Here is a 62978-nt window from a genome sequence, read left to right on the forward strand (position 1 = left end):
GAGTTCTTGTCATAGATGATTAAATCAACCCTTTTTGTAAATCTTCGAGAAATATCAAAGCTTAATTTCACTTCTTAATTTATTTTACAGCTGTAAAAAGTATGAAATTTGAGAAAAGTTGTTGGAAACCGTTTTCATACATCTGACCATAACTTCATGAAAAATCACCTGATTTACTTCAAATAAAGAGTAAAATGCTCCGGAGAGAAAAATTCTTTCAGAAAATGCAAGAAAATGCAAATACAAAATTTTCACCTTCCGACTGATTATGTTATGCCCTGACACAAATACATTACAATAGTAAAATGGTCCATTCATTGAATACTGAGACTGAGATTCCCAATCACTGATGTATATGTCAGCTATTTGTATTAGTATGAGGATAAAATTGATATATGCTTAATTAAATAAATCTTGGATTACTATGGCACTACGTGAACTCTGACCTTCCTGAATGGTCTGATTAGATTTGTGACCAACCCTGTCAATTCAGTATTATGTTGGGATGGAGAAGAAGGAGAAAAAAAATTGAGTTTTTAAGTAAAAATGCTTAGGACTAGTAAATTTAACTTGTTTTGGGCATTTAACTTGTGACGATGTTTGCCTCAATGAAGAAATTCGAGTCCACTCGAATTTAACAAGTTACGCTTCAAAGTCAATTTTTAACATCAGATTATTAACTCAACGTTTGCGTATTTGTAGGTCTGATAATACTCAAATTGTTATGGACTCGTTGTTGTTAAGGAAATAATCTGGAAGCAACGAAAAATAATGACCCTTACAACAATGTTAAATTAAGCTCAAAATTGCAGTCGTCTATCAGACCTGCAAAAAAAGAACGTGTAGGATTAATCCCAACATAAAACTGCCTTGAGACGATCGGTTGCAGTTGTATTCTACTTTGATTTAAAAAAAAAAAATAAACTACTACGATGACCTGTCCTGACTCAAACTCTGTATCAGATTATAATAAGTCAAATTAATTGTTAGGCCACCTTGTTGATAAAGAAAGTTATGAGACATATTAGTAGAAAACGGTAAGGGCTGCCTGAAGCCGGTGATCGTAAAATACTAACGAAAGAGTGAAAATGGAAAGGCTTCGTATGGGAACACAACAGACAATGGACGTTTTGGGTACAAACCCTTCGTCAGCACAACAATACACAAATAAACATGGAAAACAAAATTTTTCATTATATTTTATTTGTTTTCCACGTTTATTTGTGTATTGTTGTGCTTACGAAGGGTTTGTACCAGAAACGTCCATTGTCTGTTGTGTTCCCATACGAAGCCTTTCCATTTTCACTCTTTCGTTAGTATGAGACATATTACACTGTTGGTCTTGGTCGATTAATCTCAAACTTTTACTCAATTTAATTACTCTTCTCCCCCCCCCCCCCCCCCCCCCCCCCCCCCCCCACACACACACACACACACTCCTTTTCAACTTTTTTTGAGCTTCAAGCTGTGGCATATTCATATATTTCGATTTAAGCAAAGACGCAAAGACCACTAAAGTAACAGTTAGAAATTTAAAACAACTTTTTAATACAATGCAGTTTTCTGTCTCACACACACATACACACAAACACACACACACACAGAAAGAGAGAGAGAGAGAGAAAGAGAGAGAGAGAGAGAGAAGAGAGAGAGAGAGAGAGAGAAAGAGGAGAGAGAGAAGAGGAGTGAGAAAGAGGGAGAGTGAGAAAGAGAGAGAAAGAGAGAAGAGGAGAGAGAGAGAGTAGGAGAGAGAAGAGAGAGAGAGAGAGAGAGAGAGGAGAGGAGAGAGAGAGAGAGAGAGAGAGAGATTTTATTTTTTTTTTTTGTTGCTTTAGGTCTCTTCCAACACAATTGAGGTTACATGAGAGACCGCTGAAACAAAAAACAAGCAATCTAACAAAAATAGTACAAATGTCAATCAAAAGCATAACCTAAAGATATCATAAGCTAAATTATAAATAACCAAGAACAAACAGGCAGAGGATTTACAGGAAAAAAAATATCCCCTGTCAAAAATACAATCACAAACCAAAGAAGCAGGATAGGCTAGTAAAGAGAAGAAGAAACGACATCACTATCGGATCGTACACCCATGCGAACATCATAGGTATATGATTCAAGGGTGATGCTCCCATCCAACCACCCGCAGAGAGAGAGAGAGAGAGAGAGAGAGAGAGAGAGAGAGAGAGAGAGAGAGAGAGAGAGAGAGAGAGACTGAAGGAAAGGTAGAGATTAAAGGAAAAAAGTAAATCAAAACCCTAAGTAATTTAATTCAAACCAAAACAACAGCACCATAGTTTTACTGCAAATGATAATTGAAAGGTAAGCAAGCTTATGATTATATTAAAAATGAGATTCATTCTTGAGAGCGGCTCTAATGCAAACTTTTCACAATGACATAGACCGGTGTACAATTAATAATAAAAACGATATGAGTAGAGTAAGCTGTAAATGCATGTCTTGAAATATAACTTAAAATAGGCGTGAGCAAACACTCAAACAAAACACGCATGGAGAAAGGTTTGTTCAGCAGGTGTACAATTAATACTGTGATTGAAATGAATTAATTTAGATAAATAATGATATGTCTAAGCTGTAAGCGCATGTCTTGAAATATAACTTAAAACTAGGCGTGAGCAAACACTCAAACAAAACACGCATGGAGAAAGGTTTGTTCAGCAGGTGTACAATTAATACTGTGATTGAAATGAATTAATTTAGATAAATAATGATATGTCTAAGCTGTAAGCGCATGTCCTGAAATATAATTTAAAAATAGACATGAACAAACTAACAAATAAACAAACACACTCATATACACAGACAAATAATGAAATTGATTGATATGGTCTCAACATGATTTGTCTAGCACTGGCCTATAATTTGCTTTATCATAATTATACTTATAATTGCAAGAAAAAAATATATTTAAAAAAAAAACCCCAAAAACATTATTATTAATAATAATAATAATAATAATAATAATAATAATAATAATAATAATAATAATAATAATAATAAACTTAATAATAATAAATTATCATCATTATTATTATTATAATTATTATCGTCACCATTTTATTTTTATTTTCTTTTTTGAAATGCAACACAGACAGCGATAATCTGTCTCAGTTAGTCGGTTTATATGGGAAAAAAGACCCCAATATACTGGAACACATATTTAAACTATCATCCTATATAAATCAAATAAATCGCCCTAGCACTAAAACAAGGTTATTTCTGAATACCATCAACATTTGATTAATATTTTAATGATGTTAAAATAGAATTGTAACATTTTATGTGGTCCATTAATAATAATAATAATAATAATAATAATAATAATAACAGACACGATTCCAGCTTACATCATCAATATAAGGAGACAATTACCTCCAGTGTATCAAACATAAACATTAAAAATGTGAAAAAAAGAAAACCAAATAAACCTAACTAAACAAAGACAAAAATAAGATTTAAAAAAACCAAACTGAAACTGTACCGTGCTCTTGTAAAACCGGTACTTCTGTATAACTGCGGCACTTGGGCGTTGACAAAATCCGAAGAAGAACATCTGGATGCCTTCCATCGCACACAGCTAAGAAGGGTACTGGACATCAAATACCCAAAAAAGATCTCGAATGAATCACTCTATAAGATCACAAAAGAAAGACCAATCTCCCTTGACATTTTACAACAACGATGGAAACTTTTCGGTCACATACTACGCAGGGACAAAAACATACCAGCTAACCAAGCCATGTCGGGATACTTCCAAAAACACGGGAACCTTTTCAGAGGAAGACCGATCACAACACTCCCTGTGATCCTAAACAAAAACCTCACAACACTTGGACAAAGCATTAGTCTCATAACGGCAGGGGACCTTGAAAATCTGAGAACCCTAGCAGAGGAACTGCAATATTGGAGACACCTCACACAGGAAATACTGGAAACAGCCAAGGCGACCCGATCTTTCGGTCGAGACGCGAAAGGCATCTAAGTCAAGTCAAGTCAAGTCAAACAAAACAAAACAAAATACACAAAAGACACATTACCGTTTGTTTGTTTGTTTTAAAGGGTTTTACGGCGATTGCAACACATTTAGGTTATATCAGCGCCAGTAAAAAGGAAGCAAATGGGATAGTAAAAAGTTCTAGAATTACAATGAAAGCATCCAAGAAAAAGTAAGACAAAGGGGAACTGGGAACAATTAGGGATCCGATGTAGATTCCAAGATCATACCATCAATGTACTTAGTTTGAGATCACCAATAGGTCTCATCTGGACACAAGCACGGTCTCCACTAAGAGGAATACACTCAAATGCTTACATCATAAATTCAAAATAACACATATAATAATACATAACAGAAGACACTGTATGTACTTCCCTGCCCACAGGAACCCCACCCAGGATACATTACTAAAATAACAATGGTAAAAATCATAAGACATAATACTGACAGAAATAGAATATTCTTCGAGGTATGTCATTTTTCAACGTATTGTATCATCTATTAAATTGACTCTCACTCCAACAGAAATAGGTCCATCACAGTGTGGACAAAAGAAGTGCCTTTCTTCACTGTCATATGCGACCTGCCGTCACAAAAAAAGTATTATGTCAGAATGATGCTAAATTTAGATGCTAAATATTGAAATTATATTCCATAAAATGAGATCTGAGTTAATGTTCATGTATTGAAAAAAAGAACAATGTGAAATTGAATGTACAATTCAATTTAATATACGAAAACAGATAAAATGGACGTTCCGGGTTTCCCCATTATCAGCAGCACCATTTACATTTGTTCATGTATTGGCAAACTGCCTCAAAATAAACTCTGGATTTTCGAATCACATTTATAATGGAACAGAAGTCATACTACTTCTCAAAGATAAAAAAAATTATTAACATTTCACATTTCACGTCATTTTAACTTTAAAATTGCTTTTTAGTATCTGGATCATACCGACATAGTTCTAGTACCCTGTTGACACATTGGATCACATATATGGCTAACCATCTCATAAACTGTTTTATGTCGGAATGAATCGGACTCCAAAAAGTGAAATCAGAATTATAGAAATGAAAAGAAATACGAACACTTCTAGTTTTTTTTTTGTAATGTGAGAAATTGTTTTTATTCTCCACTATGACCAATATCTCGAGCAGTCGCTACTATATGGAAAAGGCCTGGTATAAATGCTTTACATTATTATCATTATCATTATTATTATTATATATCTATTATTATCAGTATTATTATCATTTATTATTATTATTATTATTACTATTATTATTATTACTACTACTATTATTATTATTATTATTATTATTATTATTATTATTATTATTATTATTATTATTATTATTATTATTATTACTACTACTATATTATTATTATTATTTTATGACTATTTTATTATTATATTATTATTTTATTATTAATTATTATTATATTATTATTATTATTATTATTATTATTATTATTGTATTATTGTTATTATTATTATCATCATCATTATTATTATACTTATTATAAAATTTAGCCCCAAGTTCCAAATCTGTGGCTATATATTTCAATTCTCAGCACCAAGGTCATCTCGACATCATACCCCTTTAAGACGATGGGTACGTAATCTGACATATGTCTGCTTTACCATTGATACCCGATGACATAACACAAGCATTGAATCAAACTTGACATTCGAGTATCGTATCCCTTACAATAAATCCGATAAATAAAGGCTTTTAGATAGGGAAACAAGTCATGCGGTAACATGACATATAAAAGCCTTGATACAAGGTAAAAATATCACAAAATAACAATGACATAGTATGGAGTACATACAGTCACGTCTCTCTCCAATCCAAAACACCTCCATTCTCAGCCGAGCCATCATCCGGATAGCAAAATCAGTCCCTTATTAAGTGTACAAATAAAGAAGAAAAAAAAAATCCACCCCCAGGCAACCTGTTCGGATAATAGAGACATTCAAGAGTGAGGGGTTTGGGGTAAGAGAGACACGACTGTATTATTATTATTCTACTCATAGTGGCCATGAGAAACAACAACACAACCATTAACAAAAAAAAATAAAAATATATTAAAAAAATAAAAAAAAAAAATAAAAATTATATATATATATATATATATATATATAATATATATATATATATATATACAACACAACACATTAAAGTTTTAAAAACGTTATGAGACTGCTTCCTTAATGCAGACTGACTGTCGTCAGCAGCAAACAAACACAAAAATAAAGTATGTGTATTTGAGGGTTTCAAGACGTACTCAGTCACATCCAGGTAGAAAATGAGTTAACACTCTCAAGCTTTCTATTAGAACACCTTCTTGAAATCGCCAGAGTAAATTTGAAATTTCAAAACATTTATGGTAGACCTGCCTACTTGAAAATTTAAAAATGCGTAATTTTTAGGAGATAAAAAAGGAAATGCCCCAAAAATAACTATAGCTTACAAATCTATTTGTAAAAGTTGTGAGGTCGATAACAGACACACACAAAAAAATATTTAAAAAAATGAAGCTCCCCTCCCCCTCCTCCTCATCTCACCAAAAAAAACAAAAAGGAATCTTCGTCGAAAAATCAAAATACCCCCCCCCCCCAAAAAAAAAAAAAAAAGTAACAAGTTGATTAGACAACAAATTCTGTACTTATCTGTTGACAAAAGCTGATTTACCTGCTTGAAACCTTTAAAATTCGTGGCACTGAATGGTAAAGAAAATTTTGCTCATTTTAGCTTAACTTATTTCTTATCAATTTGCATTCAGACTAGTCGTGTAACTTTTCAAAGCTCTGACTACATTTACTCTGACAATAAAATTTCATTTAAAATAAATCGCTTGCATAAAAAAAAACCATAAAACATCAAACACATTACAGTCCAGTACTTAGAGCCTAAAACTTGTAGTTTTTTATGAATTATTCATCATTGTTGGCAGATCTGAAACTGCTGCCTCCTTTTCTCTGCTGTCCAATGTCAGTGAAAAGTCATAATATGTGACCCCTCGTCTCAAAACGGTATTAAGTCCGGATGATTAAGATGCTAAAAACGGAATTTCTAGCCAGAAATATCATGCTTAAGTTGAGTTTCTATGCCTAATAGAGGAGAAGGAATATCATATTTTACTGTGCTAAATACCAACGTTTCATATTTTTGACCAGTTTAACTATAATTTGACTTTTTAGCATCTGGTACATCCTGACATAATACCGTTTTGAGACGAGGGGTCATATTTTTGTCCTCTGTTAGATACGAAAACTTTCTGATCCCCCGTCAATATGACTGAGTCGTAGGTAGACATCGGTGCCGATTCCCTCTAGTGATTCCAGTGTTAAACAGCCTCCCAGGTACTTAGCATAGGCTTGGGATGTCGGAAGACCAAAACCATAGCTAATGTCAGATAGAGAAAAAAAATATATATTAGAGGGCAGATTTCTTAAAAAGAGCTCATTAGACGTTATTATTAATTATTATGCCATTCCGCCACGACATCATAAGACATCGTCGCCTAGGCATTCAACGAAGGAATAGATAATTCATTAAACAAGATGTCTGATGTCAACAGGAATCACCCATGTTGTCTAAGTGAGCAAAATGGGGATTAATAATCTTGCTCAAGGAAAAAAAAATGAAAGTGCCTGAAGAGGAGCTCGAACCCGGGACCACCGGGTCACAGTGCAATGCCTTAATCACTCGGCCACTTCGCCTCCCCCCCCCCCTTATTAGATGTTATATTGTATTCACTTTGAAGGCTGGTTTTCCAAAACTCGTTCAGTCGATTTTTCTACTTTTTGAGATTTTCCATCCAAGAGATAAATTGAAATGTAAACTTTATTTTAACCATTTATTTTAGGCACAAGATTTTCCCTAGATTTGTGTGGATTTGAAGTTTAAATATGGTAAAATAATAGACCAAATAAGACATCTTAGAGGATATAATCTTCAATAACTCAAAATGGGAAAAAACGGAGTTTTCTTCATTTGAATAATCAAAATTTATTTCTCCGTAAAAAGTTTTTGCTTGAAAAAGAGAGACAATAACATATTAGTGGGGATTTCAATATCTAATACAAAATATGTGGAAGTATGATGATGGCGAAGATGATGATTTTGATGATGATGATGATGATGATGATAAAGATGAGATGGAGGCAGAAAAATGAGAAGAAGAAGAAGAGGAGGAGGAGAGGAAGGAAAAGAAGGAAGGAGGAATAATAATAATGATGATGATAATAATAATAATAATAATAATAATAATAATAAATAAAATAATAACAACAACAAATAATAATAATAATAATAATAATAATAATAATAATAATAATAATAATAATAATAATAATAATAATAATAATAATAATAATAACTACAACAACAACAATAAGAAAAGCAACAACATCAACAAGACGACGAAAGTCGGGGTAATGAAAATAAACTTGAGACCAACCCCCCCCCCCCCCCCTCCACAAAAAACCCCCAAACAAAACAAAACAACAACAAAAAGAGGATGCCTTAGGATTTTTTTTTCGTTTTTGATGTATTACCCGTGCATCTTTGAAGCCGTTGGTCCTTTATTGGCCGAGTCCATGAGATTCCCAAAGATGCCGCCATCCGCCCTGTCACTAACCAACGTGCCGCTGGTGGTGAAATTGTAGTCGAAGACATTCTTGGAAATTTTAGCTGGTATGCCGCCACCACGGTCAGAAATCCTGTCCAGGGGGAGACAAATAAAAATTATTATTATTTCTTTTTTTTATTTATTTATTTTTAAACACATTTTTATGGAACTTATCTTATTTAGGATCGGAATAAAATCACCAATTCTTCTTCAAACTGTAAAGAAATTGAAACTGAACTATTTTGGCCATACGACTCGCCACGAATCATTAGAAAAGCACATTCTGCAGACAAGGGTAGACAACAAGAGAGGAAAAGGTAGACCAACAAGAAGCTGGGAACAAGATATATGTGAATGGCAGGGAATGACAACAACTCAAGCAAGTAGACTGGCGGAAAACCGTAATCACGTAATCTGTTTCGCAAGAAAGTTCGGGAAGCAACGTCCTACGCAGGATCAGCTGACTAGATGATGATGATCTTATTTATGTGGATAACAACAAGAAATGAAGTGAGTAGGAAAGTGCCGGAATACAATAGAGAATAAAAATTTCGCGGCGGCGATGAAACCGCGATCTTACTGGTACGACAACTCCGCCTGTCCGAGGAGAGCGTGACTCTACCTATGAGCTATCCACGATCCCGATTACTTATGTGGACGATTCTAAAGATAAGCTATTCTTCAATTTTTTTTCAAAGCTCATATTTTCACCTATCTCATAAAAAAAAGTCCAAAAGCAAAAGTTTCGTTCAGAACATGTCAAAAATAAAAAAAATTGAAAGTGTTTCATGTTAAACAGAGGGCCCCGATAGCTCAGTTGGCAGAATACTCGCTTTACATGCGAAGAACGAGACCGAGAACAATCTTCGGTAAAGTCGAGATTATTTTTTCTGATCCACTGTCCACCCAGCAGTGGTTGGGTAGTTGAGTCTGTAAGAGCTGAAAGTACTTTGCTGCTGTAGACTAGCGTCCTATCCAAAGGGTAACTGAAATTGTCCGTTTCACGTTTCAGAAACCGGGACTAACTCCGACTCCATGCGCCTAACGACTCTGAGGGACAACTACATTCTAGTAACACCTTATGATCTAAAAAACAACAACTAATGATCTTTAAATAAAAGTCTAAAAACGGTGTCTAACTTTGACAAATCCTTTTTTTTATAATGAGAGATATAGCTCAATTGAATTTAAAACCGACTAAATAGAAGAATTCAGATTGATTGGAAAATAAAAGTTAAATAGATTGACAGCTTTCACAGGATGCGGGAGAGATATCTAGTTTGAGAAAGGGCTTCATGAGCTCCATACTCCATGGCTTCAAAAGCAGTAGCAGCACCAGGAACAATTAATTGCGTAGCGTGGGCCCGGTATAGCCGAAGCCATTCGGGCACCGATTAAGTTCATGAATATCCGGGCGGGCCGTTCAGGGCGCCCACGTATGGCAAGTTTTTCGGGATGATGTCGTGGTGGTTCATCATTGGGGACTTTCCGCCTGTCCCAAATGTATACTATGCGGAAAAGAACCTGAAACAGCAGAGCAGAACAGAGGGGGGGGGGGGGGGGAGGAGAGAGAGAGAGAGAGAGAGAGAGAGAGAGAGAGAGAGAGAGAGAGAGAGAGAGAGAGAGAGAGAGAGAGAGAGAGGATCATCTTTTTCCTTCCCACAATCCTCCCCTCCCCCTCCCTCTCTCTCTGTATTAATTTTCCCTCTTTAGCCCCCCCCCCCCCCCCCATCAATATAATTTGTGATTTACATCCGCCCAATATCTATTAATAAACCCGTTTGCACCCTGCTCACGTGGACGTTACAAGCTCGATCCACCAGGAACACATTAGTCCTTGGCACCAAGTTGAATACCCCCGGGAGAAATCCTAACTTAATCCCAACGCATGTATGATGTAATATTATTACTTGACCTGTTGTAAGTCCAAACATTCACCATAGGCTTCAAATACAATATAAAACGATTCGCATGAGACTTGTGAGGTCTATCTTATCCTGGTTGATCTCCATGATATTATATTTTGAAATATACTTGAGGCTTTTTTTGGGTCTTTTTGAAAGACACTCATCTTTAAGCCTAAAGGTCCTTCGTTCGAATCCCGCTGTGGACGGTGAAAAGTGCAAACCTTGAAAAAAGTTCTTTACTCACATTCACATTATCTTAGCGTACTTAGATGTAAAACGAATACCTAGCCGACTAGAGCGATGTCTCTGTCGAAAAAGGATTGTTAGTAGCGCATTACAAGCGTCATATCTCGTTCTACATGTTGCTCTTAGTTTGGAACTCCGCGTAAAGCACTTTTGAGCCCATTTAGTGGATATTTCTCTACATAAAAGCTGGACTTTTATTGACAAGTTCATAATGGATTTTAATAAACTGCTTAGGCGAAAATACCCCCAGCGTGAACGAACGAGCAAAGGGGAAAATTGACCACATAATATTTAGCTTGGCAGATATAGACCTTGCTTTATTCGTACTTAGTTAATCCTTAGAGTGCAATCACATTGCACATATTGATCAAAATAAATATAGTACATACAATCGCATAATTTGTGTAAAGCGTAGCCTCGCGGGTTGAGGCAGTGTAAAACTCAGCACTTTGGCACGTGATATTCCATGAAACAAATGGTAAAAAAGATGAGATGAGCATAATATTCAGTTAGTGACAGTTTTTGGCATGGTTTCTTACAAAGATCTGTTGCTCAAAGTATTGTATTGTCTGAATTGTATTATATTACGTGAAGGTGACCATATTATAATGACATAAAGTTCCAACTGTTCAATTGGCAGAGCCTGATTTTATCCCGGGTTTAGTGTGGTACTCTGGAAAAAGACATTACAAATTTTGGCTAGAAAACTCGTCCTTCAAATATCGATCGATTAAAATGACCCTCATCTTGGCAAAAACTCTGAAATTTGGAACTTCGCGATATATATATATATATATATATATATATATATATATATATATATATATATATATATATATATATATATATAGATAGATAAAGTGAGAGAGGAGAGAGAGAGAGGGAGAGAGAGAGAGAGAGAGAGAGAGAGAGAGAGAGAGAGAGAGAGAGAGAGGGATGTTTTGTTTTTAAGGGTTTTACGGCGCTTGCAAACGGCGCTTGCAACACATTTAGGTTATATCAGCGCCAGTAAAAAGGAAGAACATGGGATAGTAAAAAGTTCTAGAATTACAATTGAGGCATCCAAGAGAAAGTAAGACATAGGGGAACTGGGAACAAATAGGGATCAGATGTAGATTCCAAGAGCATATCACCAATGTACTTAGTTTGAGATCACCTATAAGTCTCATCCGGACACAAGAACAAAATCCAACAAAGAGGAACACACTCAAATGCTTACATTATACATTAAAAAATAACAAATATACTAGTACATAACAGAGAGATGATTTACAAGGAAAAAAAATATCATCTCCCAAAACAATAACTATGCATTTGACTGTTTCCCTCCCAGCCAGGACTCCGACCAGGGCCAGGAAAAAAAACCAAGTAATCTCATTCCAAGACAAAGACAGAAAGCATGTTGGAGAACAGATATAAGGGGATAGAAGACACAGTGTGCACCTCCCTGCCCGCTATGGGAGGTCAGGATCCCCACCCAGAGAGAAAGAGAGAGAGAGAGAGAGAGAGAGAGAGAGAGAGAGAGAGAGAGAGATAGAGAAAGAAAGAAAGAAAGAGCGAGAGCGAGTGTGTGCGTGTGTGTGTGTGTGAGAGAGAGATAGACAGACTGATAAATAGATAGATAGATAGATAGATAGATAGATAGATAGATAGATAGATAGATATATAGATAGATAGATAAATAGAGAGAGATTGAGATGAATAGATAGATAGATTGATATATATATATATATATATATATATATATATATATATATATATATATATAGAGAGAGAGAGAGAGAGAGAGAGAGAGAGAGAGAGAGAAGAAGAAGAAGAAGAAGAAGAAGAAGAATATGCACAATAATAAATTATATGCGCCCTTGCCAAAGAGGTTTGCTAGTGCACACCTAGATTGTTACCAAACATAGATTAAAATACACGAGACATCGGCTGTCACGATATTATACGAATGTCCTAGAAAAGCTGATCTCGCCCCCAGGAATGATTAGAACGTCTTGTCAGGCCTGGATCGGCACCACTTGAGAGCTCAAGCAGTGAGAAACGACTGGCTCAAGGGAAACAGACGGACGAGTCGGACGAGTATTGTGTAAAGAAACCCGTCTCTCCATATTTCTTGGGCTCATTCAAGGCCAGACCGTGCTCTCTAATCTAAAGAAGCTTTATTTCTCATACTGTTTATCAGCAAGTTAGTGGCATCTCAAATTTTTTATTTATTTTTTTTTTTTTGGTTTGTTTTCGGGAAAATGTCAATTAATAGCTCTGCGTTGTGGAATTTTTTACTGTATAGAAAAAAAGACGATTTTTATCAAGAATCAAAAGTGAGTGTCAAATAAATAATTTGGAAAGAAACATGGTTATGGTTGATATTCACCCAATACACCAATGAAATGGAACGTTATATAATTTAGAAACAAAACAAAACAAAACATCGCCCCCCCTCCCAAAAAAAAAATACAAAAAAAAAACACAAAACACACACACACACACACACACACACAAAGAAAAAACACAGCAAAACAAAAACAAAAAAAAAAAAATAAAAAAACACACACACACACACACAAAAAGAAGACAAAACAGAGCAAAAAAAAATAATAAATAAAACCAGGAAGACGAATGCTCACGGCAGTCAATGTATCAAAATTCATTGGACTATCTCTGTAGGACGAGGTCATATCTAAATTCGAGCTGTTCAATACGAACTGGTCGATTACTCAATAATCAGGTATTATCTAAAGCGGGTAAGCTATAATCTTGAAATCTAACAGTAAATTTATGACACGGTAAACATGTAATGTGCTGAAACATTTTTTAAAAAGGAGTACGACATTAAGATAAACAACCAAACAGATAAAAACAAACAAACAATAACAAGAACGAATGGAGTTATTTTAAAGTTAAAAATACGTTTTAGCACTCATCAACCAAGACGTATAACATTAAAATCACATATTTGTGGATGCCGTGTTATTAACAACAAACAACAACAACAACAACCGACAATTAATAATAAATCTAACAGCATGTGGTCCATTTGCCATTTACTTGTATCTGCTCGGCGCATGAGGTGTCTCTAGGTTCAAGTGTTCATAGTTCGGAACATTACAGTTTTTACAAATCTAGGTCACAGGCATGCTAACATCCAATCAAAAAGGACATACTACTGCCATTTCAAGACATTTTTCACATGCAACAAAAGATTCTTCTATATTATAATGATTAGCTATAAACGAGTATATAAGATTGGGTGACTTTTCAAAACCTGTCAAGTAACATCCCGATAGAAAATGTGTCAACGTTCTCACGCAAAAATCTACTGGAACACCTAAGAATCAACAGAAAATCTGAAGTATAAAATCACTCGTGTAACTATTCTGGGAGGCAAACAAGAAAAGTATTTTCCTCTTTAAATCATTAAACAAATGACAAAAAAATTGCCGTTTTCTCTGAAAGATGAAAATAGTTGGCTTTGAAAGCCACCTTCTCATATTTAAGAAACGAAATTGAAAACAAAACGAAACTCTAACAGAACAAAAAACCCTACACGAAATTTGGTACAATAGAGTAATTGTATTGATTTTGAAGTAAGTGTAAGTTTGTTTTTTTTTTTGCAAAGTACGGACATTTCATAGCGTGATTAGTTGATTCCTGCAAAGTATAAAGTTCATAAACTGACTCTCAGAAATTTGACAATTCCGCTTAGGTAAAAGTAACGTTTAGTTATCCCGCCCATAATCCGTGAGCCGACTGTGTAAAATCGAGCGGAGACATTGTTTTTGAAAAAAAAAAACAAAAAAAAACAAACAAAACAATTGATATATGTAACTTTCTATTGACCCGTTACAAATCCAAAAAATGGTGGCCACGTGAAACACATATTATGAAGTTTTAAAAAATGAGGAAAGAATCAGTCAATTTTACGGCATTCAGCAAACTTATTGAGCGAGTTAACTAAACTTTACTTTTACCACCTTATCTTAGTATTTTTTATTTCTTTCTCGCATCCCATTTCATGGCTATAACAAATATCGTCGTATTCAAATAATTCAATCTCTCCTCAAAATCCCCAAACTCTTAAAATAATTCTTTTGACCCCAGCATTTAAGCAACTTTTTCTTTTTTTTTTTTACAAATTCAAACCGAACCTTAACTCTTGTTTGTATACACATTACTATAGAAGATTGATGAATCATCATCCTTCATCGGGAAACAAAAAAACTACCATTTATTTTTGGCGAAACTTTCCAGATCTGTCGAGCAGCGCAAAAACCGCAATCCAACTCAATCCGCTCTTGAAAGAAAGTAGAATCTCCAAACGTCTTTGACGACATAAATACCGCCTTTGTTTCCGGATTGTTTTGGGACACGAAATCAAAAGCTGGAACGTCATGTCCTAAGCCGATAATCCTCTATAGGCTTCAAATAATCAATCGTTATATCCATCGATAGGAAGCCTTAACGTCAAAAATATTAGTGGCCAGCAATTAGAGTAGTACACGACACGACTGACTGACGTGGAGGACGTTTTCTTATCGAAAACAAAGAGGCATTCCAAATTGAGTGCGTGTACATATTATGGATTACAATGTACATTTAAAGTTGTTCTAGTTCTAAAGGTGTTCTGAAATTTAAACGACGACGGATTATCGTGAGTGGAAAACAAAACAAACCCCAACACACTCTTCTGTTGAATCACAGTTAGTAAACGTATTCAAAAACAAAGTACAAATTCAGAGGTTTATACATTTGTAATGGAAAATTAAAAAGTCTGAAACATGACAAGTTAATTCCTTTTAACATTTTAAACAATACTGTAATTAATCTTTAAAAAACAAACAAATCTTAATTACTGTCACGTATAAACATTTCCCTCTTTATTCGAAACATTGACAACGTGTAGGGTAACCAATATTTTTTAAAACATACTCTGACATGTTAAAACTTTGCCAAATGTCGCATTATATTTGCACTTGAAATTACTTTTATTTGTTTTTTTTCTTCTTTGCGTTGGTGTAATGATAAATGTTAACAATATATTTGATGAAAAACTTGGGAACGGGCACCAAGGCAAGGTAACAATCTGAAAGGTGTGAATAACAGGGTGTCAGAAAGAGCGGAAAACAAAATACAAGCAAAATTTCGCCATTCTCGACACAGGATCACATTTCAGATTTGCTGAAGGTCGGCAGACATACTGGATAACAAAGTTTATAAATAAAATTGAGGAATACCATGTGGACCATTATCCCTAAGACTATATATCTTTCTCATTTTTCACTTTCAGGTCACTCTTGAGGTAAACTAAAGAGGAAAACAACTTATTCATTCAAAAAATAAGAACACGCGTGTGGACGTAGAAACAAAGGAAAAAAAAAGAATGAAAAGGAACTGAGTGCGCTGTGGATATCCATTTATAATCAGAAGAAAAAAAAATTGAAAAATGACATCGGAAATCATGGAAGACGAAACTGACTTGATATGGAAAATCACATGATAAAATGAAATAGCCAGAACACAGTTATCCACAGCCCACACTAATACATCCAAACCCCTTCATTCATTTCACCAAAACCATCATCCTCTCATCATTCATCAGCATCAGCAAACTCTTCTTTCAATTTCTCATGGATTCCAGTTCTGTGGTCAGTTCACTAAACGCCAGTCTTGACTTCCACAAAAAACAAACAATGGTTCACCATACCACTAAAGGAAAATGGTCCGACACGGGCGTCGGAGGCGGTGGGCGTCGGCAGAGCTATGATATCTGCCAGCGCTCTGAGATCAGCACGGGAACAGACCTCAGTACAGAAAGGCCCTCAACCCGAGACACTAACACTCTGTTCATGCGAGACGCGTCCATCCTCTCAAGTCAACCGGATAAATCAAATTTCAGAGAGAAAATGCAAAACTGGGCTATGTACGACGAAGAGCCCAGCTCCACTTACGTTGCTCCGCGGCCAACGACCAGTTTCGCCAGCCAAAAGCCGTCAAGCCGCGGGGCCATTATGGAAGACATCGAGAGAGAAATGAGTTTTCTCATGTCCCGCCCTTCGACGAGCTTCCCCTCTAAACCAAAAGAACTCATCGAGCCACTGGACGGTTTTATGCCCGAAGAAAGGCCGGTGTCTCAGAAAAAGTTCATAGTCCTTCCTTCTATCGGAAATCACAAGGGTGATTTCTACATGCGTCGACAGCGATCGAACATAGAGACAACTAATCAGCTCGACTACTCTAGGAACAAATTAGAGAGAGAGGCAAACTTTTTCTCCGATTACTACAGTGAACAAGGCGACGAACCGCCTTTCCTGCCGAACTCTCGTGAATCGCCAACCAAGGGCAAGACGGGAACCCCGATGCCTTTGCCTCCTATACATACAAAATTGAAATGGGAAAAACGTTTGAGACCATCTGGAAATTTAGCCGTGTTTCAAGAAGAATTCTCACGAGATCAGAGTCAAATTAGTTCGGGCTCATCGGCTGAAGATTCAGAAGATGAGGACGACGACGATGATGAAGATCCGGACTACTTTAGGATTAAAACACCGTACAGTTTAGTGAGTTCTATTTCAAATGCGAATGTGCAAATTCCGCCCCCGCTTGGTTTTCGGTGACAATACTGAACGAGAATATCGTACAACGTTAAAAAGATCAGGTTATATATTAATATACTAAAAGTTGACGCCCCACGCCCCACTCGATATGTGTATGATTCGCCGAGAGTATGGAATGGAGTACATTACGAGGATATTCTTGAGCATTTTATGCGACAAGTCGTGTGAACAGAAACGTTGGTTGTCATTTGACTGAGTATTGTCATGGAATTTTGAATTCCAAGACTAATGTTGAAAACAAAAGGTGCTGCTAAATTGGTTTAATGAAAACAGTAAAATGTGAATAAATTGTGATTACCTCTCCATTCATGACCAAAATAAATGGCAAATTCAAATTATTGATTTAAAATGTAAAAAAAAAATACATGCTGAAATATTGAAAAGTCGGCAACTGGATAATTGAAGAACAAAAAAAGTAAGACGTTTATCAAACAAAATTATATCTAACTGAACTGGCTATTTATTCCATTGATCTGAAAAAAATGTGTATGAAACAGTGCCATACAAGGCAAGAAAAAAATTCAAGAAAGAAAAAACCATCCCTGACATACTGTCGAGACAGACTGATTTTTGGGGATATTTTTCCCCCTCTTTTTCTGTGTTATTCTTTCTTGCTTTGTCTGTCAGATTCATGCACAACTATTCAGATCTTTTTTTTTTAAACTTTATTTTAATTAACTTTAGATTCGCTTTAATTTAATTAAATTTACTTTAATTATTTAATTTTATTTCAGATATAAACATGTCATCATCTCAGTTTTTCCAAAGACCGATTATTGAATATTTCAACATGAAAAAAAGTAGATATAAACTGACACAAAACCATTGTTGTACATGGAAATGATAATCCACTTGAAAATGTGTACTTGTCATTACTGCATGATAAATGTTACCCATCTTCTCAAACCGGTATTATGTGAGGAGGGACCAGATGACCAATAGTGAAATACCGTATTTTGAAGTACGGGTTTGAGAAAAAAGCGTTCAATGTTAAGTATTTTGTTGTAATTTATATTTGGAAGCTCTGTTTTATTCATTTTTCTTCAGTAATTTTTAGAGTCCACACTTTTTTTAGACTTAATATTCACTTCAAACAGTTACAACCTAATAATGTCTTATTCCATTGTCACTCGTGACAATCCAAAGTGACAACCAGGGACCTGGTACTGCTGTAAGACAAAAATCTAAAAGGTGTGCAAAGCTGATTTGTTGGAATTATTTTTTCTTTCTGCTTTGTCTGACAATGTTTCATATACGGCTTTTTAAATTTTCGAGATAATATACTTGTAGCTTCTTGAATTTCGTTTCGCTGATTTCAAGAATATACGTGATAACTTTCGAGATAATACTTGTAGCTTCTACAATTTCGTTTCGCTGATTTCAGGAAGCTACGTGTTAACACTCCGGATAATTTAGAATTTTCAGCATTGTTTCCATCATATCTACGGCGTTCCATTTCCCAACATCCTCATATATTTGGAAAACACATTGACCGTATCTCAATCAACTGAAATATTAATGGACATATAATCGAATTTCTGATTTATTCATAAAATATCATCATTATCTTGCGATTATATGACAAGGACTGGATATGGTCGATTTTAAGGACAAGTTGTCTATAGACTGCCAGTCGGGTGATTAGTTTTTCATTTAAGTCCGTCTAATAGACAATAAACGTTTAAGGTTACTCATAATTTTGTGTGTTGGCACAATTGATCTGACAGGCATAGCAGGCGAACATTTTACCAAAACACATACCTACCATCAACATGGCAATATAAAAATATTTTCCAAAAGTTACTTGGATTATTATTATTATTATTATTATTATTATTATTATTATTATTATTATTATTATTATCATTATATTATTATTATTATATTATTATATTATTATTATTATTATTATTATTATTATTATTATTATTATTATTATTATTATTATTATTATTATTATTATTATTATTATTTTTATTATTATCATTTACCCTATCAGACCCCTTTTATTTCGAGATCATTCATATTTTAATAATCAAAAAAAAAATAATTTCAAAAATAATTTTTTCGTTTTTATGAAATAGGCCTTTTCTGATTTTTACTGTTACATTTCTGTCACATGATATTTTACTCGTACCCAAATTTGCGTATCATGTGACACTTGTGAGAAATGACTTGCGATGTGCATTGCGCAAACCTTTGCCACAACTATCCATTTCTAACTGGACCTAGGTTGTTTTTTAAAAATTCAGTATATCGCCTTCGCATATACGCAAATTACCAATAGTATAAATAGCAGGTTGAACAACTAGAGCGTTTGTTGTATGTGTAACGATTATAATATGACAATTTGGCACATGGCACATTGATTTGGCAATGACGTGGACACGGTTTATGCATTTCGCTATGATCAACATAGGTAAATAATATGTTGTCACCGATGTCTAAGCAAGTAAACAGTTGTGTGTGTCAGTCGGCTGCCGATTCAAAAGAGCACCAAGAAAATTGACTTGATTTATTTTTAAAATGCATTATGGAGCCTCACGCATACTTTAAAGTCTCTTTCTTCCCGTATTCAATAGTGTTCTAGTGCTAAAAGCATAATTTGCATAATATTCTTTATGAAAATAAAAGCATTAAGTCACCTTAACTCCCAACTAAAGAGTAACCTTTGTGGACTGGTACTAGAAACAAGCCTGTCCGGTGTTTAGAATGCAGATGCCTTGATCCCGAGTCAAGAAGATTGATTTGTAAGATTATTTTTGTTTTGTATCCCCCCCCCCCCCCCACACACACACACATTTTATCATACTGCTTCACCCCCCCCCCCCCCCACCTCCTCAACCAATTACTATCTTGTACCAGACCAGTGTGCGCCGGGCTCTCAAATTTTTACTGTCGGATTCTTCCAAGCTCGAACTTTTTGCCAAAGATTCCTACCACAGACACACATTAAAGATTAGCCTTTTCAAGTAGGAAAATCAATCTGTCCATATAAATGTGTTAATAAAAATAATATGTAATACAACGAATAACACAACAACAACAACAACAACAAAAGTCAATTAGCCTGTTAAAATAATGAAAATATTATAATTATTCTCCACTCCTCATTCTGGTCTTCATCCTGAGTGTTTCGCCATTGTTTTCGTTTGCTTGAGTGAATTGTGAAATAAGAATATCCTACAACTCAACGAACGTTGTTACCAACACTGATGCAGGAAAAAAAATTATAAAGAGAGGGTGCGTATAGTTCAATGCCGGTGTACCACGCGAGAATGACTCTACTAAAAAAGACTATAGAGTTAACTAGGCGTACGCGAGGCACACTCTAGAGTTAGTCTCGCGGCCGCGAGGCTAACTCTAGAGTCTGTCTCGCGTACGCCAAGTTAACTCTTAGAGTCTTTTTTTTGAAACCATCCTAACATTTGACTTTTCCTTATTAACGACAAAATATTTTTTTTTTTAATTAAAAAAAAGTACAAAACGATAGCTTCATAAAGTAAGAGATGAATTCACAGTATTTCCAAAAAAAAAAAAAAAAAAAAAAAATTAAAATAATCTAGTGCTGACACGGTAGTTTCGGAGAATGACTACCAAAAAAAGACTCTAAGAGTTAAATTGGCGTACGCGAGGCACTGTCTAGAGCTAGTCTCGCGGCCGCGAGGCTAACTCTAGAGTTTGTATCGCGTACGCCAATTTAACTCTAGAGTCTTTTTGGCGATAGAGTCATTCTGGCGTGCTACACCGGTTAAGGAAGAGGAGGAGGAGAAAAATATAAGAAGAAAATCACCCCAAAAGCATAGCAATACATCTGTCCGACAATGAAGAAGCCTTAGGTTCGGTCCTCAGACGAATAATGCTTTCGGAAATGATTTTCTCTCTCTCTCTCTCTCTCTCTCTCTCTCTCTCTCTCTCTCTCTCTCTCTCTCTCTCTCTCGATCTGTGCTTTGGTTCAGTGTAATATACAATTTATATTATCTGGCTTTTGCATCAACTGCTGAACGTGTATCTTATTCATGTGGAAATTGAACTGATAAACGAATGTCAAAGGTATCGCTCCAACTTTTAGAAAGAAAGGAGAGAAAGAAACAATGAGAGATAGATAGATAGATAGATAGATAGATAGATAGATAGATAGATAGAGGGAGAGAGAGAGAGAGAGGAGAGAGAGAGAGGAGAGAGAGAGAGAGAGAGAGAGAGAGAGAGAGAGAGAGAGAGAGAGAGAGGAGAGAGAGAGAGAGAGAGAGAGAGAGAGAGAGAGAGAGAGAGAGAGAGAGAGAGAGAGAGAGAGAGAGAGAGAGAGAGAGAGAGAGAGAGAGAGAGAGAGAAAACATGTTTTTGTATGCTTTTCATATTATGTACCAAAAAAAAGTATAATACCTCACAGTGCCATTTCTTGTGTATAAATATGTAAATAAACACGTCAACCATTTGTCTTGATTTGCTTTTTTAAATTTCATTTATTTATGTTTCTTCTCTTCCGGTTTGATCTATCATGCACAGTAACATAATGCAATCCCAGCATAATTTTATTTATTCACGCTACAGAAACCGGGAAAACCTCTGGCTCCAGGGCGTAATGCTCTGAATGACTAATTTTAACTCTCTTAAATCATCCATCTGAGGATGTAACAAAAAGTCGTTTTTGTAACATTGCACACAAATAAAACAAAACAAGACCAAAAAAAAAAAGACATCAATATTAAGATATCTTGAAAAGCAGTGTAAATCTCTCTCTCTCTCTCTCTCTCTCTCTCTCTCTCTCTCTCTCTCTCTCTCTCTCTCTCTCTCTCTCTCTCTCTCTCTCTCTCTGGGATGAATAATGAAAGATACTGCTATTATGTTGCATGGTGGTAGAACCTCCGTTTTTTTTCTTCTCTTTTTTTTTTTGGGGGGGGGGGGGGGGGGGGGGGGGGAAGGGGGTAATTTTCCTTATTCACCAAAAGAAACTACCGAGAAAGAAATTCTTCCTCATCGAGGAAGACAGAATTTTTGTTTTTGGAATGGTAATTTTCTTGTATTTTCATTTCTTGCTTTGTCAGGCACTATTTCATACAAACTTTTCCAGATCTTTTTCTTATTGTAATCAAAACTATATTGAAGCTCACGATTTTTAGTTGCTTGTTAAATAAAAAAAAGGATATAAACAAATAATAAATAATTAAATTTCCCTTTATTCATCCCCTAGGGGAAATTTATCTCTAGGGGATGAATAGCCCCAGCCGCAGTGCCGCGCCGCAAATTGAGCTAGGGCGAGGCGACCTGCTCAAGGCCACACAATGCAGCGACGGGAGATCGAACTCGGTACCTTTTTTTGGGTACGAAGAAAAGACCGTACCGCTGAGCCACGCTGCCCCCCCCCCCCCCCCCCCCCCCCCCCCCCCCCCCCGTTTGCCATATGAAGTACTTCGATGTGGATACAAATCTGAGCATCATCGTTTAATATTATTTATCTAATGAGTGCTTATAACCTCTTTAATCTAAGTTTGGCAACTCTGGATGTGTTCCCAGCAAATTGTTAAAATTAGTCTTTGCACCAAGCTGCTTTTCCATTGTATCAATTGAGAGAAAGTGCTGCATTCTATCCAAGTTGTGATAAAGTCAACATTACAGCAATATAGTTAAGCGTTTGTCCTGAATGTTTGATATGATTCAGGGGTTTATTTTTGGTTAGGAGATCCCGATAGCTCAGTTGGTAGAGCACTCGTTTCACACGCAAAGAGACCAAGACCAATCCCAGGTGAAGTCAAGATTTTTTTCTGATCCACCCACCCCGCTCCCCACCTCCTCTGTCCACCCAGTAGTGATTGGGTTGCTAGGTCTTTTTGATCCGACGGAAAGTGTGATAAATGTTGAAAACCAATAAAACAATCCCAGACTTCAGGCAGCCCTCACCGCTCTTTACTTTGTGGTGGGGCAACGCTTACTGACCTCATCCTCTAGCTTGGTCGTAAATTGTTATAATAAAGACGAATCGAGCACGTATTGACCGGTTTCATAATAGCATACAACCGTTTTGGACGCGAAGAACGTTGCATTTATTCTAGACTGGCAGCACGGGTAGTTGGACCGGACCCTATGCCAAACCAAGCCTTGTGCTTGTGCCTATTCAGAAAGGATTACTATTGATCATTATCGGTTAGGTAGCGCATAGATATATTTAGAACAATGGCAGATCTATATATATAGAAATAAAGCGTCATACTGGGCGTGGACAAAGACCACGGAATAATAATAATAATAATAATAATAATAATAATAATAATAATAATAATAATAATAATAATAATAATAATAATAATAATAATAATAATAATAATAATAAAAGATTTTATCTCTGACCCTTATTTCTAGGGCGGTTTGACATGTTAAGGTCACATTTATTTGTGGTAAAGTAATTCTTGAGTATTAGACTATTCTTGCCAAAACCACTTAATAATAAAAAAATGAAATAAAAATGAATGAAAAATAATAGGTAAATAAATAAATAATTTAAGAGAGAAAGAAAGAAAGAACGGTTTGGGCTTCATTTTTGAGATGGGTAGGCAACTAAACCCGCACCTGCCAATGCAAGGAAGAGAAGATTGGGAGGAGGAGGAAGAGGAGGAGGAGATGAAAAAAGGGGAAGGAGGAGGAGGAAGAGAAGTAGTAGTAGGAAGACGAATGGAAAAGGACGAGGAGGGGAAGAAAAATTAGGAGGAGGAGGAGGAGGAGGAGGAGGAGGAGGAGTAGGATGAGGTGGACAATGAAGGAGGAGGAGGAGGAGGAGGAGGAGGAGGAGAAGGAGGAGGAGGGAGGAGGATGAGGGGGGAAGAAGAGGAGAAGGAGGGGGAGGGAGGAGGAGGAGAAGGAGGTTGAGATAGAGAAGGAAGGACAGAAGTGGGAGAAAAAAGAAAAGGACGAAAAAAAGAAGAAGAAGAAGAAGAGAAGGAGGAGGAAGAGGAAGGAGAAGGGGAGGAGGAGGAGGAGGAGAAGAAGATGGGGAGGGAGAGGAAAGGAGGAGAAGCCGATATGGAAAAAGGAGCTTACAATAGAATTTTTGACTGTGCATAATCGAAAAAAAAACTGAGCTTTATTAAACGATGTCTAAGGGAGACCACAAGTGTTTTTATTACTCAGAGGAAAAAAAACCCAACTTCTTCACGAAGATGAAAAAGTAAACAACTCCCCCTCCCCCTAAAGATTTGAATCAAATGCCCTATAAACGCTTGCCATTTTGATTTGAGAAGAAGAAGAGTTTTTCACAGCCATTGTGGTTTTGTTGTCATTCAGTTTGATTATCTAATTCTATATTATTATCACTTTTATTTTAATACTTTTATGCCAGTGAAAAAAGAAAGGAGGATGGAGAAATGAGAGAGAATGGGTAGGAGTGTCAGTGATTAAGTTTGATAGTACCGTCAGCTGGTGCTACTTAGGCCACCCGGGGTAACTTAGGCCACTTACTGAAAACAAGATTGCTTATTTTAAAAGATAAATTACATGTAGCTTTTATCTTTTAAACAATAAGAACCCAATAGAACTAATAAACACTCGTGAATTTAACTTTTTAAAAAGCAACCTTTTTATTCTACTAAGTGGCCTAAGTAACCCCGGTTGACGGTAATATACTAAAAAAAATAGAAAAGTCGAGAATGCTTACCTGATAACAAACTGGTGGTCGTTGTCGGCTACTGTCACTGTGACGTCTGGAATGGAGGTGCCACTAGGACGGGATTCCACGGTAGCTCTTGAAAAATACAAAGATGCAATGACCAACCGTGAGTTGGAACGACATTGGGAGTAGATTACCAAATTCAAGGCATATGATTTTTCCACATCCTTTTTATATATTTTTGTACTCTACTCTACAGAGGTCTACACAATGTTGCGTTTATCTTTAACTATAAAGCTGAGTCTGTTCATTGTTATAGTTATCATATAACGTTATAACAAGTGTAACTAAATGACAAATTGCCATATTTATGGACAATAAAGATCTATTATTATTATTATTATTATTATTATTATTATTATTATTATTATTATGCGTCACTAATGAATTCGATTGAGAGATATATAGGCTTTATGGTGATTAAAGCTAAAATGATTTATTTCTAAAGTTCACCTCTCTTTTAAAAAAATCCCCTTGAACTTGGATTCTTTGATCGTATTTAGATCTTGTCCTTTTCAGATATTCTTTAAGTTAAGATACACTTTAATCTTTTCTTCCAACGAGTACAACCAAACACTGTGATTTTAGCATTATTTGAGATCAATAAACTAACAATCTAATAATAGATTAAACAACAAGAGTGGGAAAAATGATTTTGATAACTTTTTCGTAAATGAATGTGTTGCAATGCAGACCACCTTTAAAATGAATGCTAAGGTGTCAAAGAAATATATATTAGTGTTGCTATTTTTATTATTACTGTCAGGAGTATTAAAGGCAGAAAATAAGACCTTACCTCATGGCGTTTTTCAACAACTCCCCGAGTATGTAGTCCAATGGAGGTTGTATATATGGGAATGTTGTGTTGACATGGCCATTTATCTTCACATTTGGGGCCACTCCATACTTTGCTTCACACACACTCCTGTCATGGGTAAAGAAGGTCATGAATACAGGTACAAGATTGTGTACAAAACTGAAGAAAAAAGCTTCATAAAGGATAAAACTACAAAATACTGAACATTTAAAAATCGGAACAAAATCAGTTAAAATATGGGATGAAACCTTAATTTTATGACATTTCCTGGCACGAAATGTGCATGAATAAATGCGCATGAATCTGACAGACAAAGGTGCGATGTGCGGACTGTTTTCCTAGATAGAGCGCCTCACCATGAAAACATGTTTTTTGCTCTTTACTCTACTCTACATCTCTCTCTCTCTCTCTGATCACCTTAAAATATGATAACGTAGAAAAGAAGCAACTTCAGTACCATTAGGTCTCTGGAGCCGAAGTTTGTCCCTGTTACTATTACATGGATAGGACAAAAGTCTATTGCAAATTACTTTGTGACAGATCTGATAGATCTGGCTACCCAATCACAACCGGGTGGCAGGAAATGGTAACACTTTATGGTAGTGCGGCTATGTGGTCTTGTGGTATGACACTCGCTTTCGGATCAGAAGGTCCTGGGTTCGAGCATCGCTCGGCGCACAGTTGAGTACTTGGAAAAGACTCTTTACTCACATTCTCTCACCATACTCAGGTGTAAAATGAGTACCTGACCGTTAACAGCGTTGTCTCTGTCCGAAAAAATTGTAATATCGCCTAACAGGCATCATGTTTCGTTCTACATGTTGCGTGCTGCTGTTGGTCAGGGACACCTTGTAAAGCGCTTTGAGCACATTTAGTGGATATTGCGCTATATAAAAGCTCAATATTTATTTTAAATCCAGATAAACGGAACAAAAGTTCTCAGCACTCTGGTCGGAAAAAGCGATTGTGAAAACTAAACAAATTCTTACCAAGAAAGCGTGGAATTTCAAATGATGTATAAAACATAGTTCATATAGATAAAAACACAAGTGAAATATAAAGTAGGTATCGGCACAGTGTGTAGTCGATATGATCACAGAGTAAAATGTCTTTCATAAGGAATAAAGATCCCTTCAATATTGAAATGCAAATGTATCAAATTAATCCAATAGGGCAGTGAAATCATAGTCATGCATAATATGAATAAGATCATGAACTTGAAAGTAAAGCACTGTCTAAAATAAAAAAGAAATAAGATCAAAAATCCAATAATTATAAATAAAAAATGCTATCTCCACATTTTCGACTTCAGTACGAGGAGTTTGGCTAAAACTGGTAATATTGTCTATCACTTTACAAATTTCTATGCAATTTTGCAGTTTTAAATTCTAAATGGAACACACAAACACAGTACAAAAAGTAATTTACAACGATAAGTTTTGTTTGTTACTGAGGGTTTTACCGCCAGTAAAAAGGAAGAATATGGGATAGTAAAATTTTAAAAATAGAATTACAAGTAAAGATATCCAAGAAAAACACAGATAAAGGGGACTGGTTCAAATAGATAACAGATCATATGTAGATTCCAAGAGCACAATATCAATGTACAGTTTGAGATCAAATAAAAGTCTCATCCAGACACTAACACAGGACCTCACCAAAATGAATATACTCAAATGTTTAAAGAATATATCCAAAAAGAAAATGTTACTAACAATACATAACAGAGAGATGATTTAGAATGGAAAAATATTATCTCCCAAAACTAATACAAAACATTTGACTTTTTCCCTCTCAGCTGAGGACTTTGGCAAGGGCCAGGACAAGACCAAGCAATCCCAGTCCAAGACAAAGACAGAAGGCAACTCGGAAAACAGATATAAGGGGATAAAAGACACAGCAAGTGACCTCCTGCCCACTACAAAAATAAATAAAATTCCCTTTATTCATCCCATAGGGGGAATTTGTCTTTAGGGTCTATTCCAAGGGAAGACTGGAATAACCCAGGTTTCAGCTGCAGTGCAATGTGGGTATTTGAACTTGGCACCTTTCGGTTATGAAGCAAAGACCGTATTGCTGAGCCACATATGGAAGGTGAAAGGACCCCACTCTGAAAACAGTTTTTCCTCACTCATTTCTCTCTGACCACCTGTAGGCAACCAACATTACAAAAATTTTGAATACAATTGCTGACCGTATTCTTCACCATGAGAGATATGAACAATGTCTGTGTCAATCGACTTAAGCATTACATTTATCTCGTAAGAGGAAGTAGGCTATACAATGAAGACACTCAGGAAAGGAAAAACAACTGGAGAAGAAATTATTTCAATGGAACGATTGAAAGCCATAAGTGATTGGGGGAAGGGATAAGATGCAGTAAAGCTGGATTCTAGCACGCCCTCGGGAGAAGCCAAAAAGCGTGCTAGATTACAAGCATGGCAAAATCCGATGCTAATGGGAGGTAACCAATACAGACCCTGTTCTTCAAGTATTATTTCCTGCTTTACTTCCCTTATCAACAAAACCACGAGTTGGGGAGCATGGACTGGTTTTCATGCATTCTTGGTTTAGTTGATTTTTTTTTTGTGTGTTTTGTTTTCATATACTTAAATATTTTTTTTAAAGGTCATTTTGTAGTTGTTGTTTTTCTTCTGTTTTAAAAAATTTTAATACAGGGAAAAAAGACAATAATACAAAGCAAATGGAAACTTGAGGTCAGTTAAGTTCTTAATTCTTTTTGACGAGGAGAAGTCTTTAATCAAGGATTGCTTCTCCGTTACCCTGGAAGGTTGACGTCAACAGCCCTCGCTCAATTCTCTCTGACCAACTATAGTATGCCAACATTATACAAATTTTGACTACTATTGCTGACTATCTCCTTCACCATGAGAGATATGAACAATGTCCGTGTCTATAGACTTAAGCATTACAATTATCTCATTGACACTATGTTTAGACAAAGCATGCTGTAATACTACCAATTGTGTAGTTAGAACGACATGTTATAGAGACAAAACTCAGTCACTCAGCCCCAGCATGCCATATAGCAGAGCGTGCTGTATAAAATCCAATGAGTACTACATATAAGAAATGACACGAACACATTCAGGAAAAAAACAACAATCCTAGCAATTTATGCAAATCAATGTTTATAATGACAAACAAAGAACAAGGTGAAATTAAATGAGAACTTCATAAAATAATAAACTTTAGGAACAACCTTATTGTATCTGCCATGAATGTAAAGACAATATATGAAAATCAAAAACTCAGAACAGAAAAAAAAAAGCAGAAAATATGATAGATCCTTTTTTTTAATTTTATGAATATTCAAAGTAAACAGAGACAAGGACAACAAAATAAAACCAAACAACGAGATACGCTGAAAGAAATTTGAACAATTCCAACAATCAAAAGAGAGCAAAAAATAAGAATTTGCAAATACATGCAAACATCAAAAAGCCTCCAAAACAAATAAAAAAATAAACGGGGTAAGGTAGATTGACCCTCAATCTCTCCGCCCTCCCCCCCCCCCCCCCCCCTTTCCCCCACCTCACCCCTTCCACTTCCATCCCTCTACCAATCCAAAAATAATGCGCAGGGGCAGATAACTCACCTCATAAATTCTGCCTTCTTCGCAATCAATTTCCTGGGCGAGAAGACAATATTAATGATTCCCACATGGTTTGGCTGAGGACATGAGAAAAAAAAAAAGTAAAGTGGGCAATATGATCATTCACAGGACTGTAAGTCATCGCATACTAAAAATACAACTATGAAAAGAAGTTAAGATTTACAGCCAGAACCAGAAAAGTTTAGATAGATTACACTTGATTTCACCATACTGTTTGTCATTGTTTATTTCACCTAGCAGAGAAGGATCAATTGTTTCAATAAGTACACAGTCACAGGATGTTGATGGTTAATAGGATCCATTCATTTATGTACTGATTACAATTATATGTCAATTGACATTGAATATATGTGACCCATCGCCCAAAAACTGCCTTATGTCAGGGCGATTTAGATGCTGAGAATAGAATTTCGGGCCAAAACTTTGAGGATCCAACTAAATTTAGATGTTTATTAAAGTTAAAGAGTATGAATATATTGTCTTGAAAAAAGAAAAACTAAAATTTCAACGTTGGAAAGCATGGGTGATTCCTGTTGTCATCAGACTTCTTGTTTGATATATTATCTATATTCCTTTATGGAATGCATAGGCGACGGTATCTCATGATGCCGTGGCGGAAGTGTGTATTTTTTTTTATTTTTTTTTCTAGACTTCAAACTTAACTTTCTTGAGTTCAATATGATTGAAAATCGAACAAATTTATTTTCCATTCATATGAACTCGAAAGAGTTAATTTTCTCCATCTCGTATATTACAGCATAATAGCAGTTTGATATGGCAGGTCACATATCAACAGTAGGCTTCCGAAAAATACACAAAACCAAACAGTAGTTTATTATGATTATATTTGTCTATATTGCTGTTTCTTATAAGTACGTGTTAAGTATACTGGCTTTATGCTATATATATTTTTTAAATTTAGAAGTTCTTACATATACTGGGATAATGCCTCAAATTAGAGCTTTGAACCTTTTTTCACTTTTTTAATTCTATATGTCGAGTAATAAAAAGTATGACCCATACAAATTACGAATCTAATCCACTTGAAAATAAAAATGAAGATTATGATATTATGTAAGATGAATAGAGGTGAGAGCCATAGGAATAATCACAATGAAACGACCAGTCCTTGTCCCGCCGTCTCCAATGCCAACGTATAGCCAAATCATAAAATAATGTTAGTTTGGGCCTAAAGATTCTCGTTGATTTCGAAACTACTGGTCCAAGAGTATGTATAATATGTTTCAGCATTATGATCATTATGAGTTTATAGAAAGCTCTGCAATTTTTATTGTAATCAGATGTCAGGCCTTGCCCCTCTTTATCAATTCTATGAACGAGCAATTGTTTGTTATCTATTACAACAAAACAAGTAATCCTTAGAAATTCTTGCATGGCTTCCAGTCCCACTATGGGTGCAAAGTTGAGTCCTTTGAAAAGGCTCTTTACTCCTCATATTCTTTCACCATACATAGGTGTGAATGAGTACTCGACAGGAGGAAAGAGTCGCCTCTGATAACAGAATACAGTAGACTCCGGATATGATGCCCAGGGGAACAGAAAATCAAAAATCTTAACCGAAGTGTAACCTAATGAGCAAAAATGGGTGTGAACAAAGCAAGCCAATGTAGAATAAGTAATAAGTATGACCCTTCATGTCAAGCTTTCCACTGCTGTTGCTTGGTCGCATCGAATTGACCAGAGAAGTAGAGGTCCCTTTAATGGTCATCAGAGGCTCCTACCCCCAATGGCCCCAATGAGGAATCAGAATACAAAAAAAAAAAAAAAAAAAAAAAAAAAGCGGAAGTTGAGACCAAAAAGCGGAATCAACTTACGCTTATTGGCTGTGACATGCTTTGGTGCAGATAATGTAATAGACAATCCAAAAGTACTTTAATGATACAATATAATCTGTCTGTCTGTGTGTCTGTGTGTATGTATATATGTATGTATGTATGTATGTATGTATGTATGTATGTATGTATGTATGTATGTATGTATGTATGTATGTATGTATGTATGTATGTATGTATGTTATGTATGTATGTAGTATGATGAATGGCATGCATATACAATGATATGTTGGTTTGTATGTATGTCTGCATGTATGTATGTATGTATATGTGTTTGTATGTACGCTCATTTCTTTTGTATACATGTGTAGAAACAATGTGCAAGCGTGTATGTTCGTGTATGGCTGTGTCTGTATTTGTAAATGTGTTGATGCTCATACCATGAACCAAACTGAGCATTGTTTACCTCACATGAATTGCCTTTAATTTGGACAATAAAGATTATTATTATTATTATTATTATTATTATAAAAGTGTAAAAATGTGCTGATTTTTAAAGAATAAAAAGGGGGCCAAATAATAATAGAGGACACAAGCCTTGGGAGATTCAGAGCAAAGCATTGAATGGATAAATTTAACCTTGTCAGGACCCCCCCCAAACACACACCTAATTAAACAAACGCGCGTGCCGACACACACACACACACACACACACACACACACACAAATACAAAGGGCTAAAATTAAATAGGGAAAGAAGCCGACTGTAATCAATAATATTACCGATTGGAGCCAACATATAATAATACCTAGGTCATTGACCTCACAAGAGTCAACATAATAATAGTATGTATTTCAGTCAACCCCCCCCCCCCCCCCCCCCCCCTTTAATCCCCTTCCTAAAATATAATATCATCTGACATCAACTACACACACTTTGAAGGGACTTATCAGACACACAAAATATGTGTTTGATTGACCATAGGGGATGATGACGAAATAAGCCATAGCTCACTATCTAAAAAAAAACATTTTTATTTTTACTACAGATTTTAAAAAAATTTTCCTTGATTGAAAAGCTGACAGGAGGAATGTAGACCCATTAACCCGAATGATTCTGTGAAAAGCCTCCGTGAAAAGCAAAGCGTGAAAAACGGAATGGTAGGAGCCTCTGGCTCGTGGTTCTTTAAAATCATGGAGACTGAAATGGCTGGTATGCCAATTTCCTCTGGGATGATTTTCTGTCGCATGCCAGACTTTTCAACTGCATCGATCTAGTGGATCTTTCTCTTCAGCTATAGGATTTTCCACCTTTTGTAGTAATAGTAAATGGAATAGACAGGGTGGAGGTAGGATTTCTTAAACCAAACAAGAACATTCAGACACGAGGAAACAGCAAGAAACTGGAAAAAGAACGTTTTAAAACAAATGAAAGAAGGAACTTTTTTTTCATCTAGAATTGTAAATAACTGGAATAAACTGCAAGAAATCACAGTATCAGCAAAAAATTTGAATAAATTCAAAGCAGAGTTGGAGATAAGCAACATCCTAGGAAACAAGTTTAATTATAAAAATTGGTCCAATCATTAATAGATGAGGAGGAGCGAAGGAGACTACACCAAGTCTAAAAGCTCTATACAGAGGTATAGGTATCCAGGTATTTTGTTTGCCATTGTAGTTGTAGACTTGACTTGAATTCTTGATAAAATTGATACTAATTAAGAGGGACATTAGATAGGATGGCCTGGGATTAGAAAAATAAATAAATCTTGAACTTGAAGTTGTGACTATGTAAAATGTCAGATGGAGAAATCAAAGGGATTCGATACTGCTTTTGTACATTGAACAAAACACCTACGTCACAACGGTGTGCGCCAATCCAATCCTTCGCGGATGTTTTCTAACCAATGACAATTCTTACTCGTAGCTTTTTTAACCAATGGAAATACTTGTTTATTTGTGATTTTACTGTGGTCATTAGTGATAAGAACATTGACTTATGTGGAGTTTTTTTGTTGTTTTTTTTTTACTAATGTTATATAGGAAGAAGGGGGAGGGACCAAGAAAAAAAAATCGACTTGAGTAAAAATCGACTTAAGCAATGTCTAAATATCCAGAATGCACTGTAATTCTAAAAACGCCAAACGGGTGTCTTCTCTTGTCAAGCATGTTGAGTGATGTTGATTGTTTGGGATCTTTTGTAAATTGCTTTGAGCATTATTAATGGATATTGTGTGATATAATAAAAGATTAAGAGTTCTAAGACAAGGAAGTGTCTTGAGAGTTTCATTGACAACACAAAAGATAACACGTCTAAAACTTGCATCCTTCTAGACACTTACTTTTTCATCCCGGAGAGCAAGGTGGTGTTCAGCTAACATACGAATACCAAGTCTGGATGTTAGAGTTCTGTCCAAAAACCCCTTGATGATAGCCTCATCCTGTTGCAGGATAAAAGAAATATAGTTTTTAAAACGTTGAAACAACCCCCACCCCCTTGAATAATCTTTTTTTTAAATCTGCGTTGTTCGACAAATGGATGATGCCAAGTCTGCAAAGATAGATCATCATCAAGCCCTACTGCAACCTCCTCGTGGTGTCGAACCGTAACAGGTCAAGCTGGCCAACTGCAGAGGGCGACAAGAATAGGCAATGGCAAACCATTCTTGTAACTTTGCCGAGTTAACTGCATGAATAAGTCCAAAAAGTTAAACGGTGACAGCGTAAAGGGGAGCATGTTTTCAACGGAAGACTGCTGCCTCGCTCGGTTGGGAGCGTGATGTTCGTCAGGTCACACCGAACCGTCAGCCAGTTACTAGGCGAAATAAATTTAACAAATGTGACAAAACCAAAATTGGGACATGGAATGTCAGGACCTGTGCCCAAAAAGGAAAACTAAACAACATTCTAAAAGAAATGAAACGGCTCCAAATAAATATTCTTGGCCTGGCAGAGATGAGATGGAAAGAGCAGGGAACCATGTCAAAACAAGAAAACAACATGACATATAAGATCATATGGAGTGGTGGAACCTCTTTCCAAAAAGGAGTAGGGATGATCTTAGACCAAAAATCAACCAAATTTTACAAAGGGCACGTAGCAATCTCAGACAGAGTTTTGCTGGTTAAGCTAAGAGGACCTGTAGTTGACACCAATATTATTCAAGTTTATGCACCAACAGAAGAGGCGACAGATGCAGATATGACAGAGTTTTACCATTCACTAGACAAAGCAAAACGAATGTGTAAATCACAAGAAGTCCTTATGGTAATGGGGGACCTAAATGCTAAGATTGGCAGAGGCAGAGATGGTGACATAATCGGACCACATGGACTCGGAGACAGAAATGAACGAGGAAACATCTGGGCAGATTGGTGTAGAACAAATAAATTAATGATTTCAAACACCTGGTTTCAACAACACCCAAGAAGAACCTGGACATGGCAATCACCAGGGACAGAGCAAGGAACCAGATAGACTTTATAGCAGTATCATCAAGATTCAGAAATGGCATATTAAATTGCAAAACCTACCCAGGCGCCGATGTAGACAGTGACCATGTCCCAGTTGTTTGTACAGTAAGGATAAAGTTTAAAGCTATTCAGAGAACAGCTGGTAGAATAAAGAGGGATTACAGGTTATGCAAAGACAATGGCATACAAACAAAAATGAGAGAAGAATTTGAAAATGCACTCATGATACAAAGCCAAAGTGAACCTGATAACGAAAAATGTGAAAAACAATTTGATATATTCCAAAAGTGTGTCAAAGCAACTACAGAAAAGCATTTACCAATAGCTCAAACAAACAGCAAAAAGGAATGGATGACAAATGAAATTCTAAACCTATTTGAAGAAAGACGAAAATGCAACAGAGGGTCTGCAGAATACCAAACATTGAACAACCACATTAAATCCAAATGCATCGAGGCACACGAGAACTATCTAGACTGGAAATGCTGCGAAATCGAAAGAGAATACAAACCCAACCCCCAACAAGCTCACCAAAGAATAAAAGAACTATCAGGGAAAAGGAAAAGCAAAGCAGCAGGAAGTTGTATCCAAAACAAACAAGGGGAACTGCTATTTGAAGAACAACATATAGAAAGCCGATGGGTAGAATACATAGGCGAACTGTACAATGATCCAAATAGAAATGAACCACCACTGAAATTCAAAGAACCATTAAGCGGACCAAACATCACCAAAAGTGAAATTGAACATGCCATGGAACGAATGAAGGATGGTAAAGCAACAGGCCCTGATGAAATATCTGTAGAGGTATTAAAAAGCCTAGGAGATCTAGCAATTGATGAACTTCACATATTATTCAACAATATATACAATACTGGGAAAATTCCAGAAGATCTCTGTAACTCTATTTTCATAGCAATACCAAAGAAAGCAGGTGCAGTCAGATGCGAAAATTTTAGAACTATAAGTTTAATAAGTCACATCAACAAAATACTGTTGCGTATAATTATCAACAGGCTAAGGAATAAGATTAACCCCGAAATCGCAGAAGAACAATATGGATTCCAACCTGACAGAGGGACAAGGAACGCAATATACCTCCTCCGTGTTTTAAGTGAAAGAGCTATACAGGTTCAGACCCCACTATACCTCTGTTTTGTCGACTACAAAAAAGCTTTTGATAGAGTACGCCACGAAGAAATACTAAAACAACTGCACTCCATTGGCGCTGATGAGAAAGACCTCAGACTCATGCAAACATTATACTACACCCAGCAGGCATCTATCAAAATCGGAAACTCTACAGGAAATTCCATTCCTATTAAGAAAGGAGTCCGTCAAGGGTGTGTTGCCTCACCAGATCTGTTTAATCTATACCAAGAAACAATCATGAGGGGCATAAATAATATGGAGGGAATAAAAGTAGGAGGTCACAACATAAATAATATAAGATACGCAGACGATACGGTACTCATTGCAACATCAGAAATCCAACTTCAAAAGATTGTTGACAAAGTGGTAGTAGATAGTGAAGCCAAGGGAATGGAAGTGAATATCACCAAAACAGAATGCATGGTAATACAGAAAAACCCCAAAAACAACAACACCTGCAATATAACGATTCACGGCGAGCAGCTTACCAACGTAGAAAGTTTTAAATACCTAGGTTCAATAGTGACAACAGATGGAAGATGTAACCGAGACATACGAGCAAGAATAACTCAAGCCAAACAGGCCTTCATGGACCTGGAAACATTTTGAAAAACAAACAGATGTCGTTCGGGATTAGATTCCGAGTCTTGAAGTGCTACGTGTGGCCAATCTTGTTCTACGGATGCGAAAGCTGGACTACAAATGCAGAAACACAAAAGAACATTGAAGCTTTTGAATTGTGGTGCTTGAGAAGGATGCAGAGAATATCGTATACCGCACACAAAACGAACGAAGAAGTGCTAAAACAAACATACCAACAAAGGAAACTAATGCCCTTAATAGTGGATCGACAACTATCCTTTTTCGGACACATAGTAAGGAAAGATAAGAATGAATACCTGGCAAGTTGTGGAAAAATACCTGGTAAACGCGCCCGGGGGAGACAAAGAAAAACACTCATAGACCAACTGAAGGGCTTCACCAACCTAACAATCCAAGAGCTGTTTGAAAAAGCAAGAGACAGGGAGGAATGGAGAGAGATAATTCATGCAGTATCCGAAGCCTGGACCAGGCATGGAACCTAGAAGAAGAAGAAGAAGAAATCTGCGTTGTGTGAGCAATGACTTGTTATCACACTAACAGGCCCGATCTCTTTGTATCATTAAATCAATAATATTGTGGCTAGAATTTCATTGCTTAAAAAAAAAACACATCAGATTCGTGGTAGCAAACATTCTATTACAAAAACAATGAATTCACTCTTTACATAGTTCAGCCTGAATTACATTCTGAACTGACAGCTGATTGTACTGTTTCCTACAAGACATTTTTCTCCCTTTGTGATAAACCATTTGATCGGATAAAAAATGGAGAAAACATAATTTAACAGAAGTTAAGCGAAACAAATTCAATCTTGTCGTTATAGGGTTAATACAAATAGGTAATAGATGACAAAGATAAAAATCAACGGGCGCCATAGTAAACAGTACCATGGGTGATGCAATGAAATGGAATGCTATTATGTAGGTAAGTTGACCTTATGATGACCGATGACCTATTAGATTAGCATTGTTCATATGTCTGTGTAATGTGATACGCTTTTATTACATACCGACACAAACAAAAAAAAGACCAAACAAAAAAAAACAGCTCAAATTATAAACCAATGTTTTGTTTGTTTTTAAGGATTTTACGGCATTTGCAACACATTTTTATCACGTAAGTGCCAGAAAAAAAGGAAGAAAATGGGAGAGTCAAAATTCTAGAATTACAATTAAAGCTTACTTTCAGGTATCCTATTCATCCCGACATAATACCGTTTTGAGACGGTGGGTCACATATATAGTTCAACTACAAGTCATAATGAAACAACGTTAGATGACTAACTCTTCACAAAATGATTTACCAATCACATGTAAAATGGCTTCCAAGTGCTAATGCTGGGTTTAACGATGAGTCATGGTCATACTCTCGACTAAGTCAGTCAGTCACCTCTATTGATGACATCATATCTCTGTCATCAATACCCCGTGTAAACAAGCTGATATCTCATTCCTACCCCCCCCCCCCCCCCCCCCCCCTTGTACCTCCATAATATTCCTGCCAATTTCATTGATTAATTAAAAGCACAATTTTCAGGTCAGAATAAATCTTTGCAACAAACCTTTTATCCGAAGTAAACAAAATGTGACCAATTATTTCAAAACAGTATTCTATCATGATAAACCTGATGTATAAAATTCAATTCCAAGCTAAACATATATATGTTACGTGTTACCATTGGTCATGGACCCTTTGTAAAGCGCTTTGTAAAGCGTGATAAGTGGATATTGCGCTATTTAAAATCTCAAGTAAGGAGAAAAGTGCCAATGCCATGCAGGCTGATTTACAGAATAAATTGGTAAGAGAAGAGGAAAAATCATCAGCTCACTGATTTTCATACTTAGCATTCTTTATCTTCAATGATAATTAAAGAACCTTGTGGAAGCTGTAGGTATTGGTGTCAGAAAGCTATCCGAGATTATATCAAGCATACATGAAAGAGCGCTTATAGTCTGGTATCTCGGAGTTATAGCGCTATATAAGTTTTCAGCATTATTTTTATTATTATTATTATTATTATTATTATTATTATTATTATTATTATATTATTATTATTATTATTATTATATTTATTATTATTTATTATTATTTATTATTATTATTATTATTAAAGAAAAAATATATTAGAAACATCCTTACATTGAGATACTTGCGACATTCAGCAAAGCCCTCGGCCAACTGTGTAACAACATCCTTGTGATCTTCCAACAGAGTCCTCAAAGTTTCTGCCCACTTCTTCTCCTGGTCAAGAGTTCGAATCTGTGGTTCCATAAAGTAATGTATACAGGTGATTAGCAATTTTTGGATATTTGATATTGTAATTGAAAATATCAAGGTTAACAAAGACAAACACGCTAACCTGCTAACAATCAAACACACACGCACACAAAAAAAGAGATTAATTAAAAAAAACACAGATTACAAAAAAAAAACGAAACAAAACAAATAAATAAATAAAACAAACATCAAAAGCATTATCCCCTACCCCCTTTTCCAAAAGAACAAAAAGCATAAAACAAAAAAAAACAAAAAACAAAGGAAGACTAAAACTATTTAAAAAAAAAAAAAAAAGGGGAAGGTTTTGTTGAGATAATGTCAAAAACATTTCAGTTATTTCTTTTTCAAATAAATAGTTTCATAAAAAATGAAAATAAATCTTACAGGAGCAAAGTCACTCAGAATGTGGAAAGCCCTGATGTAGAGTTCATGCTGAAAATGAACGAAGATGAGATGGTAGTTGAATTTGATGTTAAAAGAATTAAGTATGGTAATATAATGTTTACTTGTTTTAAGAAATACTCATAAATGAAGCTTAGACACTTTAGGGGTCATATAAACAAATGAACGTGTTTCAAGTCTATACCATTAATCATATAATCTATACATGATTAAAATTTCAGGAAACGTATTTTTAGATCTTTTACTTTCTACAACAACAATGTCCCGGCTAGAGTAAATTTAGTAAATTTCAAAGGTATCAAGTACTTGTATCACTAAACACACCATGTTTTCATTAAATAGTACATGATATGTGGTAATAAAAGTACATACGACGCTGAGGAGAATGGGGTGACATCCAACAATGAAGGGTAAATTTCGAAATCCATCGATGCGATGGGCAATTCGGACTGGAAGTTCTTTGTGTAGATATTGGGCACTGCGCTGAAAGTTAAGAAGAAAACAATAAAATCCAAAGTTTTGATTTGAAAAAGTTCACCAGGTTTGTTTTGTTTTGTTTTAATTATCATCTCTTTAAAAATAAACCAATTTTTTTTTTTAAATCGGCAAGCTGATCGATTATCATAATAATATGGTGAATACATCAATCTGTGTAAATATACTACAAACATAACATAACATATCATAGTAAGGGTTACTTAGGTCAAAGGCATCTTATACTTTGTGTTTAAAAAAATGTAGAAAGGTTCGGATCAAAATTCCCTAATGTGATCATAATTACGATCATCACATCATGAACAATAAAAAATAAAACAATTAAAAACTTATTCATCAAATATGTATGTAAGTTCCCTTTATAGTATTTTTCTTTTTTTATATAATTTAAATAAATATTGATATAATCTGGTATTCATTTTACACCTGAATACAGTGATAGAATATGAGTAAAGGGTTTTTTCAAGGAGTCAGTTTTGTGATTTCCACAGCAGAACTTGAACCAGGGACGGACAGGGTCTGAAGCCGAGGATCATCATAATATTATAAGACACCAAAGCCGCACAGATAGGAAAGCAGATGGATAGATAGAAATTGTTCGATTCTAAATTTTACAGCATGTGTAATTTGTTCTTTATATCAATCTCAGTTAAAAATTCCAGCCTAAACCAAAACCTATAATTCCTTTATTCACTCTCTGGGAAGTTTTTTTCTTTAAGATTAATCCCGAGAAGAACAAAAACCGAGACGGACCAGGCATCTGTCACACTACAGCTTTGCAAAGTGAGCAATAGGGCCTAAATTTCTTGCTAAAGAAAAACAAAAACGATTAAAAAAAAACCCGACAAAAAAAAAAACAAAAACAAATGGGGCTTGAACCCGGGCCCTCTGGATGGAAGTGCAATGCCCTATCTACTCGCCCACCTCACCCACCCCTTTGGATTGTAAAAAAAACAAAAACAAGAACATATACAAATCTAGACCATGTTTGCTCTTATAAGTACTCATAATATGGGGGACTGGTATGAACAGGATATAGTTGATGTGGATGTTCGGCATGGATTGAAGGTGGCCTTGACCACAACTCATTCTGGTTACGTACTTGTTTTGACTATGGGATTGGCTCCATTTCTGGGAAAAAGCTGATCAAATGCTATTTTTGACACTTCTTTATATAAAACAACGGCCTGATAACAATAGTTCCGTGTTGGAAAATAATCATTGTCACAGCAGTGGCAAAGTGACAAAGTCCAGGTGATATAATAATATATTCAAAGGGAACAGATACTTACATCTAAATAACTAACAATAACAAATTGCAAAGAATTAACTTCATAGTAGTATAAAAAAGTGCCCCTTCCTTCTCTAAAACAAAAAATAAAATAGAAAAAAAAAAATTAAAAAAAACAAACAAAAAAACAAAAAAAAAAAAACAAACCAAAATAAAACAAACAAAACAAAACAAAACACACACCCCCCCCCCCCCCCCGAATTTTACTGCTTTCCTAATCTATTTCAAAAATAAAAAAAAAATAAAAAGTAGAAATATATTTTTTTTTTTAAAGAGAAAGAAAAAGAAAAAGAAAAAGACAGGTCATGATATTCTCATTACAAAAAGCGACCTGGGAGAGAGAAAACGTAAGAAAGAATATCATAAATTATGATCGCAAAGGAGGGCCAGTGTATAGATCAGAACCCCCCCCCCCCCCCCCCCCTCTTTTTTTTTTTCAACCTTCCAATCCAGGTTATAGTTCTTCCCCCACCCTGGGGCATCTCAACCTATCCTATCTATAGATAAACAGAAAGAAAACAATGTGTAGGCGGTTAGAGAAAGGAATGGGGTGATGATTATGCAATATATACACAGCGGAAGACACATTTATTGACAATAGACAGCTTAACAAAGAAATAAATGTTTGCATACCAGAATATGACTTTGGTCTGGACTCCTTCCAGAGTACAAGATTGCTGCAGGAGTGAGACGTACAGATGGCTGAATGAAAAGAATAAAGGAAAACAAAAACAAAGTTATTTAAAAGGCAAAAGGTATCAAGGTAATGTTGGTGATGCTGATGATGCTGCTGCTGCTGCTGCTGATGATGATGATGATGATGATGATGATTATGAAGATGACGGTGAGGATTATAATAATAATAGTCGAAATATCAATGATGATGACGGTGATAATAATGATAATAATAATAATAATAATAATAATAACAATAATAATAATAATAATAATAATAATAATAATAATAAATAATAATAATAATAATAATAATAATAATAATAATAAATAATAATAATAATAATAATAATATAATAAATAATAATAATAATAAATAATAATAATAATAACAACAACAACAACAACAATAACAATAATAATAATAATAATAATAATAATAATAAATAATAATAATAATAATATAATAATAATAATAATAATAATAATATGAGGATATCATGATAAATAATAATAATAATAAAAAAATTCCCTTTATTCATCCAATAGGGAAAATTTGTTTCGAGGGTCTATTTCAAGGGAAGACTGGAAATTGAGCTAGGGCGATGTGACTTGCTCAAGGAGCAACGGCGGGTGATCGAACTCTGTACATTACGGGTACAAAGCAAAGACCGTACCGCTGAGCCACGCTGCCCCCTAATAATGATGATGAATATAATGACATAAAGATCTTGGTGGTGACGTAAAGGTTGATAACAATCTTGAAAAAGAAGCATTTAATAATTCTAAGAATAGCACGTGATACATACTCAAATCACCCTCTCCAATTCATTCTGGTGCTTGTAACAACGACGACAATAATAATAATAATAATAATAATAATAATAATAATAATAATAATAATAATAATAATAATAATAATAATAATAATAATAATAATAATAATAATAATAATAATAACAACAACAACAACGATGACAAAAAAAACAAAAAAACTATGATGATGATGACGATGATGATGATAATGATATAATAATAATAATAATAATAATAATAATAATAATAATAATAATGATGTTGATGATGATGATAATAATAATGATAATAATAATGGTACTACTACTACTACCACCACCACCACCACTTGGTACTACTACTACTACTACTTCTACTACTACTACTACTACTACTACTACTACTACTACTACTACTACTACTACTACTACTACTACTACTACTAATAATAATAATAATAATAATAATATTAATCATCATCATCATCATCATAATAACAATAATAGCGGAACGTTGATCACCCCCCCCCCAAAAAAAAAAAAGAATTATCACCCCCCCCCCAAAAAAAAGAAACCAACAAAAAAACAAACAAACAAAAACACTTTGAAGAATTCTGAACCCCTGCTATTGGGACCATAACATATTCATCATTTCTAAAAGGTGATTTAGGTTGACAAAATAATTAATCTTTTTTTTTTACTCTTGATTCTTTTGCTGAGGTAGGACTTTATTCTGGTCCAACATCGATTCAGAAATATCGTACGCAACGCAACAACTATTCCAAGCGCAGATTGTAATAGTGACCACCACAGACTAGGACTGTGTAATCTGTGGTGACCACCGACCTGTCAAGGCACGCCCATAATAAAACAAACAAATAAAGAAAAAGAGAATGGAACCAAAACTGCAATTAGATCTATTGAGAATGAAAAATGAATACAATAATGTGTGAAAGAAAAAAGTAAAAAATTGACCTCAGATATAAACATAGATGAGTACTGGAATCAAGTTTCGAACTTCATCACAGAATCTGCAAGAGAATCTATTCCATCTATGAAAAAACACGAACCAAAACAAAAATGGATGGATGACTGACAAGATCTTGAAACTGATGAATGAAAGACGAAAACTAGAACGCAACAGCAATCAATATAAAGAAGCTAATAAGACTATAAAACTTGGGTGTAAGAGAGCAAAGGAAGATTATATTGAACATGAATGTCACAGAATTGAAAGACTAAAACAATCTAACACCAAACAATTCTACCAGTCAATACAAGATCTAAGCGGGAAACGACCAACCGTGGCAAGAAAATGCGTTAAAGACGCAAACGGTAATATACTTATCGACAACAACGAAATTTTGGAACGTTGGGCAGTATACATAAAAAAAATCTTTACGCGGTGACAAAAGAGGGACGTGCTTGGATAAAGAAATCTCTACTGTGAACACGGGTCCCCAGATTATGCGAGAAGAAATAGAAGCTGCTTGCAAAGAGATGAAAAAGGGGAAAGCGGTAGGTCAAAATAGTTTCTCAATAGAATTGATTGACACCCTCGACGATCTGGGAATAGACATTCTGACAAAAGTCTTAAATGTCATATATGAGACCGGTGAACTGCTTAATGTTTTAAGACAATCGGTATTCATTACCCTACCAAAAAAACAACAACAAGGAACTATTGACTGTGACCAACACAGAACAATCAGCATAATGAGCCAGGCCACAAAAATTATATTAAGAATACTTATGAAAAGAATGAGGAGCAAGATCTCTCCAGAGATAAGTGACGAGCAGTTTGGTTTTGTTAAAGAAAAGGGTACGGCAAATGCAATCGAAAAAAAAAAAAAAAAAAAAACACTTTATCTATGCTTCATTGATTATTCCAAAGCTTTTGATTCAGTACAACACGAAACGCTCTTCAAACTTTTAGAAAAGATCGGTGTAGAAAGTAAAGACATTCGACTTGTGAAAAACTTACTGTATATTGGAATCAAACAGCGTGTGTCAAACTTGATAATGAAACATCGGACTTCTTTAACATCGAGAAGGGAGTAAGACAAGGTTGCGGCTTATCACCGGACCTTTTTAACATATATAGTGAAATAATATTTAAAGAAATTTAAGATATGAAAGGCGTCGTCGTTGGAGGGCAGAATATGAATAGCATAAGATACGCAGACGATGGTACTCTGACTCCATACTCTCCAGAAAACGTGCAGAAAGTTTTAGATAGTATACTGGTGTGCAAAAGTGAAGAGATGGGCCTGAAACTAAATTTTAAGAAAACCGAATGCATGGTGGTCTCAAAGAATGACAACAACACGACCTTCCACTTGTCAAGCAAAGGAGAGACCATCAAACAAGTAAATAAATTTAAATATTTAGGCACTATCATTACCCGTGACATAGAGGATATAAAACAAAGAATAGCAATAGCAAAAAAAACAACGTGTTCCATAAAATGCGACCAGTTGTGTCAAACAACAACCTAAAGTTGAAGACCAGAATGAAAGTAGTGGAAACATATGTTATAAGTACCCTTTTATACAGTTGTGAAACGTGGACGCTTGGCAAAGAATATAAGAGGAGGTTAGAGGTATTTGAGATGTGGATGTATCGAAGAATGTTGAGGCTATCATGGGCAGACAAGTATACGAACGAGGAAGTGTTGGAGAAGGTGAGAAAGGGACGAATGTTGATCGATACCATCAGAAAGAGGCAGTTACGGTTTCTGGGACATGTGTGGAGAAGAGACGGAATAGAAAAGTTGGTAATATCTGGGATGATCGAAGGAGCTAGAAAGACAAACAATGACATATCTAAATAACCTAAGAATGGCCAAAAGTGATTTAAAAAGCAACACAGATTTCATGTGCACTGCAGAGGATTGTTATTCGTGGAGACAGCTGACCGGCAACGTGCTCAAGAGTCCAAGCCACGGTGGATGACGATGAAGTTGTGCTTTAAAAAAAATCCCGAATGGAAATCGATTATTGTGTGGTCGTCATTCTTTTCATTTAATATTGACCAGATGTTCACAAGCACTCGCGGATCAGATAATCGTTAATGGTGATGATAAACCAATCCCAGGACTTAAGTCATTTTCATGATCTTATTTTGTGACGATAATATAATAATAATATACTTTATTTTGTGTGTGTGTGAAACCGTACACTGAAAGTGGGAATTGAAAAGTGTTGAAAGGAAGATAGGTTATTAACCCTCAAATCTTTTATCAAACCCGCGAATGGTACGATAGGGTAAGATTGGTATCCCACTCCCTCCCCCATTCCTCACGACTATGTGTGTATGTGTGTGTGTGTGTGTGTGTGAGGGAGAGAGAGAGAGAGAGAGAGAGAGAGAGAGAGAGAGAGAGAGAGAGAGAGAGAGAGAGAGAGAGAGAGAGAGAGATTGCCGTGCGTAGTAAGTGCGCGATTTTTATATTTATGTTTCGATGGGGTTATGAAAAGAAACCGGCTATGCCTATACATAATTCATATCATTTTGCTGTTTGTTCATCATAAAGTCATCACGTGACATGTTAATATGACCCGCAAAACCTAAATCATTATTTTTATTGACATGATCACATCACTACCATCATAATCATCATCATCATCATCATCATAATCATCATCATAGGCAACGTATACTTTTTTTCTTTTTAGTCCCTATTATGGGGGTTTCGAACAAAAACGACCAGTCTGGGAGAAAAGCAAAGCATCTTTATGCAGCTCTTATAGATAGAATGCGCTTGGCTAAGAAGCTCATAACATTGCCATTCGGAAGTATAACGGACCAACACACAAAACTGTGTGTATCCATGAACATTTATAGTCAGGTTAATACAGTTCAGTGAGCATTACTCATTAACGCGGATGGCACAAAACAATAACAAAGACATGAGTGACATCATCTGAACTATCTATATGACAAAAGTAGAGCAGTACAGTATCGCTATCAACTTCATCATCACTGTTTATGTAAAAAGATACTATTGATTCTCCTTATCTTTAGTAATGGAGGGATCGAGGTCCAATAAAAAAGGCCAATGTGACCCAACAAAATAGTCCTTATACTACATCCGTTTGAATAAATATAAATAGGAAACTGAATCGAAGCTTCAATTTAATAAACAAAGAGAGACAATGTGGACGTTTCGGGTTTCTCCTTTATAAACAAAAAAAAAAAAAAACTGAATGGAACACTCATAAAGAGAACACGCCATCCTCACATCTCTCATTCATCTATGGTGTTCAATTCATCGCGGTTTTTTTTAATAAAGGGAGAATCCACATCTGTCTTCGTTTACCAAATCGAAGCTTCCATTCAATGTCCTACTGTTATTTATTCTTCGAGCTTCAAGCAAAATCGCGACATCGTCCTTTAACAGCCTTTTGGAGGGAAGGAGTTGACATCCATGTAACGCTATCACCTTGATCATCACCGCTTCTGTAAACTGATCATATAATTGATCGGCATTTCATAAGTAATCTGATAGCAGATGTCGACACACGGCGAATAAAGAATAAGTTGTATCCAGCAAGCAGCGGGTCAACGATTCGCGGATCACAAACAACAGTGTGTGTCGAGCGCGAGGCAGAACGTAAATAAAAGCTTATTTGATTACCGCTATCCCTGTGTCATTCATTATGACACAAAACAAAATATTGCATGAAAGTTCTCAAATAGCTACAGTAAGTAGTTACAAACAAACTGTCGACTTTTCCCACGCAATATTCATCACAGAAGGGCAGTGTTAAGGATATAATCCAGGTTCCCAAGGAAAAACGAAAATTGGAGATTGGAAAGATGAAAATAAATAGAAAAATAAAATAACCGTAGGCATTTATATGTATCAAATATTTCTAGGGAGTTATCATGCTCAACGCAGTCCATTTTGCTTCATTTATCTCCCCACCCACCACCCCCAAGCAGGGCATAATATTATGGAAATAAGTTTCACTACATTCATAAAGCATATTATGTTTCCTACTATGTATCATTTCTTCCACATTGCACTATCACTAGCAATATCTGTCACCGCCTATTATGGTCAAGTTACTTCTACATTATGTAATCATACATAAGTCGACAGGGATAATCTATAGTGCCTAATCCAAGGATGCACCACAAAGGAGAGAGGGGGTTGGGGGTGGGGGTGGTGGGAAGAGTTTTGGGATCATTAACAGCCACCCGGCCTCTGACATTGTTTAGAATCGCTTGATTTTGTCATTGAATGACGAGAAAACTTAAGCTCAGCAACATAAGCCAAACACACAAACACACACACGCATATATATATATATATATATATATATATATATATATATATATATATATATATATATATATATATATATAGAGAGAGAGAGAGAGAGAGAGAGAGAGAGAGAGAGAGAGAGAGAGAGTTAGAGAGTTGGACCGATCGCTTCATCGTATAGCAAACATGAATCGCTAATAATACATTGTAAACATTCTAATTCTACAAGCTGTATTACAATAAATAAATCAGCATGCTCAGACGAGTATACTGCATTGTTTTGGTGAAATTTTGTTTACAAGTGTACGACAAAAACTAAAAAATCCTTCTTGGAAAGGCAGAGCCGTTAGTAATATCTTGGTTCGTTTTGTTTGTAAGGGTTTCACGGCGCTTGCAACACATTAAGGTCATATCAGCGCCAGTAAAAAGGAAGAAAATGTGATAGTAAAAAGTTCTAGAATTACAATTACAAGAAAAGGTAAGACAAAGGGGAATTGGTTCAAATAAGAAACAGGTGTAGATTCCAAGAGCAATTATGTAATAGGATTATGGGTCAACAAATGATCGGTCAAGCTGGAGTCGGTCAGGTGCCTTTGTTTACATAATACTATTAACTTTGACATGACGTTATTATACAGCTTGGCTGCAGTTCTCGGAAAACAAAAAAAAAAAAAAGCTGATCAAATGCTATTTTCCAAAGACTGCAAACTAAAACACGGGCCTGATAACAGCTCCGTGTAGGAAAATTGTCATTATCACTGCAATGATTTCAGTGCGTATAATCAATTTCAGAACCGTCGAGTTTGTTTTTTAAATGAGAAAAAGACTTAATAAAACGACCACTTTGGTGCAGAAAAATAATCTGCACACGCACGATTAGTGATAATAGACAGATCTTCATCATCATCATCATTGCCTTTTTCACCCTGGGTCAGGGTATAGGCCACAGACAAACAGTTTCCATCCTTCTCTATCCTGAGCTCACAAGCTAAAAAAAAGGATTTGGTTTGTCCGTCTGAGTTTCTGTAACGGTTTGAGTTTAACGGAAAGGGGTGTTAACCCTTTGCCAACCCCCAACCTGGAGGACCAAGTGACTCAAAGATGGGGGAATCACACACCATTAGTCGCCTTTTACGACACGCTGGCTTGGCGTTGGGCTATTCTTGACCATCTCAGTTGAGGGAGCCCGGACACCACACGGAGAAGACAGATCTTACTGCTTTAAAAATAATCTGACATTGATTTGGAGTGAGGTGTGCACTTCACACACACACACACACACACACACACACACATCCATACATAAATATTGCTTTATTTTTGCTTTTAAGGGTTTTACGGCACTGCAACACATTAAGGTCATATCAGCGCCAGTAAAAAGGAAGAAAATGGGATAGTAAAAAGTTCTGGAATTACAATTAAAGCACCCAAGAAAAGGTAAGACAAAGGGGAATTGGTTCAAATAGGAAACAGATGTAGATTCCAAGAGCACACCATCCAAGTATTAAAAGATCACTAAGTCTCATCCAGACACAAGCACTGGTCCCTACTAAGAGGAATACACTCAAATGTTTTACAAATCATATATAATATGTAAATAAAACATAAAACAATGCATAACAGAGAGATGCTTTACAAGAAAAAAAAATATCATCTCCCAAAACTAACTATACATACTGTTTCCCTCTCAGCCAGGACCAAGACAAAACCAAGTAATCTTATTCCAAGACAAAGAAAGAAAGCAAGTTGGAAAACGGATATAGGGGGATAGAAAACGCAGTAAGTACCTCCCTGCCCACTATGGGAGGTCAAGAACCCCATCCAACATACATAAATACTACATACTTATAAACATACATACGTACATACATACATATATACTACATACATACATAATATATATATATATATATATATTATATATATATATATATATATATATATATATAATACATACATACATACATAATAATATACTACATACATACATATATACTACATACATACATACATACATACATACATACATACATACATACATACATACATACATACATACATACATACATACATATACAACCTGTCACGCGCAAAGATTGCAAAATGAGAAGATAAAAACTATTTACTTATGTCACAGAGCCTACTGCATACCATTTTAAAAAAAAATCCTCGATTGAAGAAATGGCTTCGTAAAATCTGTTTAAAAAAAGAATCATTCTTCTTGTCATTAATTCGCAACTCCGTGCATCGAATATAATCGCAACAGTGAGTATGGTGAGGACAAATGGACATGTCTAGGCTTTGATTTTGATTTTATTGACTTCTCTGTCAAATTCAATTTGGCCAGTAATTTTGTAAATATTTTCACTCATAGAATTCCATATTTGGATGGTGCTTGAAAAAAAAAAAGGAGTTGAGATGATCATTAATTTGTGACTGCGGGACCTGGTATGAGTGCTGTTTTCTTTTCTTTGGGATAAAGCGATCAATTGGGATCGTTGTCAGTCCATCCACGACGTGTCTTAAAGAGGATTTTGGCTTTTTGTATAGTGCGTCTTTCATATAGTGACGACAAGTTTAGGCTTTTGCGCATCTCATTGATGCTTTCAGTCCTCCCGTAATTGTTACAAACAAATCTACATGCTCTGTTTTGGATTTTCTCGAGCTGTTCCATTTGCTTTTTACTATTGGGGTCTCAAACACATGACATGCACTACAATCTAAAATTGGCCGTACAAAGACTTTATAGCAGGTTTCTCTGATGTTCCTTGGACAACTTTGTAAATTTCTTCATCCAAGTTTTTTTATTGGCCTTTTTACAAACTTTATCGATGTGGTGCTGCCAAGACATTTTGCTGTCAAGAGTTAAATCAAGATATTCAGCTTTTTGCGTTGTCTCCAATTTTTCATCGTGTATATAATAATCTGAGCTTATTATTTTCTTTTTGTTCGTGATACGAATTGGCTGACATTTCTTCGGGTGGAATTCCATTTTCCATTCTTTCTCCTATTGGTTGTAGCCTGTCTAGATCTTCTTGAAGCGTATTGCAATATTTTGATGTTTAAATTTCCTATAAAGAAGGTTACCGTCCGCCAAAATTCGATTTTTAAAATCCTTTTGATACTTTACTCGGCATATCATTAATGTAAATAACTTTTTTTTTTAAAGTGGGCCTAAAACTGTTCCTTGATGTACACCTGCTGGACTGGAAGTGATGATAACATTTCGTTCTCAACCATGACTCTTTGGGATCGCATCGACAGAAATGATTTAATCCATTGTTTTTTGAGATCCCCATCACCGCCGCGAAAATTTTTAAATCTCTATTACTGTATTGTCTTCTGGCACTTTCCTACTCACTTCATCTCTTGTTGTTATCAACATACGTGCCTGCTCCACCCACTTTTCTGACTTGTTCAATAGGCTTTGGTGGTGTACTTTATAAAATCCAGTAGAATGGCATCTTCTGGCCCTCTTTATTAATTGTATTTGCAAAATCATCACAAGTCGTGATCAGCTGTGACTCGCATGAACGAAATTTGCGAAAGCCATGCTGGACATCTGTCAGCACATTGTGGTTGTCAAGGTGTTTCATGCACTCGTATTGCTACACATTACGTGTTCCAACAGTTTATATGATATTGATGTGAGAGGTGCTGGCCTGTAGTTTCAGCACTGTGTTTGTCGACCTTTTTGAATATCGGTGGGCATTTTTCCAGTCTTCAGGAACTTGACCTTGATCCAAGGAGACTTGGAAGAGGAATTTATAGATGGGTGCCAGTTCCTTACAGAACGTTTTAAAGAATTTAGCTGATATGCCATCGAGTCCAGAGGCCTTATTGTCATTGGTATTTCCCATAAGCATGAGAACACTTCTTAGAAACAGTTATTTGCTCCTTTGGATCTACTTTGTTTCCCATGAGTTTTCCCTCGACTTAGCTAGAAGGTTCAGAGAATACCGATGAAAATCGTTCAATCAAGGTATTTGCCTATCTTACTGATGTCAGCTCCTTAGTTATTATTTTTAGAGTTTCGCATTTCCGAGGGAAGAAAATGGTCATTTTCTGATACAGATGTCAGCAGATGTGCAAGCTTAAGATGCCATGGCACCTTTACAATTTACAGCACGTACAAAAATCATGAAAAGAAATAAAGTAAAGGGTCATTAAAATGTCAACTATTGCTAGCTTTTTGGAGAGAGAGAGAGAGAGAGAGAGAGAGAGAGAGAGAGAGAGAGAGAGAGAGAGAGAGAGAGAGAGAGAGAGAGAGAGAGATGTGTTCGTAAAAGTTAACGCACATACCACTGTAATATCTTGAGTGGTCATTTATATCGTTATAATGTCATTTCACATGCACGCACCAAAAGACCAAAATTGACTCCATAACTAATCAATGAGTAACATTATTTATTGAAAATTAAAATTGCCCCTCTTCATAAAACATACACACACACACACCTGCAGGATCGGCAAAATTTGATCAAATTATTATGATACATTACATTTTTTTTTTTGCCGTAGCAACTTGAAATTGACCAACTCATTGACTTGAAGGTTATGCATAAACTCGAATGAATTCGTTAACTATGAACAGGAGTAGTATGTTAACTTGTAATTTAAAATTAAAACATGTACAGAATTACATATACACACAACCCAACACACACACATATATACACATATGTATATAATATATATATTTAAGGTTTTACATTACAAATTTTATCACAATTCTACGGTCCATTTTCGCATTAGGAATACTTTACCATCCCAATATAATTTGAATTAATTATATTTTCAAACAACAGGATCAAACAGCTAAACGTTACTACACTTGCCTCATATAAATTTAGCAATTCAATCAATACCCTTCCTAAATTAATACCGCGACAAAATAAATATGGTGATTTAGGGGAAATGTAATTTCCATCAAAATATTACGAAAAACCAGTCTTCTCGATAAACATTGAGTAGGTTGATGAGAAACCAGCCTTCCCGACTAGCGTTGAGAGGGTCTACGAGACAAATGTCATAGTTATCAAAAAAAAAAAAAAAAAGAAAAAGATCATTAGAAAAGAAATAAGATTAAAAATCACATGGCTCTTATGAATTGTAATGTAAAACCTTATATATATATATATATTATATTATATACATTTGTTTGTGTGTATATGTAATTCTGTACATGTTTTAAGTTTAAATTGCTGCATACAATATCTTATTTCCGTTTATAAAAATGAAATATTGTTGCTCCTTTAAAGCTTCCCGGAATAAATCCAAAGTAAGAAGTCAAACACTGTTCTCATGGCAATTTTTTGGGGGGGAATAATTCACAGTAGGTTAAAAGGCAGAATCAATTTGACAATTACTTCATATTCCCACTGAAATACATTATCAATTAACTCTGAATATACTATCTGAATACGCTTCAACAGTCATGACGTCACTTCCCTCGTAATGACGCATGGTAACTTAGTAACTAGCTCTAAACTATCGGAACAATGGCGGACGCCCTTATGAAATATTTCTCCTACGAGCATAAAAGCGTATCCAGATGAAAAAAAAAACCCATTATAAATCTGATCATGTTTTGACTTATACAAATTCTGATCACAAGACATATGAAAACTAGCCAGCATGAAGAATAAAAAGTACTGATTTTCTTTGTCTAGAACCAAGATGGCCACCGTGGCTGGGCGACGTGACATCAGACTATTGAATCCAATTGTTAACCGTTATACAAACTAAAAACAAAACAATTTAACAATCGTCAAGTGAGCCCTGCTTTTGTCTTCATGAACTTGAACCCCAGGGAGTTCTTTTTTGATTTTGACCACCAAAAGCATGTATGTTACAAATTACCTCAAAGTAAAAGAAACAAAATCTTGTGATTTCAAAAACAGAAATGTGAACAATTTACTGCCAATTATCAGGACTTGCCTATTCCCAATCAAAATATCTGAGTAAGTGAATAAATGAATTTCACCCATCCTATTCCCAGACGAAAGTCTCAGGACAGAGGTGCAATTGTGCAAACAAAAAGCAAAATCAACAAATGTGTTGTACAAAAATTGTTATCAGCAGAATATCAGAAGGATTCCAAAAAAAAAAATAAAAAAATAAAATTTAAATTGAGCTTTTATATTGGGCAATATCCACTAAACATGCTCAAAGCGCTTTACAAGGGGCCTCTGGCCAACAGCAACATTTAACATGTAGGATGGGACATGACACCTTTTAGGAGATACTACAATTGTTTTTTTCAGACAAGGACAACGCTGTTAACGGCTAGGTACTCTTTTTACACCTGAGTATGGTGAGAGAATGTGAGTAAATAGCCTTCCCCAAGGACTCAACTATGCGCCAAGCGAGGCTCGAACCCAGGACCTTCTGATCCAAAAGCGAGTGTCATACCACTAGACCACATAGCCGAACAATAGACAATTATTTCAAAGACAGCAACAAATGAAATGATTAAAACTCCTGCACATGGAGGCATGACTATACATTACATATCGAAAGTGCTTATAGCCTTTACTATTTCAATTTCATATCGAAGTCCCATTCACTGTTTTTCTGACAAATAAAAATGTAATGAAAAAGAAGACAGGTGTACTGTCCACTTGTAGATAGAATTGAAAGAGACACTGGTGACAAAAAGGTCCAAAAAATGATGCCAATAAAATCTTGAAAGTTCTGAGCATAATTTACACAAGGAATGATTATTTTTGGAGAAAAACTGAAATCTGCATCTTATACATGCAAAAAAAACCAACAAAAAATGCTTTAAAAAAGAAATATAAATCATTTTTAAAAATCTGACCCAAAATCTTGTGTCAATGGGGTTTCACATGGGCCATAACTCTGCATCTTTAATGAGTTTTTGGCATACTTAACTCTCTCCTTACCAGCCATTTTCAGAATTTTCCCCGAAACTTCACACTCACCCAACACAAAAATATTTTTTTTTTCTACTCAAAAAGAAAAGGAACAAGTACATTCCATACTTATAATTGTCCTGTGTCTAATTTTCATCGCTATAACAAAGTATTTTCTTTATAATTTGTGATGTACAAAGGATATCAGGATGAAAAACTGTTGGTCGCATCGTAACGAATGTTACGATTTTTCCTATGGATGGTAAGGAGAGGGTTAAACCCCTTTCAATATTTGAGGACCACAGACCAATATAAAGAAGCATAAAAATGGACAAATATATAACATTAAAAAAACAAAACAAATAAAAACTTAATAACAAAGGAAATCCAACACTTAAACGCCCTAATACTATTAAAATCTGGAAAATCACGAGGTAATCTTGTTATTGCTCTGCACTGTCTACAGACATTTATGCAATGGCCATCAACATTTTAATAATAAGAAGCTTTACCGATAACTAATAATAAGCACTATGGTACACTATGCTACATTGATATTTGACAAACAAAATATTGAGATCATAGTTTCGCCATTGCTTACATTGTCTATAGACTCAGTCGAACAATGGATTCTTCTATCATGTTAAATTAAATCGTTGATTTTAGAGCCAGAAGAGCAAAAGACATACCTGTATTGCAAATTGGTCGATTGCACTTTGATAGTAAAAACTGGAAAACTGCCTGTGTTCTTTCTTCATATCTGTTTGATTCTCTTGTCCATTTTGAACTCCTTCGGTATAGCTTCTAATTTGATGGCTTTTGGAAGAAGTTATTGCAGTATATCTTTGAATAGTCAACTGAGAAGAATATTTTTGAAGTCCAAAAGAAAACATTTGATCATGTTTCATACCACAATTGGCGACAACACGTTTTAGAGCCATATTGGAAAAATCAACAGTTAATTCCTGTTAAATCTAAATTTTAACCAAAACATCAAAATAATGTGTTTGGATATTCTTCAGCCTGGGTGTCTTTCACAGTTTATGAATCATTTATTATCTTTTGTAATCGTGACCAAACCGAGAAGCTGGAAAATAAAAATGACATGGTAAGGAAAAAGAGTTGGTAAAATCAAGGGCTAAAATGTTAAAGTAATTACTAGGAAGCAGGTACCAATGTAAGATATAAATCCGAAAAGAACTATAAGTGAAACAATGCCAGACAAAGCAGAAAGAAAGATACAAGAAAAAATAATGTCCAAAAATCAGCTTGCCTCAATTGAGACCCAATAGATCTCCTGATTACCAGTCAGACATGCTAGAAACAACGAGGGCGGAAAACTGGAAAAGGCCGCTTAAATCAATATTTTTTGTCCAATTGTGACAAAATTTTCAAACAACATACCTTGAAAAGTGATTTATTTCTTAACATAATCATCATCCTGCTGGATGCATTTTTCTGATCGCTTGATCAGGGAGAAGATACCCTCCCTGAAGAATTTTTCGTCAAGAGACTTCAACTAATCTTCACAGCTTCCACAAGGTGATCATCACCAGTGAACTGCTTGCCAGAAAGATGGCGTTTCATGGGTCTAAACAGGTGGTAATCTGATGGGGCCAAGTTCGGGGGATGGGTAGAACCTCCTAGCTGAACATTTGGATCCAGTCTTTTGTGGCCTTTGCAGTGTGCGCATTGCATTGTCCTGATGCAAAATGAGCCCGCTGGTCAATCGGCCTGGTCTTTTTCAGAGCACAGCCTTTCTCAACTTATCAAGAGTCTGACAGTAGTTTTGACAATTTGTCCCGGTTCTAAAATGTCAAAAAATAGAACATATTTCTTGGATTTTAAGCCACCTGTCTGTTTGGATGAGTTCATTAACCTGACTTGCGTTGTCCTCCACCATTGCAGAAAGACAAGGGCCTGGTTTAATGTTGTCTTTGACATCATATGCCTGGCTTTGAACTTACTGCTTCACTCGTATACCTGTGACATATCCAGTGCTTTCTCCGTAAACTTACTGTATTTCAGTGTGAATTTCACAAGGTTTCAGACCTTTTGCGGACAGAAACCGAATTCCAGATCTTATCTCTGCCTTTGACTACTTTAGCAAAGGGGTAGCCATGATTGTTGAGCTGTCGTGCTCGTTTGTAATGCACGATGCTCATGGTGCACTATTGTAAATTCCCAAAATGATTGCTCTACATGTATGCATTTACAGAAATGAAAAATAACCACTAGTTTTCAAGATACACCATTTTCTTGGTTTTCCGTGAGATCACCCTCATATTAATGAAGAAACGCTACCCAATAGGTGTGATAACTTACTGTCACTACTTTCTTCACAAAGCTTGCCATGCTTAAGATTGCTTATACTTCACTGAAGGCTTGTACAAATGACCACACTAGAAGGAAGGAGACAATACTCCAATATTTAAAAAAAAATTGGAGAGCAGGCAACGGTTTGAAGGGAGAAAATCTGGCTTCAGTACTTTTTAAGAACAAGTTCACATTCATTTTCAAATATTGGAATTGAAGAAAACCATGCCCTCGTCTTTCCCAAAGTTGTGCGGTCAGGGTTCACAGAAAAAAAGTGTAATTTTACAGTTTTGCCAAGGCAATATTTCATACACACCTTTTCAGATTTAGATCTAGAGCACTTATACTACTTATTAGAAGCTTTTGATTTTGAGAATGGAGCTGACACTTTGTAAAGATATAAGATAGCTATCTAGTCTAAGATACTATTTTGCTTCGCGTTTCAAGTACCAGCTAAGACGAAGACAAAGAGTTAACTCACTCACCCCGAAAACTAAAAACCTGGGTTACTGTTACTGTTACCCCATGCCTATTTATTACATTTTCTGAGACAAATTTAGGTGTATCTAGATAGTTGAATATAGATATACACATGCTCATTTTTAATACACTTTTTTTCTCCAATTTTGGAAAGAAGCAAAAATCTCTAGGATTGAGTGAGTTAAGAGTAAGAGTAATATAGTCTTGTCCAGAATCTGAGGTCAGGATGGAGAGCAAGCACAATCACTATCTATCTATGAATATTAATTTAACGGAAGGAATTCTCCAACACGAGCGTAAATGATTCTTTTAAAATAAAAAAGGCAATTTTTGCTTTTGTCTTTGTATCAAGACTTTCATCAGTTCCTGGATGAAATAAAACTTACACATTCTGATGGCAAATAGAAAAGATCATAGCACACAGCTGACGGTCAGCTGATGTATGGACAATGAAACTCCTCCCTTCTCCCGTTTCAACTGGACAAGAAGTTAGTACAAGAAGTGCACTTTGGGTTCAACACAGACAACTCTAACAACACACAACGCAAAGGGCATGACTAGAGAATGGCCTTGACATTTGATAGACAGCAGCACATCGACACACCTCGACTCATTGGCTGGATTTCCGTTAGCTCCTGCATACGCACCTATTTAATTTATATTGCTATGTGCACGTAGGTTGAGCATCTCATAGAAAATAAAACAAAATTGGATGAAAATTATGGGTTTATCAAAATTGGAAAGTCCTCCAGCATTCAACAAATATTTATCGTAACTTTCATACCAACCGCTCGATAAAATATAAATTGATGGAGTATGTTTGATCACTTAGTTAAGGTATGTTCATTACAATCCGAGTTCATCTCAGGCGACGTCTACCAAGAAACCATTTATTTGCTTATATATTATTATGTACACTAGATCGGAGGTCTTGAGGATGATATGACGACCGAAAATTTGGTAGACTAATTAAAACCCTGATTTTGACCCAGAGCCACTTTTTCAATCTATGCTTTTAAAAGAAAAAAATCAAACCCATTCTTTCTGAATAATTATGGGAATTATTTAATCGGACATATATGCAAATAAGGGAACGTCCGTTTAATATATTCAAAGTCATTATCCACTCTTGAGTCGTCAACTATCTCTGGCCTCCTTGGCTTTATATGTACCATGTTCACCTGGCTATGTACCAACGATGTACCTAAGCGCCTTATACACAAATAATCTTTCACTTTGTATTTAACTATCAGTCACTATGCCTCTATGCTTACCCCGCAATTTGTGTGATCAGCAAGTCACTTTATTTTATCCTTTTAACACATTTTGGACAAATAAGATTAATCTACATAAACAATTTAAATGAATAAATTAAAATCATATACAAGGGAAACAACCAGATATAATCTTTCCTGCCATAGTTTTTTTTTATAATGGATTACCTCGCTTGCATCGACTGTCTCAATCTAATGTGTTACTTAATCCTCTTCGGGCCTTGAGGCACATAGGGCATCAACCAGACATCTCCATTTTTTTTTTGCGATCAGCTGCTTTTGCGGTGGCTGTATTCCAGGACATTCCTGCTTCCTTTAATTCTTTCTCCATGGTCCTTCGCCAGGTTTCTTTGGGTCTTCCCCGCTTTCTCTTCCCATCTGCTGTCCAGTACAAGGCTGTCTTGGGAAGTGACCCTTTTTCCATTCTGGCCACATGACCCAGCCAACGCCATCTTTTTCTTTTTCTTTGGCTTTCAATGCTAGTGCAGTCAGCTTTCTTTAATAGATCCACTGTTTTTATTTTTGCAGGCCAAAATAAATTAAAAATTCTTTTTTAACACTTGTTCTGAAAGGCTTCTAGTTTCTGTATTAAGGAGGATGTCATTTTCCAGCTTTCACTTCCGTAAAGCAGTACACTTTAAACATTGCTCTTGTATATTTTCAGCTTTGTCTTTCTCATTATTTGCTTTGATTTCCAAAAGTTTTTCAGCATGACGAAAGCCTGGTTTGCCTTTTGAATTCTGTGCTTGATATCGTGTTCTGCATTTCCGTCGTCTGTTATTTTGGATCCGAGGTAGGAAAACTCTGTTACCTCTTCAATCTGTCCTAATTTCACTGTCATGTTTTGGATTCACCCTAATGTCCACAGTCTTATCGAAATTTATTTTCAGCCCAATGTTCGAGGCGTTCTTGTGTAGTACGTTTAGTATCTCTGAGGCGTGTCTGTGTGTACTGGAAATTAACGCGATATCATCTGCGTAGTCTATATCTTTCAGAAAGGATGTCCGTGTCCAGCGAATGCCTCTCTTCTTACCATCAATTGTATTTTTCATGAGCCAGTCTAGAGCCAGGATAAACAAAAGCGGGGAGAGTATGCAGCCTTGTTTTACACCAATTGTGACATTAAAGCTGTCTGTTAAATTGTTACCACAGATCACTTGGCATTGGTAGTTGCTGTACATTGCTTCTATTAAGTTGACTATCTTCATCGGTATACCATAATGGCGGAGTATTTTCCACAGGGACTCTCTGTGTAAACTGTCAAAGGCTTTTTCAAAATCGACAAAAATGGGGTAGAGGGGGCTGTTACATTCAATGCTTTGCTCCAGGATTTGTCTCAGGGTAAATATGTGGTCACTACATGACTTCCCTTTTCTGAACCCTGCTTGCTCTTTTCTAAGAATGTTTTCAATGTGAGGTGAGATTCTTCTAATGTGTTAATGGTATAAACTGCAAATTAGATTAACTATGCTGCTTGAAGCTTAAAAAGGTGACAAACAATAGTTAGACAGAGTTTCAGATCAAGAGACGAATTTGTGTGGACTTCTCGGATTTCCCCCTTTTTATCAACAGATCAGTAAGTGCGGCTATGTGGTCTTGTGTTATGACACTCGCTTTCGAATCGGAGAGTCCTGGGTTCGAGCATCGCTCGGCGTATAGTTGAGTCCTTGGAAAAGACTCTTCACTCACATTCTCTCACCGTACTTAGGTGTAATATGAGTACCTGGCCGTTAACAGCGTTGTCTCTGTCGGAAAAAATGTATTATCGCCTAACAGGCGTCATGTCTCGTTCTTTATGTTGCGTGTTGCGGTTGGTCAGGGACCCTTTGTAAAGCGCTTTGAGCAGGTTTAGTGGATATTGCGCTATATAAAAGCTCAAAATTATATAAAAGTCACATTATAAGTCACAAAAAACTACCTGTTTGAGTTTTGTTAATGTCTTAATGGCCATCTTGTCTGTTGTTCAATGGAAACTAGAAACGTCCACACCATTCATCTCTGTAATAATATTCGACCTGCAATATTACCCCATCCTTTGTTTTCACGTGTTATCCATTCTGTCGTTTTATTGAAGAACACAGTATGTGCTATTTGGTTAACATTTAAAAACAACGGCAGCATTGAAAAGGGCATCATAGCAATAACAATTCTATGCTGAGTTCCCACTATAATTAAGCCCAGTTAGGGGATGGATAGATATATAAAGATAAATGGAGTAAATCTGACTCATGAATAAGGAAACAAACCAAAACAAACGACGTTTCGGCCTTTGTTCTTTTTCAACAGAATATCTGTATTTACTTGAAAAAGACCAAAGGCCGAAACGTCGTTTGTTTTGGGTTGTTTCCTTATTCACGAGTCAGATTTACTCACTTTATCTTTATCTCCATTTTATTGACTCATTTAATAGGTACCTCTAGTTCGGGGATGAACATTGTATCTAAAATATTGAGGGCTTGGATGACTTGCCTAACCCCAGCCGGAGCACAGGCCATCAATGATGCTCGCTATTTAAATCTTCCTTGGGCTGTCTACTCAACCTGCTTCCATGTGTATCCACCCCACTTTGTTTCCTCAATCGTACTCCGTCACCAAGTATTAAGTTTCTTGGACTCCCTGGTCTTCTTCCTTCTTGGGGTTCCATGTTAGAGCCCATCTTGTGATGATGCAGGCTGTTTTTTCTTTTTTTAAGTGCATGGCCTGGCCACCCCCCCCCCTTCCATAATCTTTCTGATTTGTATATAAGTTGTTGGCTGGCAGCTTCCCAAAGATCTATATTCTTGACTTTATCCGTCCACTTGATACCTAAAATCATCCTTAGACATTTGTTTATAAACGCCTGGATATGTTGTTTGTGATGCCTTTAGTTGTCGTCCATGTTTCTGATGTCCATTCATCATCATGCTGTGCTGCGGTTTAACTTCATTGGCTATCAAGGTTCTCCACTCTTTCCTGCACTTTATGCATTGTGTTGTTCATTTCTGTCCCCAATCATTTTGTCCAACCGTCCAACATATATTAATTTTGTCGCTACCGACCAGGTGTTATTTTTCCTTCCAACTTTTCCCCGCCGTGCCCGCTGTTATCAAGTCCCCCCCCCCCCCCCCGCCCCCCCCCTCTCTTAATATTGTGTCCCATGAGTTTCGCCTGTTTCTTTCTTCCTCTTAAACGGTCTTGAGTACCCTGACATCTCCATCACTAATTGTCTTTTTGTCTGTCTATGGGATCCCCAAAATTCTTCTTATGAACCACATCTCAGCCGCTTCTATTATCTTTATTATCTGCCTGTTCAGCGGTCATTGTTCACATGAGTATGTCAATATGGGTTCATTATAGCATTGCAGAATTCTCATTTTAAAATGATATACACTTGCATACACACACACACACACACACACATATATATATATATATATATATATATATATATATATATTCGGCTATGTGGTCTAGTGGCATGACACTCGCTTTCGGATCGGAAGGGCCAGGGTTCGAGCCTTGCGCTCGGCGCATAGTTGAGTCCTTGGAATAGGCTCTTTACTCACATTCTCTCACCGTACTCAGGTGTAAAATGAGTACCTGACCGTTAAGCGGTGTCGTTGTCCGAAAAATTGTGATATCGCCTAACAGGTGGCATATCTCGTCCTACATGTTAAATGTTGCTGTTGACCAGGTACCCCTTTGAGCACATTTAGTGGATACTGCGCTATAGAAAGCTCAATTTAAAAAAAAACAAAAACACTTCAATGCTTAAAAAGCGTTTTACAAAGCATGACAAGCCAACAACAAAACGAAAAATGTTAGAGTGTAAGGCGCCATTACATTTTTTTTTTCGAGAGAGACAATGCTGTTTCACTTTGACAAATTAGGAGCGGGCAATGTCAGATACAGATCTGAGAAAAAAATACAAGAACAAAAAACAACTCCCCAAAAATCAGCCTGTTTCGACTTAGGATCGAACATCAGATCTCCTGATTACCGGTCAGACGTGTTGATAATACTATTACACAACAGCTGAGGTTACCCGATAGTTGGGACGAATACAAGGGGACACGTTTCCGCTGTGAACTCTCGCTTTATCACAGAACAGAAACATTGGACCCGAGAGGACGAGGACGAAGACATTTGACGAGTTAGTTCCATTTTTATTTTCAAAATATAAAAGTGACAAATTAGGAGCTGGCACCGTGTTACTCATTTTACACGACAAGAAATGAAGTGAGTAGGGATCATGAATAGCTCATACGGTAGAGTCACGTTCTCCCC

At 35.9% G+C, this 62978-nt stretch overlaps 2 protein-coding genes across 2 annotated transcripts; one reads left to right on the top strand and one right to left on the bottom strand.

Annotated features, from left to right (window-relative positions):
- Positions 1 to 6677: 6677 nt before the first annotated feature.
- LOC144967225 (branched-chain alpha-ketoacid dehydrogenase kinase-like) lies at positions 6678 to 57972 on the bottom strand. The gene is made up of 12 exons (XM_078904174.1): positions 57825 to 57972; positions 55332 to 55729; positions 41660 to 41728; positions 39613 to 39723; positions 39223 to 39270; positions 38701 to 38820; positions 33676 to 33774; positions 29523 to 29596; positions 25883 to 26011; positions 25075 to 25161; positions 8589 to 8753; positions 6678 to 7434 (listed from the first exon to the last, which is right to left on the bottom strand). The coding sequence occupies exons 2-12, from the start codon at positions 55581 to 55583 to the stop codon at positions 7290 to 7292; spliced, it is 1299 nt and encodes a 432-aa protein (XP_078760300.1). The 5' UTR covers positions 55584 to 55729; positions 57825 to 57972; the 3' UTR covers positions 6678 to 7289.
- Positions 15331 to 18011, top strand: LOC144967226 (uncharacterized). Its single transcript, XM_078904175.1, has 2 exons — positions 15331 to 15515; positions 16103 to 18011. The coding sequence occupies exon 2, from the start codon at positions 16443 to 16445 to the stop codon at positions 17427 to 17429; it is 987 nt and encodes a 328-aa protein (XP_078760301.1). The 5' UTR covers positions 15331 to 15515; positions 16103 to 16442; the 3' UTR covers positions 17430 to 18011.
- Positions 57973 to 62978: the final 5006 nt, after the last annotated feature.

Source organism: Berghia stephanieae, chromosome 3, assembly GCF_034508935.2.
Source record: "Berghia stephanieae isolate SIO BIC M18660-M18661 chromosome 3, UCSD_Bste_1.3, whole genome shotgun sequence".
Classification (NCBI taxonomy): domain Eukaryota; kingdom Metazoa; phylum Mollusca; class Gastropoda; order Nudibranchia; family Aeolidiidae; genus Berghia; species Berghia stephanieae.

Coding starts and splice junctions, on each gene's coding strand:
- LOC144967226 (XM_078904175.1), top strand. CDS start 16,443: ATGGATTCCAGTTCTGTGGTCAGTTCACTAAACGCCAGTCTTGACTTC.
- LOC144967225 (XM_078904174.1), bottom strand. CDS start 55,583: ATGGCTCTAAAACGTGTTGTCGCCAATTGTGGTATGAAACATGATCAA. Junction 29,597..33,675: donor TTGCTCTCCGGGATGAAAAA/GTAAGTGTCTAG, acceptor TCATGTCCTCAG/CCAAACCATGTGGGAATCAT. Junction 25,162..25,882: donor TTGTTGAAAAACGCCATGAG/GTAAGGTCTTAT, acceptor GTATTTTTCAAG/AGCTACCGTGGAATCCCGTC.